Source organism: Sesamum indicum, linkage group LG10 (genome assembly GCF_026168435.1).
Source record: "Sesamum indicum cultivar Baizhima isolate 11 linkage group LG10, ASM2616843v1, whole genome shotgun sequence".
In the NCBI taxonomy this organism is placed as follows: domain Eukaryota; kingdom Viridiplantae; phylum Streptophyta; class Magnoliopsida; order Lamiales; family Pedaliaceae; genus Sesamum; species Sesamum indicum.
The window spans coordinates 10,455,358-10,527,446 of NC_142666.1; the positions used below are offsets into that span (position 1 = coordinate 10,455,358).

The 72,089-nt window shown below is 37.9% G+C and overlaps 1 protein-coding gene across 1 annotated transcript; it reads right to left on the reverse strand.

Annotated features, from left to right (window-relative positions):
* Positions 1-10,642: 10,642 nt before the first annotated feature.
* Positions 10,643-25,565, reverse strand: LOC105178994 (dnaJ homolog subfamily C GRV2). Its single transcript, XM_088886204.1, is given in 25 exon segments — positions 10,643-10,714; positions 12,578-12,701; positions 13,041-13,161; positions 13,287-13,728; positions 13,839-14,002; positions 14,005-14,181; positions 14,252-14,389; positions 14,392-14,446; positions 14,527-14,624; positions 14,627-14,939; positions 16,003-16,044; positions 16,046-16,298; positions 17,322-17,666; positions 17,769-17,992; positions 18,699-19,030; positions 19,033-19,103; positions 19,105-19,190; positions 19,317-19,356; positions 19,358-19,707; positions 20,752-20,824; positions 20,826-20,890; positions 20,938-21,033; positions 22,227-22,298; positions 22,395-22,495; positions 25,376-25,565. Coding segments are annotated over 25 exon segments (3,981 nt in total). The 3' UTR covers positions 10,643-10,705.
* Between the last annotated feature and the right edge of the window lie 46,524 nt (positions 25,566-72,089).

Sequence of the window (72,089 nt, forward strand, 5' to 3'; positions counted from 1 at the left end):
AAATAATTTTTTACATTTAAAAATTATAATGTGGTTAACATATGTAAAAATATTTAATAAAAATTGACTTTGATTTTTTATTCATTTGAAGATAAAAGTTCTCTAATTTTATTTTTAAAAAATTGATTTTATTAGTAGAATGTGGTAAATATTTATTAAAATAATTTCAAGCCAATTAATAATTCAATTTCAAATAGTTATTGATATATTAATATTTATAAAAATTCTCTCATTTTTTATTTTGAAAATTATAATTCATCTATTTTAATATGTAACATAAGAGTCATATCAGATCCAATTATTTTAGGTATAGAATGACTTAAAACACAATGAATATTATACGGGTAGAATTTGAGTAAAACATATAAATAATATCAATGAATATTTAAGGAGTCTAAATTTGAATAAGATAATACCCACATATTGGTAGATTTAGAAATTAGACTTGATAAATATACCCCCTCTGTTGGTCATTAATTGAGTCCAAATAATAATAGTGCCACGCTTGGGCCACAAGCCCAGGCCCCAATACTCAAAGTAAACAAGAAACAAGCTTTTATCGAATTAGGCTATTTATCCTAATCCCAAGTGAACGGCCCTAAATCGAATGACAAAGTGAGAAATTCCAAAATTTTAGAAAGCAAATTGTGATAATTTAAATAATTTGACCATCTAAAATAAAATATTTGTTCCGGAAGAAAACATGTGTTTTTTAATTAATTGGAAGAGTAAGCACAATAGAGCAGCAACCACATTTATTTCTGAGACGACATAGTTTTGAGCAATAGGATGTAGACAACCAAAGAGTCATGTGCTATGTATTTGTCCTTGATGAGAGCTTTTTTCCCATAATATTCATGTAGGAGCCTGCTCAGATTTCGATCTGATGAATGATTTGGCATTGTTCTCGAGTAATACCTAAAATGAAGAATTGATCGATGGAGATCATTAACAAGGAACAGAATTTGACATGTCTAATACTTGATGGAATAGGTTAAACTATTAGAACCAATACACTTATGTAGCCAGTGCTCGTTGAGATCTTTAAGTGAATCTTTTGGATGTTACAAGATAAATAAAATTTAATTATTTCATTTGTGAAATTATAAGATAAATGAAATAGTTGTAACTTTCTCATTACAAATAATAATTTCTGAAATATAATAAATTATAACTAATGAGAATATAATATAAGTATAGACTGTTAGAATCCTATTATCATAATACATCTAAGTTGAAATCTAACTAATAATTTGAACATAAATTAATTAAATTACTACACATAATTTAATAATTTAGTATAATATGAAAAAAGGTATAATTGTTAAAAATAAAAGTAACATGAAATATGATAAATTATTCTATTATGATTTTATCTCAATTAACCTATGTAAATAAATTAATTATAAAATTACTTATCCATAAACATTTATAAGGAAGAAATATATCCGTGAGATGCGTTTGTATAATTAAACCTAACCCTAGACGTCGTCAATATAATTTGTCCATAGAATGAATAATATTTCATTTTTTAGGTCGCTACTCAGTATGATATAAAAAATCGTAATTAATAACCAAACAAATGTAGGCACATAAAAGTACAATTCTATGTTTATTTTTATTTCATTAACAATTAAGGGTAGTTACATTTACACCACCTTACCTATAGTGTAATTGTACTAATTACTCTTATCTTTGCATAATTATGCATACATACACCCATAAAAATATGTCAACTTCATTACACTGATATCCTATCACCCATTTTTCGATCCGGAAAAACTCATGTCAGCCAAAAAAATTTTAAAAATTGCAAAATAACTATATTAACTTGGTCAAATATTTATTTAATTTTTCATGGATCATAATCGGATCATAATCCCTCAGCATTTATTTATGTAATTACCAAACTTTAGCAGGGTGTCAGAGTAATATCTTGGGTAAGAGCAATATAACACCATATACTTTTCATACAAATTTTTAATTTAAAACTAAATTCATAACATTGCATTTTTTAATGTTTAAAGTCTTCAAACTAAAAGTAACATATTACTTATTAATTAATAAATTTTAAAATATAAAGAATTTTTAAATTAAAATTTTCGTGTAAGTATATTATCCTCTACTTTTTATGTATAACTAAAGCTTATTAAAGTTAATAAATTATAATTTAAAATAATTTTGTATTTTATACAATTTTTGTTAAAACTAGTAAATTATTATTTTAACATAATTTAGTAATTTTTTTATTTATTAAATTATTCTTTTTCACCATTTCTCCATCATCGATCGCCCTGCCCTTGTTTTGATTTGTTTTGATTTGTCTAATGTACTTAAATATTTATTAAATAAGTATCCTATTATAATTTTGATTTATTAAACTATTCCATTATAATTTTATCTCAATTAACCTATGTAAATAAATTAATTATAAAATTACTTATCCGTGAACATTTTTATATTACTACCAAGTATCTTGAGGTGAATATAAAATTTATAAGATTTGAAGTAATACAATTTTTTCAAATACAAATAATATAAAATATTATTAAATTTCTATTTAAAACAACAATATTAACTTCAATTAATTTTATTTTGAATATTATTATTGTTGGTACATAAAATTAAAATATGCTAATTGTAATCTAAAATATAATTAAGAGTTAAGTACAAATATATAAAGAAATTCATTACTGGAATATAAGATAGACAAAATTAGTTTGTACATCTCATCTTTATTTTTATATTAATTATAAATTTATTTTACTTTTATACTTTATTTTTAGAAGAATTTCAGTCGTGATTTTTTCTCTTTATAAACGTTTATAATAAATTTATAAACGATATAATTATAATAAAATATATTTATTTTTTAAATAAAATTAGTGATTTTAATTTATATAAATATAAATTAATACTAAATTTTACATATAATTTAGCTGAGGTAGTTTTTTTTTAAAAAGACCAAAATACTTTTAATGCTGAGGTAGTTTTTTTAAATGGGAGAGTGGGGGTTGAGAGAAAATAAATGCAGAATTGGTGAATACTTTTAATGTTGTTGATTTTTTTTTAGTTTTTCCATCTTCCATGATAGAGGCTATTTTTAGTAAATAATACAGTGTCAATGTAAAAAATAATTAGTAGAAAAAAAATAACAATGACATTATCTTTTTATCATTCCAATTTGTTTATAAAAAAAAAAATAATATTTATCTGACTCCACATACGTAGATTGCATTTTATTTTATAAGTACAAAAATATATATAAAAATATTAAATCAGTGACAAAGCTAAAAATTTAGATTTATTTGCTAAGGTCAGCATTTTGCATTTAAACCATGAACAAAATCAAATATAAATGAAAAATTTATAAGACCACCGACTAACCAAGAAAGATGATCTTTTCACCCATAAAAAAAAAAATATAGCGCCAAAATATTCTTTAAATTATTTATTTTAGAAACTTTTAAATTTAAAATAAAACTACAAGAATTCAAGATAAATTTTTACTTGAAATTGAGTTATTATTTTCTTTGAAAATATTTCAATGAATTTTTTACCATATATAATAGTTAAAAAATTATGATTTTTCAAAATAAAAAAATTAGATAACTTTTATAAATTTAGTTATAATTAATTATTAATATATCAGTAACTATTTGAAATTGAATTATTAATTGGCTTGAAATTATTTTAATAAATATTTACCACAAATTCTACTAAATAAAATCAATTTTCTAGAATAAAAATCAGATAACTTTTATCTTCAAATGAGTGAAAAATCAAAATCAATTTTCATTTAATATTTTAACATATTTGACCACATTATAATTTTTAAATGTAAATATTTTATCGTAATATAAATAATAAATTAATTTATAAACTTCTAATATAATACAAATAACATTAAATATAATAAAAATTAAAATTAATAAAATTACAAAATTAATCGATCCCTCATCTTTACTTCTTTTCAAAATAAACTATAAATTAATTTATTTTTATGGTCATATTTTTTCACACAACACTTTGACATTACTAAATTCTATCAAGTAAAACTATGTTTATATAATCAAAATAATTATTACGTTTTTGTATTTATGATTATAATATTTAATTATTAGAACCACTGTCTAGATATTCAAACAAAATATTATTTTAATTCAATTTTATAATGTTTATATGTACACGATGACTAGTTCTTAAAAATTAAATAGTAATTAACCACTTAATAATAAGCAATATTAACTTAAAAAAAAATTACATTTTCTTCCATAAAATTTTAAAATTACACACACCATTCAAAACTTTCACACTTGATCTATTAGGAATTGTCCAATAATATTGATAAAATTTTAATTTTACACTTATAAATATAAAAATATATAATACATATAAGACTAAAAATGTTAACTTAGTGATGTAATTCTAAATTTTAAGATCAGTTCTAAGGTCAGCATTTTATGTCCAAACTCCTAATTTTACATGATAATTATATATCTAAAACATGGACTATTTATTTTTTTATACAATAAATTCAATTTTTTTCTTTTTTATATTGCCTAATAAAACGAATAAATATATATCTAATAATATGAATGATTATAATGATAATTCATAAATACTACAACAAATGTCTTTATAAAATGCATGCAGATTCTTTTTAAAAATTCTATTATTATTTAGTTTTAAGTTTAATTTTGTACACAAATTATTCTTAATTCTAAATAATTAATTTTAATTTTTAGAGTACATACAATAAAGAAAAAAAGAAGAAATTAAGTTAAATATACAATCCCATCAATGGGTTTTGTTATACTTATTTTTTCCTAAATATTTGAAATATCTTGTCAATTTGGCTATACTATCAATTTTGAAATAAATCCATATAATATTCCTCAATAGCTCGATGAAAGTCCTGAATAATTATTTGTTGGTATATTTTGTTTTCAAAAGAATTTCATAAGCTATATTTTGTTTAGTAGTTAACTAAGCATTATTTTAAATTTCATATTTGTGGACATAATTATATATTTTATAATCAACAGTGTGAAAAAGATAATATACATATAAGATGTTTATTATATTTTTTAATTTATGAAGATAATGTTTAATTTTAGTAGTTATTCAAACAAAACATTATTTTAGAGATCAAGATATACAAGAAATAAAAAAAAAGGACAAAAAAAAAGCTAGAACAAACTTAACAGCAAGACTTACCTGAGTGGCAAAACACCCAATATAAAATTATCCCATTTTCAAATTATTCATATTAATATAAATAATAAAGTAACAATAAACTACAAAGACATAAAAATAATTTTTAATTACTTCTTATTATTATTTTTAATTTAATTATTATTTATTTTGAAAATATCTTAATAAATTATTATTATACATAAATAATAAAATTGTTTAATAAATATGTACCACAAATAATAATACATAACTTTTTAAAATAAAATTATATAATTTAATTAACATTATTTTTTTTAATAAACTTGACCAAATTATAATAAATAAATTTAGTTTTTAAAAGTAATTTTGTCTTAAGAGCATTATTTTAATATAAATAATAAGTTAATTTTTTAAAATTATTATTTTTTGTTCGACATAATACAAAATAAAATAAATTATAATCAAAATTTGAAACCAAAATAATAATATTAACTTACATAAATGCCCATTCAGAATACTATTAATATTGGGGTTGTAAAAAATTCAGAAGTATTAATCCATGATTTTATCATAGTAGGAGTGATGAGAAATAATAAATATAAAATTTTAATTTCTCTGATTTTTCATATTTGATAGAGGCATTTTTACTAAATATTAAAGAGATCTGCTCATAAAAATAATTAGACCGGAATCAAAAGAAATCTACTCATAAAAATATATAAGTGACCACTAAATCTAGTATAATGACAAAATAAGGAAATTTTAAATAATATAATATAATACGATTAATGTAAGACAACTGAGAAATGATTAATATAGGTTACTTCGCTAGGTAATTACACTTTTTTTTTTAAAAAAAAAATTCTAAAATTACACGTACAAAAAATTCACTATTTTCATCTGACCCTCTTTGTTAAGAATTTGACAAAAAATTTTGACAATAGCACAAAAATTACACCAAATTTTTAATTATTACCCCCTCAATCAACATTTGTTATGTAATATTTTTGTACTTATAAGAAGAAATATATAATAATAATATTAACTCCACCCCATATACATAGCCTATATTCATCTATGTAAATACAAAAATATACATGAAAACGATAAATGAGTAACAATATTCAAATTTTATGTAATTCTAAATCATATCGAAAAAAGGTAAATTATAAATGAAAATTTTGTCAGAACATATAAGTGTAATTTCAAAACTTAATAATATACAAGTAAAATTATATTTTTATAAAATTTAATTTTTAAGACCACTGTCTAGCCAGATAAATATTCCTTTTACTCATAATTTAATAAAAAATTGAAAAACATGGAATATTCTCTCCTATTTTCAAATTATTCATTTTAATAGGAAATAAATAAACTTTTAAATAGAATTTGAGCTAAAACTTTTACTTGAATTAAATTATTATTGAAAATATTTTAATGAACTTTGACAATTAAGAAATAAAAAACTTAGAGAAATAAAAAATTAGAGAACTTTGTAATTTTAATACGTATTTACCACAAATTTTAATAAATAAAATAAGATTTTATCTTCAAATAAATTAAAAATTAATTTCTATTTACTAATTGTATTGCTAAACATTCAACGCAAGGATATGTTCGTAATGTTTGGTTATATACATTAATAATAAACTCTGCATATATTATAATTTTTAAATAAATTAAAGTTTTATCTTAATATAAATAATAAATTAGTTTTTTTTTTAATTTTTGATGTTATTCAAAATAAAAATTTAAAGTAATAATATTAGCTTACATATAAATTAGAAAACTGAATAACTTTTTCTCTATTAAAAATTAACACAAAGATATCATTTAATTATTAAGACCACTACCTAACAAATTATTACGTTTTAAATTATAAAATTTATTTATTATATGTACGTAGAAATATTAAAACAACTAGTGCAAAAAAATAACTACCCACATAATAAATTAACAAAATCAATTAAAAGAAAAATGACAAAACAAGGAACAAGAAGTACAAGTAAAAATAAATGCTACGGTCACGTGGTTCAAATATTTATATATAAATTATTTTTGACTTTTTCTTTTTATATACCACAAGCTACTGTATTTTATATAATATGATTTTTGATATCTAATGTTTACAAATTCTTACAGAATTAGTCAAATTTCAAACTAAATCTATAAAAATTTATAAACATTATGCTAATTATGTACATGACGACTAGTCCATAAAAATTAACTAATTATTATTATGAACTAACAAAATTAATTAAAGAAATAGCTAAATTGCCATTAAAGCTTTATTAACAAAATAAGCAACTAACTTGACATAATTAACGAATAAAACATAGAATTAACTTAAAAATAAAAAATTACATTTTCCTCCAAAAAGTTCTAAATTACACACACTGAAACTTTCATTGTTTTAGGCTTAATCCTTTTTCGTTAGGAATTGATCCAAAAATATTGATAAAAAATTTTACACTTATAACAATAAAAGTATAATAATATAAAATCATCCTATATATATATGACATATTCCCAAAAATATTTATTAAATGACGCAATTCTAATTTTCTACTATCAGTTATAAAACCATCATTTTATATCCTAACTCCTAACCCTACATGAGAACTATAAATTAATAAATTCAATTATCATTACTAATATAATAACCGTATGGACTATTTATTTATTTTGTACAATAAATTCAATTTTTTTCTTTTTTTATTGTCTAATAAAGCGAATAAATATCTATATAATAATATGAGATAAAGGTAATTCATAAATGATATAACAATAATTATATAAGGCATATAGATTCTTTAAAAATCCTATTATACGCCAACATTAAGAACAAAAAATATTTAATTTGCCCTATAACATTGGTACACAAAGAATAAAACAAAGGGACCATAAATATAATTTACCTTATATATAACAATATAGTAATATGATCATTAAGAACAAAAAATATTTAATTTGCCCTATAACATTGGTACACAAAGAATAAAACAAAGGGACCATAAATATAATTTACCTTATATATAACAATATAGTAATATGAAAATATTATTAGTAAAATATAATAAATCACAAAATACTAATATAATTATAAACAATTTATGTACAATTAATTCAATTTTTTATTCTATGTATGCAAATAAATATTTTTTGTTTCTATAGTAAATTATATATAATATAAAAAGAATAATTGTATAATATAATATGCATGTAGACAATTTCTTTAAAAACAATTATTATAAAATTCAAAAAGTACAAATAAATGCCTTGGTAACGTAGTTCCAAATATTTACATATAAGATTAATTTTGATCCATTTAGCCATTGACGTGATTTTTTATCTTTAACGTTTACAAATTCTTACGAATTTGGTCAAATTTCAAACCAAATTTGTAAAAATTTATAAACATTAAAATTCAAAATCATCAAAATCATAAATAATAACAACAAATATAATTATATATATTTGTGTGTATGTGTGTGTAACAAGCCTATAGATAATTGATATCTTACTACTTAACATATATACTGCATTAAAATATTTGGTCTACTTAATAGTTTTACTAGCAATATGTAATTTCTAAATCATTAAATTCTTAATTGATCTTTAAATTAAATAATCAACTAAAATTTTAATTTGTAGCACTCCAATTCGTTTCATTAATTTTAAAATATTTTTTTTCCACAACATGACAAATAAAATAAGAAATTTAATTAACAAGTGAAACAAATATAAAATAAATGAAATAATGGTGACTTTCTCATTACAAATAATTTTTAATATATAATAAATCATAAATAATTATTATTATGCAATATAATTTGCATATAAACCATTTCCATTGAAATCCAATTATCATATAACATCCAAGTTAGAATTCAACTACTAACTTGATTTTACATAAATTAACTAATTACAAAGTTACTATACATAATTTAACAATCTATTATTATAAGAAAGAGATATAATTGTCATCACAAAAAAAAGAAAAAATATAAAAAACGACAAATACTATCTCCATTATCCTATGCAAATAAATTAAAAACTAAAAAATAATTATAAAATTATTTACGACAATCATAAATGAAGAAATATAATATCAAATCATTCACAAAAATTTATAATATATACAATAACTTAGTATGCTTTTCATTTACAGTTATATATATTATTTTATTATACTATAATAAAAGTGTGAACATTACTTATAGTTTATTGATACCCTTTTAAATAATAAATGAGAGTGTATGAGGACGGGTTTATTCTTACCTTTTGGCTGGAAGGTTTTGTTGAACAACTGTATTAATCACCCGCCAATTCTTATGCTGTCAAAGAGTTGTATAAGCGAGGAGGAAGTCACTTCAACATGGACTCAAGCAAGAACACAATCTCTACCACAAGAGTAAATTAGCTTTACAAGAGTTCTACAATATCTTAGTTGTCTATATATGCTGTGAACAAGAAAGTTGAAAATGGAGAACAATAAAAGAGTTTCAGCAGCAAAGAAGCCAATATGCAAGGTGGTAGAACACAAAAGCTATTATTACTAGATAAATTAATCAGAGCAGCAAAAACAATGAAGAAATACGCTCCAATTAGTCAAAAATCCAAGAAAATGAGAACCCAACAACACAACATTAGGGGACAAATGATAAAAATGATATGATAGCATATGAATAGTCACCTGCACCACGGAACACCAATACTAAAGCACTTCCATCACCATGGTCTTCTCAACAAGTGTAGCAAATGCAACTGAAAAAAAATTATGTGATGAACTTCATTGGAAGAGTTTAAAAGAAAGATGGAAGACAAAAATGAAAGAAAAAGAAAGACCTATAAATTAGAAGGCGACAGGACAAATTTGATGAAGTTGCACATGCGACGGGTACCATAACATATGTTGGATGAAAAACCACAAATGCAAGTACTTTTACAATGTTACAAACACTATGTATAGTTCGCAAATAGTGAATCTCATTTCAATTTCATGCTAAACCAAATTTACAATGGCCTGTTGATGAAAAGATGGTTTATTATATGTTTGTCATTTTCAAATTACATTTACCACAAACGTTAAAATTCCTTAATTGGTGTACCTCCTAGATTCACAAGACGAGCTCACTGTATCGGACTCTTATATCTGCATCGCCTGCTGAGTAGCTGCAGGAGATAGTAGTTTCAAAATCTAAGCCACATCCTAACAATATAGTTTAACATAGAAAGTGGTATGAGATTACGTAAATGGTTCACCAGTTAATGCAAATTTCACAAACTATAAAATATTGTCCATAGTTTTGTCATTACAGAAACCACAAACAAAAAAAAATTCCAGAGTCGAACTCATTTGGATAGCATCCTATCCCATAGAATATATTACCTAGAAGGAAGATGGCTTGGGGAACAAAAGGAGTACTCGCCGTCTCCCTTTAAGCAGACTTTCAAATATGCCTGAAAGTCTTTCGCAAGTTTGGCGGTGTAATTTTCTTCGTTGCCTGTATGGAAATCAAACCATCTAGACCATCTAGCACGCATCAGAGATTGGTGCAAAAAAAAGTTCAAACATCATTTTATTGCCCCATAAATTTTAAACAAAAAAACTACAAACAAAGTCTATTTGTATTGTTTGAGTTTCAAGAGATTGCAAGATTTCTAGGACACCACAATTTGCAGGCAATCATGACACAAATGGTTAAAATAGACAGAATAGATGAAATATGACAAACCACAACTACCGGATCATCTGTTAAGCAAAGAGACAAAATGACACTAACTTCAACTTGATATTATGTTTCACTAGCTTGCTTAAGTTTAGCTGATGAGTTTTAAGCCTAGATTGAGTAAAACCAGCGAAAACCTCCAATAATTTTTATTACAAGATGATGAACAACTGCCTATAGAAATTGAATAATGTATTAATTCAGATCCCCAAGATCCGCAAAGAGCTAGAGTAGTTCAATACAAGTCAGTACAATGTACAGATGACATGATGGAGACAGGAAGCACAGAGTTCATGGTGATCCTGATTGGCATCACGGTACCATTCTGGATGATACACAGGTATAGACAAAAGGATGGTATTCAAGGCCTAAACCCAATGAACTCCAATTCTCAAATTGAACAGCCTGCTTAATTTATTTCAAAGTTTCAGATCTAATATATTAACATGTTGCATATTTCAGAGACCAAATACAATAGAAGGGTTTTGGGGGTAGCTGATCATAAACCAATCTTGAGTAGCATAATCATTCATGATACATGTACTCACAAAGCTTCACAGTAAATTACCAAATAAAACGATACTTGAGCAGGAGCTCATCACTTTCAATCTTACCCAAACTAACTAAAACAAAAGAATATCACCAATAACGTCTATTGGAAGATTCGTTACAACAAAATATGACATCTTTTTCTGAATATTAAATTACTAAAAGATCCATTGAATTCTAAAAACCATCATATCTGTCAATTGTGTTTCACATATACTTGGTGTGCAAATTAGTTTTAAAAAAAATATGCTTTTCAATATTTAATTCATGTATCACATACATTTAGCATGTAAATTATTTCAGAACAATTCATGCTTTTCAAAAATTCATTTACACTCCATGTTTCCTGATAATCTGCAGTGTCACAACATTACCCACTAAAATGTATTAAAACTCATGCACTATGCATGATCAATCCACAAATTCAGAGCATATGATCTATTATCCTGGCGGTTCTATTACCTAGACCAAAACTAGACCCCACTATTAGCTGACCTTATCCTGCCCATCCTATGCGAGAGTATGGAAGAACTCCTTAATAAGCCTGCATCTACAGTGCAAAGCAGATCAAAGATACATGTGAAACGAAGATACAGAAATCTTCTCAGCAGCTTTAATTTTCTTAAGCCTAAATAAATCATTATTCACTTAGTATTCTCGCATGCTAATCAAAAAACTCACGAAACAATCACAATACCTCAAGAAAAGCTTTTAACAAGGACTTGTAAACTACTAATCCTTTTAGAGCTTTTCATTTTGGTGTGCATATTGTTTTTCCTTGTCCTTTGAAGGAAACATGGAAGATCCCACAGCAAAGGGATTATGAACACGAAGAGATTATAAACACAAATATATTTCTGGAGAAATTAAAAAAATATAGAACTCAGACCACCTTGAGCAACTTATCATATGAATTCAGAACATAATTTCTTTTGCTAATTATGCACCACTTCTGTCCCACAAGGTTGGTCTGGCATTTTATGTTAGTTAAATTGCAAATGTTCTATACTTGGATATAAAGCCATTTATCATTTAATCTAAAGGCACCATCTGAATTTTCCAAACCACCATGCAGAAAAGGCAGTATGTGTTCACACAAATCATGATATGGTACAGACCTCAATTTGAAGAACCCGGCCAATTGCTGCTTCTGACTCATTCCAGTTCATCTGTGAACAAAGCCCATTTCTTCCCCCAGCTCGCCAGTCAAGAAGGCCAAGAAGAACTTCCACAAGACCAACCCTACAACGATTATATGCCATGTTACTATTGCATGACACATAGAACATGCAACAATAGTTTTATCAGCATGCATATCCCAACAATATTCTAAAAACAGACTCAATCACCCACCCATATCTTAGCCCAGGTGACAGATAATTGCACGTTGTGGGCCGAAAATTACTTTGTATCTAATAAATACTAATTGCATGATTTGCATTACTTATGCACCCATCTTAGAAAATTTATCATGAAAACACAGATGAATTTATGCGCATTGTTGTTTCATTAACCGCGTCTGCACATTTCACATGCATAACAATTCTACAACTTAGGGTCTAAAGAGATATTGATGCTCACTTGAGACCCTGTGCAACAAGTGCATCTCTTGCTCGATTCCCTGCAACTACAACACGCTGTAAGGTTTCAAGAGCTAGGATGCTTCCACCTTGCCAACCAATCGCGTTCAACAGAAGTGGAACTACCTGAAGAAAAAGCTCATCAGAACAATACCAAACTTAGCAACAGATTTTTAATCAGATAAACACATCTTTTGTATGATATTTTCTTGGAGGGGAAAAAAGGGGGGCTGCTTAAAACCACAGCATATCTGGGGTGTCCCAATACTAGTGGCTGCCATAGCTTCTGCACAGGTGGTGCTACCTGCAAGCTAATGTAGAACACGTAAACAATTAAGGCGAACTCGCTCCGGAGGAGTTTGTGAATTTTGTTGCGACGAACCATCCTCAGATACATAGGTTTCTGAAGCTATTGTTTCTCTGCTTGCTCCATGGGCTACTGCAGACACAAGTTTGGGCACATAACCAAGATATCCAACATGATCTGCAAGAGCGGGGTACATCCTGAGTAAAGAGACCGGGGCAGCAGAAAGAAGTAGAGGAAGTTCAGTGTCAACAGCTTGGCCATCATATTGTGAGGCGGCAACGGATGTAAGGTACTGATCCAGCAGCCCTTCAAGAAATCTCTTGGGATTTCTAAGTGGAAATTTGGGATCTTTCAGGAATAACCTAACATAGATCCCTCCAACCTAGACAGCAATACATGATGTAAGTCATTAAACAGAATTAGCGTTCTTTAGAACATCCATGTAATCAATCAAAAACAAAAGAGTACATCTGCAGCACACAACAGTTATACCTGAGGTTCATTTCTCATCTCCTGTTGGCCAGAGGCCTGCTCAGGTACATCCCAATCAACAACACGTCCTTTCACCTGTTCACGGTACAGATCCGAAGCCATAGTTGCTATTTGTGCAGACAACGATGCAGCCATTGCTGGAGTCCAGACTAGTTCAGGAGTTTTGTTGTTTGTTCAAGAGCAATCACAACTGCTTCACCAGGACCATCCCTGATTACCGAGACAAGGAAATCAGGTAGAAATCTTGCCAGACTTATCGCCACTCTAGGCCCATGCATAGTCTGGCCAACAAGCTTCCCTAATAGCGAAGCTGCTGCGGCTCTTTGCTGCAACGGAATCTCTTCTACACAGATTTCCATTTTAGAGCGCAAGATAGAATTCTTAAGAAACCGCTATCTATGAGATCAGCATACCTTGTATTGGCAAGAGAACTTCAAGAATGAAAACCACACAAGGTGCATATGTTGTCAACCGTGACAAAACAAGTAGACATAGCTGAGGAATGTTGCTTGATGAAGAAACAGGAAGAGAAAAGCATTCAAAGAGGGGAATAGCTTCTCCTTTGTGGAGACCACTGAAGCTAAATTCGGATTCTTTGTCAACAAGTGCTGAAATTACATAAATTACAGAAAAAAAGGTGTCAAGGGTGACTAAAAAAGTGTCAGACGAAAAGCCACCAGACTTCTACCTGAAGGGATAGCAGACCGTATTGAAGATTTTTAACTAGTTCCAAATCCTCCCTCTCCAAGCTTTTCCCATCAAGTGATGCTGAAGAATCATCAGATGCTGCTCGGCAGATCCATCAGTGGTTACATCACTATTAACATGAGTATCCATGCTTGCAGCGGGTGCATTATGGACTAGATGTGATATAAAATCAACAAGGGCAAGACAGAAGTCCTCAGGCTTAGTAATTTCAAAATCTGGTTGATCATTATAGACTCTCAAGTATACGTTGCCAATATAGAGCTCCTTAGATAATGCTTCATAAACAAAGGAATGCGAATCTTTAAGGTCATAGGAACCATGATGACTAAGGCTTGCACGCTGCTCTTCCACAAATTTCAAAAGTTCTACTCAGGTGGAGGAATTCCAGATTATCTGTAAATGAAAGATCAAGTGAAACTATGTCATGATATCTGAGAGTCCCACAAATTCATCAACTATGGCATAGAGCATCTACAAATGGCCATCACTTGGAACTACAGTATATGTGTTTAAAACATTTTCAATCTAGATAGTTATGGAAAGTAACACCCACACCCCAATTATTATCAGAAAGACAACCTATATATAGATTAGAATTATAGCTTGCACATAATAGATAACCTTTTCTTAATCATTATGCAAAAAATAAAACCTTCAGGCTCGTGAAAAGAACTTCTGGTGCAAAAGCTTCTTTTTTTGTTTTTTTTGTTTTTTTTTTATGGGGTGGGGAGGAGGAAAATGTGCAAATAGGTTCGCATATCAAACATAAGAAATGCATGGAAACTTCACAACTAGTCATAGATAGGAAGGGCATAGGTTTTAAGGCCCAACACCAAATTTCTTTGATCAGACAAGATAGATATACAGAAGAAGATACTCTATTAGATGCAAACAAATAACCTCTTCCCTTAAAGAACCAATAGTTGAGCTGCAAGAGATTCTTTGAATTAAATACTATGTCCAGTGCAAAAGACAGTTCAAAGAAAATTAAGTTCTCTAAATTTAAATGCAGAACGTCCAGAATACATCCATGCCACCAAACCACCCGGATTTGCTAGTAAACAAGTAAATCGGGAAAAGAAAAAAAAATGAAACTTGAATCAGTTATAGAATCTTCATGACAACTACATACCAAGTAGTTAAAGCCAAGAAGATCTAAGGACGTAAATTTGAAACCTTTTAATAACACAAACATGTAGAACATATTGCTTTCCTCTCTTTTTTCCCCCAATTATCTACTTCTAATAGAACCAACAAAGTACTTACAAAAGAAGAAGAAGCAAATACTGCCTACATATCAGAAAAGGTATGTTAAGAAGCCTGCCCCATTATAGTGCTCTGAGTTTCACAACATTCAAAGAAAATATGCAGATACTGATGCAGGAAGATGAGGCAATGCTCAAGTAGCACCCAATACGTTTTTTCTTTGTCAAAATGCAAAATCTGCACCATTTACCTCAGGGGACTCCAAGTTTGAGTTTAATGTGAATAGGAGGTCATTTTGCAAATTTATTTTTCAGCATGCTTGCAAGTTTAGGGGTTAGTAAAGCTCTAAGGGCATCAGCTGCAGCCTGATTGTAGGGCGTCGGGATCTCCTCGTCAACCAAACCACTAAGCCTTGACAAGGCATGAGATGCTTTTACAGCATGTATGTTTTTTGCTATTTGAACGCTAGTTCCAACACCATGTGCATCTGTCTTATCTGATTCCTCCGCCATCGAATCATATTGGAGCAACAATGGTATAAGGTACCTGAATAAACAAAAAGTGACCCTATAAAACCACAAGTTTCTGAAATGTACCTGGATTCAAAAAAAAAAATCCACCTGAGAAAGACCATAACATCACGATAAAGCAGTTTGCAACAGTGGAGTGGTTTTTAAGATATAACAGGCACATAGCAGCTGATGCAGAGGCCTTCAAGTTCACAATGTTCATAAACCATAAACTTCCACAATGCCACAGAATAAAGAAATTTTGTCTTTCAAAGAATAGTCACCATAAAGTACCTTCAACACAATAGTTCCAAGATTTTGTTCAATTTTAAAATAAATGTTGGACTCTCTTTGCAAGCAAATTGACTCGACAAAAGGTACCGTACAAATAAACATTAACTCTATGAACCCTCAAGTTTGTAAATGGACCTCGATTCAAGTAACAGACCACAAGAGAAAACTATAACATCAAGGTACGGCAGTTTTTTGAGAAACATCTGAGTGGTTTTTGTAAGATGTAACAGTCATGTGCCAGCTGATGCAGTGGCTTCAAAATTCAAATTGTTCATAAAGCTCAAGTTTTCACACTTCACGTAGAAAAAGTATATTCTGGCATTCAAAGAATAGTCGCCACAAAGCATCTTCAACACTAGAGCTCCAACATTTTCTTCAATTTAAAAAAATAAAAATATGACCACCTTCACAAGCAAATAAGTTTTCTATACAAGCTCAGACAGACACAGAGAAAATGCCAGCAACAAAGTCATCCACATGAGCACAAAGAGCATTATAAATAGACCAATATGGGTAATTTCATTATTCAATATCCATATATGAGCTACAAAGAATTATATGGGCAAAAGAGTGAAAAGTAATGAACGAATAGAAACTAAGTCACTAAGCAATATGTCACTTGAAACCAGGTTAAGCGATAAATATAAAAGGACGGTCAAGAAATCCATAACAGAAACAGTAGTGTTCTGCGAACTTCCAGAAACTAGAATCTCATGCTAGAAAACTGATGAAAGCATAATCATAACAATATAATGATCTATCTTACCACAGTACACCAGCCTTCAGAAGGGCATTTTGAATTTCAGAGGACATAGAAAGGTGAGCAATGGTCTGCAGGGCAGCATCAATAGCAGCAGGAACAAGCTCAAGTGCAGTGCAATGAACAATGTCATCAACTAATCCTGAAAATTCGAGCATCTCAGTTCTCGCACTTTCAAACTGACCCAAAACTGGAAAGGTTCACATTATGTTAGCGACAATAGTGGCGGACGGTTTAGTGGCAGGAGTTGTTGGTTGGACCACACACATGCAACGGGAAAGGAGGGTTGCAAGAAGAGGTATTCCACCATCTCTCACAAGCTCTTCACCATTCAATGATGAAGACTCGCACCTGAAAGTTAAATATGTGGAAATTGCATAAGCAAAAGTACATTTACAAAGTACTTATCTAAAGAAGAATGATATGGAAATTAAAGGCAGATGATGAATTTACGTCAACCAAACAAGCTCCGAGGATGCAACTAGAAGATGTGCTTGATCAGAGGAAAGAAAATTGTTATCATCCTTGTCCACTGTAATGGCACTTAAGAGCATAGGATATCCAGCATATTTGAATGGCATCAATACACTCCCATATCGCCTATATAGAATACACTGGCCCTTTAAGAGAAGCAACCACCTCCAACTCTGGGGACCTTGCAATCCTTGCACGGTCACCTAAGGGAGAGGAATAAGAAAGCAGTAGATCACTAAAAAGAAAATATGAAACATGGAACTCAAATATGAAGAAATACAACAAATTAAAGAGGATTGCATTCCGGCCAAAGACATGCCTCATAAAAATCCTCATATGTAGGGTTCAACTCAGGAATTTTGTCCAACTTTGCTGATCATATTCCAAGAAGTGTACTGATTGCAGAATGAAATATTAGATGCAGGCAACAAAACCAAAGGGAAACATATGTAAGTAGTCCAAACCTCAAAGGAAAGCCCTATGATTTACATTTTCACTCTTCCGCAAAAGCCACTTAAATTTATATATTTAAATTTATTTCTTGGTCCACACCTTAAAGGTAGTATCATATCTAAGAATTAAATATATATATATATATAAAGTCCCGTGTCCTTCCTAGTTCCAAGATATATTTAAAATCAATACCGATATCCATTTATATGTGTAAAAAAGCATTTGGCTCATCTTGACAGCATAAACACCTTTAGAGCAGTTTCTACCAATCAAATAAACAGCTTAATTGTGAAAACGGTGTCTAAACAAGTTGACTAATTCATTTGAAATAAGATCTGGCAGCTTATAAGATCCCTTGTCTATATGTTCTTTTTTTTTTCTCAAGCTTAATCATATAGTCTCCGTTTTTTATCAGTAACGACAGATCCTCACACAGGATCAAGGAATTTGGCATACCTGCAAGCACTCATAAGCATTCTGCACTGCCAGAAACTTCTCCCTCCCTTTAGGATTTTTGTCTGAATGATACTTCATTGCAAGTTTCCTATACTGTCTCTTGAGCTTTTCCTCATCAATATACTCAATCTGCTTTGATATATCAGGTATCTCCTCAACCGACTCAAAACTTGGTTTCTTAGGGGCGTCTTCTCTGGATACTTCATCAATAGAAATCTCTAGTATCTTGCAAGCTTCTTCTTCAGAAAGGTCCATTGCCCTTCGAGTTAACTCTTCTCTCCACATTACTAGCAATGATTGCAAAAACTCAACATGTTCAACAATAGGCCATTAGGAAATCTAATTTCATCACATAAGTTTCGAAGATAATAACGATGACACCACATTTCATCTTTCAGCTCCGGATGTCACTGGTGGCACTGGAGCATAGTCATATAAGGAATGACAATGCTGTGACAATTTCTGAGGGAAATCACCAAGATGCTGAAGAACCTAATCAAATAAAACTGAGAGTTAAATGCAGCACCACCATGTTTTAGAATGTAAATACTAAATGTTAACAAAAGATGCTTGGGGTGAAAGACAAGTAGCAAACTCCAGTTGCAGATTCAGGGCTACCTGACGGATCAGATTTTCTGCTCGCATCTTGTGTGTCCAAAATATCAGGAGTGTCAGAATCAGAAACCATTGCTGCGGCAAAAGCAACTGGGCCGCTACGTTCCAGTACATAAAGCAATGACTCAGGTAAGAGGCCGCCCAAAACACTTCGTTTCGCCAAAGGTAGAGAAGAGGAAACTGCAGCTTCCTCACCACCATGAAAAGCTTGATAAACATGAGTCACTGAGAAGAGTTGGGCAATTGAAAGAAGATTAGATCCAGGGTAAGCCAGAGCAAAAGAAAATGCGCCTGTACTGTATAGTCGGATCATTGCTTTTGGGTTCCTAGTAACTATAGCTTTCAGTAGAGCAGCAACAGCATCAACAATAGTTGGTTCACCAGAAAGCATTGCCTGCACATAAGAAATAGAGGAAAGAGTTTGGTTCATTAACTGAAGCTCTGAAATTGAGAAACAATGTGCATATTGAGGGAGCCACCATCGAGCCACTGCCTAGTTCAGCTTAAAAACAAAAGAAAAAATAACGAAAACATCTCAAACCTGTGTGGAAGGCAAAGAAAGGAACAAAAGTTACCCCACTTCCAAAGTGAAAGTGTTATAATATAATTACCATGAAAAGGCACAAGAGAATATGAAAAGTTGCATCTTTAAAACACCAGGAGTTTAAGGATACTAGTAAACATGGATATCCTAAGTGCATATTACAGGAAAACTATATCTTAGTTTAAGGAGGTGCAATAGTTCCAGTGACCCTTCTACAGTTGTTTGCTCAATCAGTCTCCAATGTGCATCTCATGTGACGATAAGCATAAATACCGGACAACTGACTCCCATTTTAAATGGCTTGCAAGGCAACCGGTTTATTGTAGGATAAAGCTCTGATCCTATTTTACTCTACGTGCCACACATCAATCTTTTATGTAACCAAGCTCATAACCAAAGGAATGCTTTAAGGGGCCCAGTGCTTTATGTACGTGAAAGAATGGCCTGATCATTGAAGCGAGTAAAGATTGAGGGAAGGGAAAAACAAAATGAACAGCCCTTCATAATTCTTTTGAACCAACTTGTACCAGATCTACGTACAAGCAAAATTTAGAACTCTTTTAACAGAAGTCGGAAATGCTCTACACCACCCTCGCATATCCATCAACATAATCCTCGACTTACTATCCCTAAGCGAATACAAATCATAGAACTGCCAGATTGAAAATCTCAAATATTTGAGGACAAAGGTTGATGGGACTTATTTGAACCACATATCAACCTTTACATTTTTCATGCTCTCCAGGTAGATAAACAAAAGATACAATAATAAGCATAACTTTCTGCGTTTTTAGCAATTTTTTATTCTAATAAGTCTGAGTAGATTTTTCAGTTGGCCAAATTGGGACAAGAGCACACACAACCAATAGAAGGACAGGCACTTAAAAATATTACTTGTGCAATATGTGGAAGACAACGTGAGCTTGACAAGATCCTCTTTACTCTGGGGGTTGGTGTAACAATCTCTAGCATCATCTATATTTGAATGAGGGGCTACTATACTGTAAAATATGGACAATGCCACATCTCCTACCTGAAAAAGAACACGCCCGTGTTAGGAACATTGCAAAACAAGCATACCCAACTATAGGTAGGTGTATCAAGTAAAGACTCCTTCCATGTCATTATTTGTCCCTTTGGCGCAGGAAAAACAGAAATTTCTCTACCATAGATATCCTATTTAAATAACAAAGTAAATAAGAAAGAACCTCGTTCAGTAACTAATTAATAATATATATATTTAGTCTAAGAAATGTAGATGATCATAAGAGCGAAAAATTCTTCGTTATCACAGTAGAAATTACTTTATTTCATATTCCGTGGCGAAAAACTGCAACAGAATGATCATGATCATAGTCTGTAGTCCAGTAATTAGTCTCTATAGAAACTAGATACTAATTCAACTCCATCAGTTCAGCAGTAGTTTGATATATAAACAACACTTCAGTGCTATTGAAGATCCCCAAGATCCGCAAAGAGCTAGAGTAGTTCAATACAAGTCAGCAGACATGATGGAAACAGGAAGCACAGAGTTCATGGTGATCCTGATTGGCATCATGGTACCATTCTGGATGATACAGGTATAGACAAAAGGATACCAATTCAAGGCCTAAACCCAATGAACTCCAATTCTCAAATTGAACAGCCTGCTTAATTATTTCAAAGTTTCAGATCTAGATCTATTAACAAGTTGCATATTTCAGAGACCAAATGCAATAGAAGGGTTTTGGGGGTAGCTGATCATAAACCAATCTTGACTAGCATAATCATTCATGATACATGTACTCACAGAGCTTCACAACTCAGTAAATTAGTAAATGAAACAATACTTGAGCACGAGCTTATCACTTTCAATCTTACCCAAACTGACTAAAAAAAAGTAATATCACCAATAACGTCTACATAAGACCAAACTGTATAGAATATCCTAAATGTAGCATCAAACATCCCATCCCACAACAACGGACCAGAGCATTGTCCAAATAGTTAGATGCCAAAATCCCCAGAGATTGCAATTGCATGCTCATGTACATAAGTTCAACAATTTACATAGCAACAGGCATATCATAATTCGAGAAAGGAATAGTAAAAGAATATGGGGACAGTATGTCTACTGTTGTGGACGATTTTAGTATATTGCCATTATTGCACTCAAAAAATCAAAACCATCAAGCATCCTCTAAAATGCTCTGATACTTTATGACTTAGAGATATCCACCAAATTACCTTCATTTAGCTCCAACTAACATGCATCATTCTACAGCGCGACACAGTAATTAGCATTCCAATTGTGATCAAAAGTCATATATTACATAAATGAAGCAATTATTTGCATATATTTCAATTTTAAATAATAATTATTATCTTACCATAAGTTTCTGCACAGGGGCATAACAAGAAAAGGAATGCCGGTAAAATACTAAATTTCCAAGAGACCATTTCTGCGTGATACCAGAAGAGGATCACACATAAGAAAAGAAAACAAACCTAGAACATAACGAGACTGCAAGATCATATGATAACTGGAAGCGAGACACCATTGGAGGACACCTAATAGCTGCACTATGTATTGCAGCTTCTCTTGCAACGGTCAACGATTCAGTATTAGCCATATCAGCAGCATCTCCACAATAATATCCTAAAATAATAAGATCGAATAAACAGAATAAGCACTTTAATTTCAGATATTGATATTAAATAACTTCTCTAGATAGATCAACATAAATATCGATAGGAATTAAGCCAGTACAAGAGACTTACCACAAGCGACTTACCAGGACTGAACCCTGAGTGATAAGCTCTTGGGAACTGACAACAAATTCTCGAGCTTTTTGCACCAGTAGTCAAGAAAAACATTGATTTAAGAGAGTGACTTACAATGCAACCAAAGATTAAATCACTAAAGATGCAGGGCAACAAAAAGTAACATAGACCTAATTACAAATGATGGTATCTAATTGTATCTGTTGATTTTCAATGGATAAGAAAATCCCTAGCAAAATGCTAAGTCCTCAAAGGTACCTAAGATTTTTACAGTACTTATGTTCCATATATTCTTCTCATGATGTAATCTTTTTTTCATTTAAAACGCCTTGCTGTGAGCTCATAACTCAATACCGCCCAATATCTATTGTCGAGTATGGACTTGAATTTTACTCCTTCAACACTTCAAGAGCATAAAAAGATAAATGCAGGAGAGCACTAACACACCTAGCCCCTCGAAAGAATAGCTCGCACTACCAATGAACTAATGAATGGGTTCTGCATAAGAGTGTAGGGGACAAATGATAAAGATGATATGATAGCATATAAATAGTCACCTGCACCACGGAACACCAGCACTAAGAAGCACATCCAGGGACATCATCTGGTGTTCTCACCAAGTGTAGCAAATGTAACTGAAAGATATCTGATGAACTTCATTAAAGAGTTTAACAGAAGATGGAACACAAAAAAGGAATCTGATTTTATTATCAATTATTAGTTAACAATGATTCCCAACCTCACATACCTGGATAAACCACATTCATGGGCCAGTATAGATTAGAAGTGAAAAATTTATAATACTTGTCTATATGCACCATGGTAGACTTCTTTAACTCATACATGCAAGCACATACATTTTCCTTTTAAGGGGCGGTCATGTAAGATGCACTACTGCTATATACTGAACTTGCACCCTCACCCTGCTGGGATGGCAATCTAAAGGGAATAATTCATTAAGATTAAAGAAAACTATAATAATATAGAATTTAAATATTGTTACAATAAATACAAGGCCAGAATCTATCTCCTCCTCCTCCCAACCAAAAATAGTAGTCACATAAGAAAAGGCATGCCAAAGTAGAGGATTTTACACAAAAATTTTCAGCACTAAGAAATGTGACAATTTTTTAATAAATCAATAAAGAAAAGAAAGGACTGCCGCAATGTCATTAAAGTTATTGCCTCCAACAGAATGAAATACTATGGGCACATAATCTCAAAACACAAACGCCGCAACACATTATGCAAATGCTAACTTATCATAACAAGGGTAAGAGGCCAATCACATCACAGCACTTCGTTTTGCCAAGTATAGAGGAGGACAATCAAGCTTCCACAAAATCTATGGATTTCAAAGTGTTATCATCCTCGATGCTATCACAATACCCTTTTATCTCCTCACACCTACCTAGTCGGGACAGATTCCGCTTTTCTTTCTTTTCTTTGGCCACTAATGAATTTTTTTTCTTTTTTCTTCCCCTTTTGTTTTAGTCACGGCTTTTTTTTTCTTTTTTTTTCCTTTGTTTTTGCCCACGACTTGTGTTCTTTAGGCCGTTTTCCGGTCTTTTGACGCGAATGACAACACTTGTGGTGAAGGCACCCGGTTACTCAACCAAAAAACGTCGCATTCTGGCCTTTTGACGCGAATGACAACACTTGTGGTGAAGGCACCCGGTTACTCAACCAAAAGACGTTTTACCTAAAGTGCTTTGCATACTCATAGCTCCGGCCACCGTTTTACGTGAATAACAACATTTGTGATGAAGTTACCCAGTTACTAAGTGACCTAAACCAGCGGAGTAGATGTAATTTCCTTTTTCTTACTTTTCTTTCTTTCTTTCTTTTTTTTCTGGAAGGGGAAGGGCCTTTGAATTTTTCAAAATGGATGCATGTCCCATGTTAGGGATATAAGGATCAATCGGGTAGAGTTTTAGCAAACAAATATGATCTCACAAGAATCCTAAGATTTAGTAGAAGCAAAGAAATTCCAACTCTCTTTCAAAGCAATTCAAAATGCATGAAATTATGCCTCAACGACTCCACAGTTAATCAAAGCAACAATCACATAACGCTAGTGCACATTCATGTCTCAATCTTATGACTTCCTAAATCACATTTATTTGTCAAATTACTAACAAATAATATAAACGGAAGTAGTTTGATAGTAACTGGCAAAAGAAAACAAAACAAAAGTAGTGTGATAGGATAACAAAAGATGAACAAAAATTTTAAAAAAAGTTACCCTCTGGTTCCTATGTGTTAATTAACACTACATATATGTCATGGAATTCTTTACTTTTGAAATGGTTTTATCTCATTTGGAAGGTGAATTGGGCTGTTCAAATCAAAATTAGAATATGAGAAGTTTCATGTAATTTCAATTGAACCAAGAGTCTAATCCTAAAATGCTAAACAATTACAGACATCCCAACAACAAAATGTCTCACAGAGCTTGATATACCACAAAGAACACAATACACATCGTTTACTTGAATGAGATAACATAAAAGCACAACCAAATTAAACAAGATGAGAAACACCCACACCACAGTAGTAAAGTAACTGAAAATCACTAAAAAAGCATCCAACACTATTTATCAAAGGAACAAACTTGCCATAGATAAAAAGAAAATCACAACCCCATAATGTAGATGATAAATATCGAGAACTCAAGATAACAATGCAAACATATAAAGGAATGCTTGATGAATGAAATGAAGAGTGAAAGCCAAGAAAATGATCAACTTTTTACCACCATTATCACTTTGCAAAGACTTTCTAGTTTCTGTTTCATTGTTTTCAAAGACCGTCTTTGCCAGCTCATACACCTTCCATTCGCGTCCAGCATGCATGAAGACATAAGACAAACAGATAATTTTGAAATTCCACAACCAAACTGCATGTTCACAAGAGGAATTAGTGTACTGTGCATCATTCGCCATTGTTGGATAAATAAATTACAAATAGAACTTACGTCTAAAGTCTTCATGAATCCTCAAGCTCTACCGCCTTCTTGGACCATTCCTCCGAACCTTCCTTAAACGAGTGTACAAGCTTGGTTACCTATGTGGTCCAGAAACATTTTAACACAAAGACGTTGATAAATGCATTAGATGTGGCAAATGTCTACACACACATATATATATATGAACAACCAGTGCATTGCTTAAAAAAGATAAGTAGTTGTTAAGACGAAGCCTTAACCAACCATCAATCATGAACTTATAAGGGCAACATACAACTAAGAACAACATGAATATACACACAAACACAGCCAAAAGTGACACTCTTATAAACAAGACCGTCGTGCTTTGTTATGTTGATCGCCAGCATGGTAAGTCCTCAAAGGTACCTAAAAGATTTTGACAATAATTATGTTCCATTTATTTTCCTCCCGATGTCATTGTGCTACTAGTGCTTAACTTAATACCACCCAATCTCCATGCCCAAATATTATACTCCTTCAACCCTTGAACAACATTAAAAAGATAAACGTAGGACGAGGACCAGCCCACCCATCCACTCGAAAGAATAGCTAGCACTACCAATGAACTAATGAATCGGTTCGCATAAGTTTCAGATCTATTAACAAGTTGAATATTTTCGAGAACAAATACAATAAAAGTGTTTTGGGGGTAGCTGATCATAATTCAATCTTGAGTAGCATAATCATTCATGATACACGTACTCACAAAGCTCCACAACTCAGTAAATTACCAAATGAAACAATATTTGAGCAGAAGCTCATCAGCTTCAATATTACCCAAACTGACTAAATACAGGAATATCTCGAATAAAGTCTACATAAGACCAAACTGTACAGGAAATCCTAATTTGAGGATTGTTCAAACAGCAGAAACACCCTCTCACTCACAATATGGTATTAGAAGATGAATGTCTTCAACTTGGAAAGGAGACTGAACTGTTCGTGGTAATAACCAACAATGATAAACTGTGAAGGCCCTTAAAACCATCAGAAATTGAAGCTGGTTCTTGAATTATAGAAGATAAAGAGGGATGAAAATTGGATTTGGACAGGTCAAGGGGACCAAACATTACAAAAGAAAAAGTGGCTTCCATTAAAACTTCATGTAATAGAATTCATCATTCACAAAAAGAACTAGCATGGTTCTGAAAATTAATTGTTACAAGTCATAAGAAAAGCGGAAATCTCTGCTCACCAGATGCATACGAGATTATTTGCCTTTTCAATGGTGAAATATAATGAGCCCCTTGGAATGCAGCAGCACGCGGTACATTGAGTGGCCTGAAATCATCGGAATATGCCTTCTGAAGCCATCCAGAATTGCCATCATTGTCAAGTTTGCAGGTCTCCTGTCTGATTTATATCCTCTTAACAATGACACCTAAGCGACCATGGAACACTCATGATTTAGATAAATGTTCATGTCTTACAAATTGTCACATCTTAAGAGCTGGAATAACAAAGGAAGATTACGGGAAAATTATACAGACACATACCCTCAGGTTTGGGTATTACGGATTAAACGAAAAAAAGAAAAAAAAAATTAGGGAAAGGCCTATGAAGCATGATAATAAAGATCTATGAAGCACTTTATTCTCCACAACACACCTAAATGAAAACCACAAACAAGATTATCTGTGAACATTACAGGTTTCATCACGGAAGGAGACAGCTGCAGAATTGTGCTTACCCTAGTATTTCTTTGTTAATGTCTCTGGCATTGTACCTTGTATATCCAAAACCAGTGTAATCCCAAACCTAGAAGAAGACATTCATCAAATTCAGATGTAAACTGTTCCAACAATCCTTAGTAACATTTTTCTAATTTTAAGTAGAAGAAAATTACTGACCATATGATATTATAATAGAGCAAGTTAAACACATTAGGATTGTCAAAGCAAAAATTAAATGAAAGAAGCACTAGAAAGCAAGATAAAGATGACATGTAAGATGGAGGGAGAAAGTATTTGCAAGCAAGGAAGTGAGAGCAAACTTAGGACATCAACAGAGAGTATTCCAGTATTCCTTCTTTATCTATCAATATATGAACAATAAGAAAATATTGGGCCAAGAAGGATTGTTCAAACAGCAGTAACATTTCGCAATACCATAATTTGAGGCCTCCTTCTCGCTCTGTCTCTCCCCCCTGCTTTCTTGGTTTTCTTTACTCTGTTTTTTGGGTGAGAAATGAACACAAGAAAAAAGAAATGAAGGTGAGAGGGTTTCACCATGTGAGTGTGGGTGGGGTTTGATGATGGGGAGAAAACGGTGGTTTAAGGGTTTTTTCCAGCGGGGTTTTCCTTTCTTGGATTTGTACCCACATCCTCAGCTGCTTCTCCCGCGGGTGCTGCCGTACCATCACATTCGAACCCTTGAGTCGGCCATACCACCATGAACTTCACCTGCTTTCACATTCAGCAACATGTCAATTTTCCTCCACATTCAGCAACATGTCAATTTTCGCTTCCAAATCTCCGCCTCCATATTCCTACAAAATTAAACCAAAACATTCGATAAATCACAGCACGAGATAGAAAATGGGTAAGCCAACAATAGCGTATAAGCTAATTGGAAATCAGGAACGCGCATTTGCTTACCGTTTCGATCGAATAGATACGACCAATTGGGGAATTTTTCGTGCAATCCATGAAAAACAAAAGCCTAGAGAGAGAGAGAGAAAGAGGAGAGAGTTGAAATATGTTTTACCATGCGACCATCTTACCGCTAATAAACCTTTTACAAAATTATAAAATTTTTATTATACATTTTGACCCTAAATTATGTTTATTATAACAAAAGTTCCCGTAAAAAGTTAATTTAGTATTGACAGAACAAAAACACCCTTTTAACTTATTTTTATATTTTTTGTTTCACTTCCTAAGTATATTTAATTAAAAAAATCTCTCTCAAACTACTTTTAGTAATTTTAAAATTTTCCCTCAAATTTTTGTTTATAATAAAGTCCCGGTAAAAAAGTAATTTAGTGTTGACAGAACAAAAACACCCTTTTAACTTATTTTTATATTTTTTTTTCACTTCCTAAGTATATTTAATTAAAAAATCTCTCTCAAAACTACTTTTAATAATTTTAAAATTTTCACTCAAATTTTTATTTAAACAATAATGTTCAAAATGTATAACTTTATATAAACTATATAATACATAAAAAAAAATTACAAGTTCAATATGAAAATATGTTTTACAAAGAAAACTATTTACAAGCTCAATTTAATTTTATAAAAAAGTATATTATATAACTTATAATTTTTATATTAAATTACATGCATAAATATTTAAAATATAGTAGTCTGAATTATATAGCTCCATATTATAAGAACCTTGTCCAAGATACAATAATATTGTATGATAGGCTTAAGAACTATTCCGACTAGATTATTTGTTGGGAACATACCACTACATGCTAGCCCTAATGCGATTGATGAAGATAAAATTGCCCACGCGTTTAATAATTCGTCCCGTAAAATGTTATCTTTTATCGCCCCAACAGTTCAAAATGGGGAAACTATAGTCCGGCCGTCCTTGTACACAGTACGTGATGGATCCAAATGTTGGAAAACTACGGCTGTCGGATATTTTCTGGGGAAAAAGCCGTATTATCATCATCTGAAGGAATACGTTCATTCGATGTGGCAAGCACTGAAGGAGGTCACAGCGACAGCTAATGGATTCTTTTTCTTTCAATTTAAAACACTTATTGATATGGAAGACGTGATCGAAGGGGGACCTTGGTTGTTCCAAGGACAACTAATAGTTTTGCAAAAGTGGGAACCAGGTATGGCCATGAGAAAGCTCCAACATAAGCATGTACCTATTTGGATTAAACTTAGACACCTTCCTATGGAATATTGGACCACTGATGGATTGAGTACGGTTGCTAGTGCAGTGGGTAAACCTCTTTACCCGGATGCAATAACGAGAGCATGCACGAGATTGAATTTCGCTCGTGTATGTGTGATGATTGATGTAGCACAAAAGTTGACAAAACATATCATAGTCATGACATCAGATGAAAATAGAGGGAAAATACCTTGTAAAGTCGATGTTGAATACGAATGGCTACCTCCAAAATGCACAAACTGTATGACTTTGCACATGGCAAAGGACTGTCCACTAACAAACCACACAAACCGAGTAAACCACCAGTAGCTGTGTATGTGGCAAAAACAAACATTCCTCTACCACAACCAAATAATGAAAAGAGCAGAAAATCGATGAGACCGACAATGATTGACATACCGAGAGTGAGGAGGGAGAAATGCTTAGGGAATGCAAAAATGCCAAACACGGTGATAGGGGTAAGGCATTGGTTATTTATAATGCCTTTGATGCTTTGAATTAATTGATGACGCAGGTGAATCCTCGAGGGGTCCTAACACAAGCAGCCCCATTAATCATAACCCATGTTGAACCTTGCCGTGTGGAATGTCCGTAGGCTGAATAAACGAGACCATCGGCTTGCATTAAAGGACCTTGTCTCAAAATTCAGGTTACATTTCTTGGGCATACTTGAAACGCGTGTTCAACTGAATAATGTTATGCATATACAGTCCTATTTGCTACCTCAATGGAAGTGGTTTGCTGATTATAATTCCATTGGAAACCGTATATGGCTAGCGTGGGATGAGAATTTTATTGATGTCCATGTTCTTGACCTGGGTGAACAATTCGTGCAATGTCGTATCACTAGTAGAGCTGTCAATGAATCTGTTATTGTAATTGTTGTTTATGGTGCAACTGAGGTGACTGACCGTCAGATTTTGTGGACTGCACTGGAGACACTCACTCAGCAGTGTTCAGACGTCCCATGGTTGGTGGGAGGGGACTTTAATGCAATATGAGACCTTAATGAGGTATGTGGCATTTCAGGAGATATAAGGATGGCCACAGCAGAATTTAATACCGGTATTCTGGAGGCGGGCCTAATTCCACTTCCAATGCAAGGTGAATGGTTTACATAGCATAATTACAGTACAACTGCGTGGAGTTTATGGAAGCGGTTGGATTGGATCCTAATTAATGATTGTTGGCTGGCAAGGTTCCCTACCTCATCCTATCACAGTCTTACAACACAGACATCTGACCACTCGCCACTGGTTCTACATGGGGATTCACAACAACTTAATGGAGGTATGTTTCGATTTGATAACTATCTGGCCCTTTCACCTGAGTTCATTCCCAATGTACAGAGCATTTGGCATCATGAGGTTGTTGGTATACCTATGTATGCCGTGACACGTAAACTGAAGGCACTTAAACCGGACTTCCGACTACAGAGGAGGAATAAGGGGATTTGACGCTGAATGTCCAATTAGCCTAAGGTTTTCTCGATGAAGCACAACAATTGTTGAGCTCTGACAGACAGAATGAGCTCTACTTACTCCTGGAATATTGTTGTCGAATCGTTTATGCTAAAGCGACAAAACTCAAACAAATTATGCTGCAGCAAAGAGCTAAAATGCAGTGGATGAAAGACGGAGACCAATGTTCCAGGGTTTTCTTTCGTAAGATTGCTCAGAGACAAGTAATGAGGAGAATCTTGCAGATCATTGATGAGAATGGTACCACACACACGGATCAAGGGGAGGTCGCCCATGAGTTTGTCTCATACTATCAAAACCTTTTAGGAGGTACCAGACGACGATTGACAGTGGATATTCGATACCTTAGACTAGGGGCGAGGCATTGTATTACTGATGAGGAAGCTATCCACTTACTCCTACACTTATCGCCGAATGATGTGAAGTAAGCAGTGTTTGATATCGCTGAAGACAAGGCGCCGGGACCTGATGGTTACTCGTTAGGGTTTTTTAAGGCGGCTTGGCCTGTGGTGGGGGAAGAAGTAACGAGGGCGGTTCTGGATTTCTTTTCTACTGGAAAACTATTGAAACATATCAACTCCACAATTTTGGCTCTAATACCAAAGGTACACACTCCTATGTCGGTTAATGATTTTAGACCGATTTCATGCTGCAATGTTTTATACAAGATCATTGCGACTACTTGTTCAGAGACTTAGTGTTTTGCTAGACAAGATTATTAGCCCCTGTCAGACAGCTTTTACTCTGGAAAGAAGCATTGGGGACAACATTATGTTAGCCCAGGAGCTATTCTCGGGCTATAACCAGATGCGCGCTTAAAGTGGATATCAGGAAGGCCTATGATACGATGGAGTGGGACTTCTTGTTAGCAGTTTTGCAGTTGTTCGGATTCCCACCTAAGTTCACAAGGTGGATCGAGGAGTGTGTTTCCACGACATCATTCTTGATTGGTCTCAATGGAAAACCTCATGGGTTCTTTTTTTTGGGTAAAGGTAAGTAACCTCATGGGTTCTTTACTGGAGCGAGAGGCTTACGACAGGGAGACCCACTATCGCCTTATCTGCTTGTCCTCGTTATGGAAGCTTTACATTTGGGATTCCTGCAATGAATTGAGCAGGACATGTAATTCACCTATCATTTGAAGTGTGAGAGTTCCAAGGTTTTCCAGATGGGATTTGCAGACGACCTACTTCTTTTCTGCCGAGCTGACTTTGACTCCATCAGAGTCTTCAAGGAGGGATTGGACTGGTTTGCGGAGGTGTCGGGCCTTAGGCTGAATGTTCAGAAAAGCCACTTAATCATCTCCCATTCGGCTCAAGAACTGAAAGATTAGATGTTGGAGATTTTGGGCTTCCAAGAGGGGCATCTACCGATGAGGTATATAGGTCTCCCCTTAATCTCTTCTAGACTGTCTATCTCTGACTGTCAGCCTCTTATTTCAAAAATCGATGCACGCATTACTGGATGGGAAGGGATTCCGTTATCATATGCTGGGCAGGTACAAATCATCAAATCTGTACTTTCGGCATTGAGTTTATACTGGGCATCTGCATTCATACTACCTAAGAAAGTTATCAATGAAATTGAGAAGAGGTTGAGGAATTTCCTATGGAAGGGTACGACGTCTAGTGGCTACGCCAAGGTAGCTGGAAAGATGTGTGTCGACCGGCAGATGAGGGGGGACTTGGGTTCAAGGACATCTCTACCTTGAATCGCGCATTAATGAGCAAGAAATTATGTGATGTTATCCGGTGTGACAGGACATCCATCTGGATTCAATGGCTTTACCAAGGCCGGTTACGGGACACATCAATTTGGACTGTCCGTTAACATAAATTTTGGATAATATTTATTTTAAATAAAAAATTATAATAATTGAGATTATGTTTTTTTGTGATGACTATAATAAACATATTTTAGAGGGTGCAAACAATAAGGGTATTTTTGTTATAAAGCTTTTGGTCCATATTATGAGGGAGTTTGTTATATTTTATAGTTTAAAGGGGTATATATGACGATTTGATGTATACTTTAGGGATGGAAAGTGAATTTGACCCAAAATGTTATTTTATTTTATTTGACATTTTCAATTGACGATTTTTACAATCAAAACTAGTATAGTAAGTTCCTTTTACTAAATTTTTTTTATATTTATACATTTGGTTGTTTTTGTAATAAATGTTATTAACTCAAGTTTTTATATATATATTTTATTTTGTTGTGGAAATATGGCATAGCAAAATAATATTGCTATTGTTATTTATTTTAGAGGTCAACGGATTGATTCATATGATTGTGTGAGTTAAAATCACTCTTTAGTCATATTTATGAAAAAATATTATAGTACTACGTTTGTTGAACTAGAGTCGATTTTGTATGAAAAACTTGGTCTTAATGTTTGATACAAAGTTATATGAGATAACATATATTGTATGGGATAGTTACACCTCCCATTCTTAAGGTTTGGTGTAACTACACGTAAATTTTATGTAATTTGAAAAAATTAAATATAGTATTCCTAAAGTTTGTTTATATTACTCAAAGTTCACAGAATTTGCTAATATGAATAAAAAATTGAATGAAAATCATTATTACCCCCAATTCACTTATTATTGACTTATTGCAGGTCAAACAAATCTTTTTATAGCCAAACTATCCTGCATCTTCTGTTAATGCATGTAAGGAAGTATATTTTCTAGTTTAGTTAGAAAGTATTATTTTACTTGAAATAAGTCAATAATAAGTCAATTGGGCGTAAATATGAATTGTCATCCTTTTTAAAAAAAATATTAGCAATTTTTATGAGTTTTAAGTGACAGATGGGTAAATTTATTAGACGAAAACAAACCTCATGAGTACTAAATGTAAAATTTCCAAACCACAGGAGATCTACGTGTAATTATATTAGATCTCATGGAAAGACAGTGTAATTATTTGGGCCAAATTGCATAAAACCCCCATGTAATTTAAAAACTCAGCAAAAGCCCCCCTTCTGATTTGAAAATAGGCAAAACACCCCTATGTCTATTTTTTTTGGTTAAATGTAAGTTTCATTAATAAAATAATAATACAATACACATGGTGGTTATCAGTTGGTGTTTTCCCCGACAGGCCAAGGGATATGCCAAAGTCTAAATAAAGCTCGTGTACTGACTAAACTAGGTAAAGTAATGCTATGTATCCGCTGCTTGATGTCCTCAATAATTACTACTGCCATGGTGCTGGGTGTCCTTTCGGTTTGCTCGAATCGTCTCAAATTCCTCTCCTTCCAAATGTGGTAAACACATGATGCTAATAGCACTCGGTAAGACATGTTAATAATGTGCTTACCCCTCCATTTCCGGGACGCCCATGTAATATCCGTCATCCAGTCTCTATTGGGCCACGAGAATCGTACCATTTTCTGAATTTTTGTGAGACACTGTCGACTAAATCTACACTGTAAAAATAAGTGGCCATGTGTCTCCGTCGCTCCCTCGCTGCATAGAATACACGGGCCAAGGTGGGCTAGTCATGGTTTATCTGTCGTAGCCAACTTGCCAAGAATAGCAAGCCATAGGATGAATAAGTGACGTGAAATCTTGAGGGATCCCGAAAGAAGCGAGGACCAGTCTACTTTCGGTCAAGGTGGATCAAAAAGCCTGTAAAGAGCGTGGGTTGTAGGAAGCCCATGATTGAACCTCCAAATAATACGGTCCTCCCCTCCATGGATAGTGGGTAGTACATGTGTGATTTCCAAAACTCAAAATCTGTGATAGAGGGCCAATGCCACTCTCCTCCACTAATCACCGTACTGAGTTTAGCTGACTCCTCCAATCCAAGTAACCTCGGTCCACGTCGGAATCTGTCACTAAGGGGTCCCAGATGATGCCATGGGTCCTGCCATAAGTAGAATCTCCTCACATCTCCTATCTAATAATCCACCATAGATTGGAGGAAGATCCGTAAACGGAGGATTTTGCGCTATACCCATGATCCTCCATGCTCTCTAATCGTCCAGATGGAAGTACCTCGTAAACGACCTTGGTAGAGCCATTCAACCCATATCGAGGTCCTATCGCACCTGATGATATCACATAGTTTCTTAGCCATTAATGCACGATTCAAGATAATAATATCCTTGAATCCTAGGCCTCCCTCCTCCTTCGGCCGACACAGGTCTTTCCACGCAACCTTAGCATAACCATTGGTTGATGTCCCTTTCCACAAGAAAGTTCGCAGCCTCTTCTCAATTTCGTTTGTAACTTTCTTTGGCAGTATGAACGCCGATGCCCAATATAAACTTAGCGACATGAGTACAGATTTAATAATTTGTGCCTTACCAGCATAAGACAGTGCAATACCCTTCCAACCAGCAATACATTTATCAATTTTCACCAATAATGGACGACAATCAGCAATTGTTAAGCGAGATGATAAGAGAGGTAGCCCCAAATACCTTATCGGTAAGACACCCTCCTGAAACCCGAGTGTTGTTAGCATCTCCTCGCGCAATCCTTGGGCTGAACGTGAGATAGTAAGATGGCTTTTCTACACGTTCAGTCTGAGCCCCGACCATATAGAAAATCAATCCAATCCTGTTTTAATGACTCTAATAGAGTCCATATAAGCATGACAGAATAACAACAAGTCATCAGCAAAGCCCAACTGAAAAACCCTGGATGTATCTCATTTCCAGTGGAAGGAAAATAATTCATCCTGATCAATCAACTGTAGGAAACCCAAGTGTAGTACTTCCATTACAAGCACGAACAAGTATGGCGAAAGAGGATCTCCTTGTCGAAGCCCTCTGGCCTTGCCCATTCAGCCCAACAGAAAACAAATTGTAGTAACACACACCTCAATCCACTTCACAAAATTAGAGGGGAACCCAAATAACTCCATCACCGCGATCATAAAGTCCCACTCCACCATGTCGTATGCCTTCCGAATGTCCACTTTTAAGGCACACCGGGGTGGTAGACGGGCCTGGTTGTAGCTTATAAATAGCTCCTGCGCCAACATAATATTGTCTCCAATGCTTCGACCGGGCACAAATGCCATTTGGCACGGACTAATTAGTTTGTCCAATATCACACTCAATCATTGGACAATGAGTTCGGCGATAATCTTATATAACACATTACAGCAAGATATAGGACAAAAATCACCAACGATCATAAGAGAGTGTACCTTGGGTATAAGCGCCAGAAGTGTAGTATTTATCTGCTTCAGAATTCGTCCCGTAGTAAAGAAATCCAGCACTGCCGACGTCAGTTCCTGCCCCACTATAGGCCATGCAGCTTTGAAAAAGCCCGATGAATACCCGTCCGGCCCTGGTGCCTTATCCTCCGCAATGTAAAAAACTGCCTGCTTGACATCCGCTGGTGTGAATTGCAAGAGGAAAGAGCTAATGTCCTCTTCATTCAATAGATGTCTAACCTATGGTCGAAGGAACCGTAGATCTATCACGTCTATCCTTCTTTCCCCACCAAGCAGGTTTTGGTAGTACATGACAAACTCATCGACTACCGCTTGTGGTTCTGTGTAAGTGGCTCCATGATCATCATTGATTTGTAAGATTCTCCTCGCGAACTCCGTTGAGCAATCTTACGAAAGAATACCCGGGAGCACTGGTCACCCCCTTCATCCACTGCATTTTTGCTCGCTGTTGGAGCATACTTTGTTCAAGTTTGGCTGCTTTGCCTAGTATGAATCCGCAACAATGTTCCAGCTGCAAGAATAATTCATCCTGTCTGTTAGAACTGACAAGCAGTTGTGCCATCTCAAGAAACCCTTTAGCCAGCTGGACATTTTGTGATAAGTCTTTCTTATTCCTCCTCTGCTCTCTAAAACCAGTTTAAGTGCTTTGTGTTTTCTTGTTACCGCATACATAGGCACCCCAATAATGTTATGTTGCCAAACCTGCTGCATACTGGGAATAAACGGTGGTGATAAGGTGAGGTAATTATCGAATCGAAACACACCTCCATATTGTTGTTGACTATCCCCGTATAGAACCAGCGGTAAGTGATCTGAAGTACGTGGGTTGAGGCTAGTGTAAAAAGATGTTGGGAATCGAGCCATCCATCTATCATTAATCATCATTCGCTCCAACCTTTTCCAAAGATTCCATGGACTTGCACTGCAGTTATGCCACGTATACCATTCTCCCTGCATGGGTAATGGTAGTAAACCTGCATTCTGAATGCAGTCATTAAACTCTTTCATTGCCATTCGAATGTCTCCCGATGCTCCACATATTTCACTAAGATCTCGTACCGCATTGAAATCCCCTCCAATAAGCCACGGGATATCAACAGTCTGCATGGCAATAGTCACTAGGGAACCCCATAACTCCCTCTTGTCTGCCACCTCCGTAGCTCCATAAATTATAGTAATGGCAATTGACTCACGTAGTGACCGTATATAAACAAGGGAATGGATGAATTGCGTACCACATTCAACAACATCAACATCAATAAAGTTATCATCCCACGCAATCCAATGCTGATTACCAACCAGTCCATATCCACAAACCATTTCCAATGGGTAATAAGAAAGATTGAATAACAGCTACATTATTAATACGAACACGAGTTTCAAGAAGACCAAGGAATTGTAACCTGAACTCAGCAACAATATCCTTCACTGCTAGTTGATGGTCTCTTTTGTTTAGGCCATGAACATTCCATATTGCTGCATTCAACATGGGTCACCAGAATTGGGGCTGCTTTGATTAGGACCCTGTGACATCTCATCTACATCATCAAGTAAGTGTAGAGCATCAAATGTATTGTATACGACAATTTTCATACCCTTCCCCTTTCGACTCGGCCTTTCGCCACCACCACGAGGAGGTTCACGGCCATCTCTCTGCTTATCCATCTCTCATTCTGGTGGTATTGTCTCCTGGTCAGGCACTGGTGGCGGCCTCACAACTCCTGGTATAGGAACGTAAACAGTCACCGGTGGTATAATTGGTTTGGATGGTTTATTGAGTGCATAGTCCTTAACCGAGTGCCGTAATGTCATACAGTTTGTACATTTGCGAGGTATCCACTCATATTCCACGTCAATTTTGCACGGTGTCTCTCCCCCTTCCTCGTCCAGCGTCATAATGATAATATGTTTAGTTAATTTTGAGCTCACATCTGACATCACGCGTACACGAGCGAAGTCCAATCTCGTGCATGCCGTTGTAATCGCATCTGGATATAGGGGTTTGCCAATACCGCTGGCCACTATACTGAGGCCCTCCTCAGTCCATAATTCTACCAGTAAGTGTCTCAATTTTATCCAAATAGGGACTTGTGTATGTTTTAATTTCCTCATCACCATCCCTGGCTCCCATTTCTGCATCGCAATTGATTGTCCTTGAAACAACCACGGTCCTCCTGCAATTGCTTCTTCCATATATGCAACAGTTTTGAACTGGAAGAAGAAAAAACCATTCATTATAGCCTTTATCTCCTGCAATCCCGGCCAAACGGAGTAGGCAAAGTCTTTAACATGATAAAAATACGGGCGTTTCCCAAAAAATAACCAACCGCTGTGGTTTTCCATTTTGTAGATCCATTGCGAATAGTTTCCATCATAGGTCTCACCACCACTTCACCATTTTGTATTATTGGAGGTATGTATGAAAGTGTCTTCCGAGATGAATTATTGAACGCATCAGCAATTTTGTCATCAATGCTCATATTGGAGTGTGTATTCAACGGAATATTACCCATAAACAAACCCGTGGGAAAAGAGCGTTCTTGTGTAGGAAGAGTACTAATTTTGTCCATAGCATTGCTTATGTCATGCATTACATCAGCAGTTGCATAAGCGCTTGTGTCATTACTTACATCATCACATAGGTCAGCAGTGATGTCAGCGTCCGCATCAGATGTTGTGTCATGCTCGTCAGCAAATTCCGGCGTCTTCCCAATTCTCTTCGGCAGCACATTGTTCACTGTATTCGTCGGTCGGAAAACCGTCAGATTGGTCGGAAACGTGCCAGCAGCAGACCCACTATATTTACCCACGTTTCCGTCAAAATCAGTTCACCTATCTTGCCGGAAATGCTGCTGCGCGACGACTGATTATCAACCTTCGTTCCTATTCTGTTTTCCATCGAATCTGCAACCGACAACGACGACGGCAGTAAGTTTCGCCATACTTGACGTCTAGGCTTAGGAAGGACTGGTGCCGTTATCGAAAAACATCGCATAACTGCCTCCTTCCCAAATCTTGATTCCCATTTGGATTTCAACTCACTAATCGACGAAGGAGATGCTGAATCAATGGCAGCACTTTTTTTTTCGGTAAATGTAAATTAATGAAATTTACATTTACCGAAAAAAAAAGTGCTGCCATTGATTCAGCATCTCCTTCGTCGATTACAGAATGGGTAAGGCGAATGAACTCTATCATGTTGAACATGCCCCTTTGATGTCGCCAAACCCTAATCTTGCACGGTTTTATTAAAGCAAGTTTGTTTCCCTTTTATACTAATTTATAGTTATTATTTCGCTTAGAAAATTTAACACACAAATTCTTGGGTCTAGACCTTCGTTTGGGTCAAGTTTCGTCGAATTCAAACAACGCTTAAAATTTAGCTGTTTTGCACGGTTTATTGAAACAAGCTTGTTTCCCTTTTATACTAACTTGTAGTTATTATTTCGCTTAGAAAATTTAACACACAAATTCTTGGGTCTAGACCTACGTTTGGGTCAAGTTTCGTCGAATTCTGAGAATGCTCAAAATTTAACTATTTTGCACGTTTTTATTAAAACTAGTTTGTTTCCCTTTTGTACTAACTTGTAGTTATTATTAAGCTTAACAAATTTACAACACATACTTGGGTCTAGACCAACGTTTGGGTCAAGTTTTATCGAATTATGAGAATGTTCAAAATTTAGCAGTTTTGCTTGGTTTTATTAAACCAAGTTTGTTTTCCTTTTATACTAACATGTAGTTATTATTATGCTCATAAAATTTACAATACAAATGCTTGGGTCTAGACCTGCGATTGGGTCAAGTTTCGTCGAATTCTGAGAACGTTCAAAATTTAACTGTTTTGCACAGTTTTATTAAAGCAAGTTTGTTTCCCTTTTATACTAACTTGTAGTTATTATTACGCTTAGCAAATTTACGACACAAATGCTTGGGTTTACACCAACCTTTGGGTCAAGTTTCGTCGAATTCTAAGAACGTTCAAAATATCGCTGTTTTGTACTATTTTATTAAAACAAGTTTGTTTTTCTTTTATATTAACTTGTAGTTATTATTACGCTTAGCAAATGCATAACACAAATGCTTGGGTCTAGATCTACGTTTGGGTCAAGTTTCATCGAATTCTGAGAACGTTCAAAATTTAGTTGTTCTGCACGGTTTTATTTAAGCAAGTTTGCTTCCCTTTTATACTAACTTGTAGTTACTATTACCCTTAGCAAATTTACAACACAAATGCTTTGGTCTAGACCAACGTTTGGGTCAAGTTTTGTCGAATTCTGAGAATGTTAAAAATTTAGCAGTTTTGCACGGTTTTATTAAATCAAATTTGTTTTCCTTTTATACTAACTTGTAGTTATTATTACGCTTAGAAAATTTACAATACAAATGCTTGAGTCTAGACCTGCGATTGGGTCAAGTTTCGTCGAATTCTGAGAACGTTCAAAAGCTAGCTGTTTTGCACGGTTTATTAAAGCAAGTTTGTTTCCCTTTTATACTAACTTGTAGTTATTATTACGCTTAGCAAATTTACGACACAAATGCTTGGGTTTACACCAACCTTAGGGTCAAGTTTCGTCAAATTCTAAGAACGTTCAAAATATCGCTGTTTTGTACTATTTTATTAAAACAAGTTTGTTTCCCTTTTATATTTACTTGTAGTTATTATTACGCTTAGCAAATGCATAACACAAATGCTCTGGTCTAGATCTACGTTTGAGTCAAGTTTCATCGAATTCTGAGAACGTTCAAAATTTAGTTGTTTTGCACGGTTTTATTTAAGCAAGTTTGCTTCGCTTTTATACTAACTTGTAGTTACTATTACCCTTAGCAAATTTACAACACAAATTCTTTGGTCTAGACCAACATTTGGGTCAAGTTTCTTTGAATTCTGAAAATATTCAAAATTTAACTGTTTTCCACGGTTTTATTAAATCAAGTTTGTTTCCCTTTTATACTAACTTGTAGTTATTATTTTGCTTAGGAAATTTAACACACAAATTCTTTGGTCTAGACCTAAGTTTGGGTCAAGTTTCGTCGAATTCTGAGAACGCTCAAAATTTAGCTGTTTTCCACGGTTTTATTAAAACAAGTTTGTTTTCCTTTTATACTAACTTGTAGTTATTACTACGCTTAACAAATTTACAACACAAATGCTTGGGTCTAGACCAACATTTGGGTCAAGTTTCGTCGAATTCTGAGAACATTCAAAATTTAACTGTTTTGCACAGTTTTATTAAAGCAAGTTTGTTTCCCTTTTATGCTAACTTGTAGTTATTATTTTGCTTAGAAAATTTAACACACAAATTCTTGGGTCTAGACCTACGTCTGGGTCAAGTTTCGTCGAATTCTGAGAACGCTCAAAATTTAGCTGTTTTCCATGGTTTTATTAAAACAAATTTGTTTCCCTTTTATACTAACTTGTAGTTATCATTACGCTTAAGAAATTTACAGCACAAATGCTTGGGTCTAGACCAACGTTTGGGTCAATTTTCATCGAAGTCTGAGAACGTTCAAAATTTAGCTGTTTTGCACGGTTTTATTGAAACAAGTTTGTTTCCCTTTTATACTAATTTGAAGTTATTATTACGCTTAGCAAATTTGCAACACAAATACTTGGGTCTAGACCAACGTTTGGGTCACCTTTCGTTAAATTGTGAAAACGTTCAAAATATAGCTGTTCTGCACGGTTTTATTAAAACAAGCTTGTTTTTTTCCTTTATATTTACTGGTAGTTATTATTACGCTTAGAAAATTTGTCACACAAATTTTTGGGTCTAGACCTTCGTTTGGGTCAAGTTTCGTCGAATTCTTGCATCTCATGACATCATTCTCGATTGGGCTCAATGGAAAATCTCATGGGTTCTTTCTGGAGCGAGAGGACTACGACAGGGAGACCCACTTTCTCCTCATCTGTTTGTTCTTGTTATGGAAGCTTTACATCTGGGATTCTTGCAATGAATTGATCAGGACATCCAATTCACTTATCATTGGAAGTGTGATAGTTCTAAGGTTTTTCAGATGGGATTTGCAGACAACCTCCTCTTATTCTGCAGAGCTGACTTAGACTCCATCAGAGTCTTCAAGGAGGGATTGGACTGGTTTGCGGAGTTGTCGGGCCTTCGGCTGAATGTTCAAAAAAGTCACTTAATCATTTCACGTTCGGCTCAAAATTTGAAAAACTAGATGTTGGAGATTTTGGGCTTTCAGGAGGGCCACTTTCCAATGAGGTATCTGGGTCTTCCCTTAATCTCGTCTAGGTTGTCCATCTCTGATTGCCAACCGCTTATCTCAAAAATTGATGCACGTATTAATGGATGGGAAGGGATTTCATTATCATATGTTGGGCGGGTACAAATCATCAAATTTATGCTTTCAGCATTGAGTTTATATTGGACTTCTGCATTCATATTACCTAAGAAAGTCATCAATGAAATCGAGAAGAGGTTGAGGACTTTCCTATGGAAGGGTACGACATCTAGTGGTTACGCCAAGGTAGCCTGGAAAGATGTGTGTCGACCGATGGATGGGGGGGACTTGGGTTTAAGGATATCTCCACCTTGAATCGCGCATTAATGAGAAAGAAATTATGTGATGTTATCCAGTGTGACAGAACATCCATATGGGTTCAGTGGCTCTACCAAGACCGATTACGTGATAGATCGATTTGGACTATCCGTGAACATGGAGGTTCTTGGGGATGGCGGAAAATACTCAGGCTTCGTTCTTTCCTTGGCTCTATCGTGGATTACCAGATTGGAAATGGAGATAGATTCTTTGTTTGGCAGGACCTGTGGCATCACTTGGGTCCACTTATCGAGCGGTTCCCTCAAGGTCCTTGCCATCTTAGACTTGAAGAATCAGCAAAACACAGTTCGGTGATTTCAGCAGGAGAATGGCAATGGATTACCATCACGAACTTTGAATGTTTGGAGATCACACATAACCTACCGCTTATTTTTGGAGGTGAGGGTCGGGTGGTGTGGAGATGTGACGAAGGGCAACCTACTACTCAGGCCCTCTACCGATTATTTGATCACTCTGAGCCAAAAGTAGGATGGTCTTCACTACTTTCGGGCTCCTTGAAGATTCCTCGTCATTCGTTCATCTTATGGCTCGCAATCCTTGGCAAACTACCTACCACGGACAAATCATGGCTATCTCACCTGGGGGTGTGCATATTGTGCGATGAGGGAGCTACGGAATCTCAACCACATTTATTCTTCCGATGCAGATTTAGTCGTCAGTGCCTTTATGAGATTCGCAGAAGGATTCGCTTTCACTGGCCGAATAGAGATTGGGCAACAGATATTGAATGGGCGACACAGAAATGGAGAGGTAAGCACATTATTAATAGCGCTTACCGTACACTACTTGCATCGTCTGTCTACCACATATGGAGGAGAGGAACTTGAGGAGATTTGAACATACTGAGCGGACACCGGCCACTTTGAGTATCCTAATCATCGATGACGTCAGGCAGAGGATTCTTAGCGTTGATTTAGCGTCGTCAGTCAGTACACGAGCATTGTATAGATTATGGTGTATTCCTTGGGTAGAGGGAGAAACCATTTGATGATCACATGTTGTACTGTACCATTACTCTTTATTAATGAAATTTACATTTACCCAAAAAAAAAGTTTCGTCAAATTCTAAAAACGCTCAAAATTTAGCTGTTTTGCACGAATTATTGAAACAAGCTTGTTTCTCTTTTGTACTAACTTGTAGTTATTATTACGCTTAGCAAATTTACTACACAAATGCTTGGGTCTTGACCAACGTTTGGGTCAAGTTTCGACGAATTCTGAGAACGTTCAAAATTTAGCTGATTTGCACGGTTTTATTAAAGTAAGTTTGTTTCCCTTTTATACTAACTTATAGTTATTATTTCGCTTAGAAAATTTAACATACAAATTCGTGGGTCTAGAACTTCGTTTGGGTCAAGTTTCGTCGAATTCTAAGAACGCTTAAAATTTAGTTGTTTTGCACGGTTTATTGAAACAAGCTTGTTTCCCTTTTATACTAACTTGTAGTTATTATTTCGCTTAGGAAATTTAACACACAAATTCTTGGGTCTAGACCTACGTTTGGGTCAAGTTTCGTCGAATTCTGATAACGCTCAAAATTTAGCTGTTTTGCACGTTTTTATTAAAACTAGTTTGTTTTCGTTTTATACTAACTTGTAGTTATTATTATGCTTAACAAATTTACGACACATACTTGGGTCTAGACCAACGTCTGGGTCAAGTTTCATCGAATTCTGAGAATGTTCAAAATTTAGCAGTTTTGCACGGTTTTATTAAACCAAGTTTGTTTTCCTTTTATACTAACTTGTAGTTAATATTACGCTTAGAAAATTTACAATAGAAATGCTTAGGTCTAGACTACGATTGGGTCAAGTTTCGTCGAATTCTAAGAACGTTCAAAAGTTAGCTTGTTTGCACGGTTTTATTAAAGCAAGTTTGTTTCCCTTTTATACTAACTTGTAGTTATTATTACGCTTAGCAAATTTACGACACAAATGCTTGGGTTTAGACCAATATTTGGGCCAAGTTTCGTCGAATTCTGAGAACGTTCAAAATTTAGTTGATCTGCACGATTTTATTTAAGCAAGTTTGTTTCCCTTTTATACTAACTTGTAGTTACTATTACCCTTAGCAAATTTACAACACAAATGCTTTGGTCTAGACTAACGTTTGGGTCAAGTTTCGTCGAATTCTGAAAACATTCAAAATTTAATTGTTTTGTACGGTTTTATTAAATCAAGTTTGTTTCCCATTTATACTAACTTGTAGTTATTATTTCGCTTAGGAAATTTAACACACAAATTATTGGGTCTAGACCTAAGTTTGGGTCAAGTTTCGTCGAATTCTGAGAACGCTCAAAATTTAGCTATTTTCCACGATTTTATTAAAACAACTTTGTTTTCCTTTTATAATAACTTGTAGTTATTATTACGCTTAACAAATTTAAAACACAAATGCTTGGGTCTAGACCAACGTTTGGTTCAAGTTTCGTCAAATTTTGAGAACGTTCAAATTTTGGCTGTTTTGCACGTTTTTATTAAAACTAGTTTGTTTCCCTTTTATACTAACTTGTAGTTATTATTACGTTTAACAAATTTACAACACATACTTAGGTCTAGACCAACGTTTGGGTCAAGTTTCGTCGTATTCTGAGAACGTTCAAAATATGGCTATTTTGCACGGTTTTATTAAAGCAAGTTTGTTTCCGTTTTATACTAACTTGTAGTTATTATTACGCTTAGGAAATTTATCACACAAATTCTTGGGTCTAGACCTTCTTTTGGGTCAAGTTTCGTCGAATTCGCAAAAGAGAGACACACAAATGTGATGCAAAAATTCTCTCACTAAAAATTCTCTCCCTACTACACACACTACTACACCACCTATTACACACACTATTGTCTTCCCCATGAAAACTCCGACCGGCGATGGAGGAGAAGCGCCGGCCGGCGACGACTATGGTGGAGAGGACGCCGACAGCCGTCCGGTGGCCGGGGATGGAGGGGAGGAAGATGAACAGTTGCTGCGCGAAGAAGAACTCGCCATGGAAGAAGAAGAGTCGGCCTCCTCTGATCCGGCGACTGAAGGTGTCTCCCATGGTAGCCCAACGTCTGTGGAGGTGGAAGGAACGTCGGTGACGAGAAATGGTGAAGAAATGGGCGGTGAACAGCCGGATCTGGAACTGAGGTCTCGCGCCGTCAACAATGGCGGAAATGGGTCTTCGTCGCCACGCGACTTCAACTTGGACGAGTTCCTCACTCTCGCACACAAGGTAATCGACCATGGCGACTCACAGGCAATGGATGCTCTGAACGAACTAAAACGACGATGGGAGGCTCGATTTGGGATTGAGAAGTCGCGGTTGCCGGCGGAAAGCTTGAATGTTGACGAACACCCGTTTGCTCGCGAGCTGAAACAGGTATGCCGGAGACGTACAACACAGGCGACGACGATACTAGGAACCGGAATGGCAGCGACACTTCAGCGTCGACCGGCTGTGCGTGGGAGAATAATCACACCTTCTCCGCCGGCGGCTTTGCACAGCAACAACGCAAACCAAAACTCGGCGGCGGCTTTGAGTAACGCGAACCAGACCTCACCGGCGGTTTTGCACAGCAGCAACGCGAACCAGACTTCGCCGGCGGCTTTGCACAGCAGCAACGAGAACCAGATCTCGCCGGCGACTGTTGGAATTCCGACGAAGGATGACGTGCGCAATGTTGCTGACATGGACGCCTCGGTGGACAACGTTGGAGCTGATGTGGCGGGGAATGTGAGTGACATGGAGGCTTGCTTGGAACATACTGCTGACATCAGCCCTAGTAGGGCTGACATCATCGCTGCTGCTAGGGCTGACATCATCGCTGCTCCTAGGGCTGATGACACAGGTGCATCTAGGGCTGATGTCAGCAATTACACTATCAAATCTAGGGCTGACATCATCGATGATACAAGGAAAGCTAGGGCTGACATCAGCGCGGACACATGCAAAAATAGGGCTGATGTCAGCAATTCTGTGGAAAGAAAACAAGCTATGCATGATGCTCCTGTTCCAACGGGATTGTACGTTGGAAATATCCCGTTGCACGCATACCCGGAAACAATCATTGACGACAAAATAGCGCATGCATTTAATCATTCGACCCGGAAAACCTTATCATTCATTGCCCCAACAATGCAGAACGGAGAGGTTGTCGTTCGACCTTCTTTAGATGCGGTACGTAATGGGTCTAAACGTTGAAAATCTACTGCAGTTGGCTATTTCTTGGGCAAACGGCCATATTATCATCACCTTAAGGAGTTTGCACATTCGGTCTGCCCAGCACTAAGGGAGGTGACAGCGACCACAAACGGATTCTTCTTTTTTCAGTTTAAAACAGTTTTTGATATGGAGGAGATAATTGAGGGAGACCCGTGGTTGTTCCAAGGGCAGCCGATAGTACTTCAAAAGTGGGAACCGGGGATGGCCATGAGAAAGTTGAAGCATACACAAGTGCCCGTCTGGATTAAATTACGACACCTTCCGATGGAATTTTGGACGACAGAAGGATTGAGCACTGTAGGGAGTGGTGTGGGGAAGCCCCTTTACCCCGACGCAATTACAAGAGCATGCACGAGACTGGACTTTGCTCGTGTATGTGTGATGATTGATGCCACACAAAAGTTGCATAAACATATTATTGTCATGGCACCTGATGAAGAAGGAGGGGAGACACCTTGCAAAGTTGACGTTGAGTACGAATGGCTCCCGCCAAAGTGCACAACGTGCATGTCATTGGGACATTCGGATAAGGATTGTGCACTAAACAAAACCCGCAAACCGACGAAGCCAACAGTAAATGTGTATGTGCCGAAAGTCAATGTATCACAGCCACAACTTCCGACTAAGGGACGCAAAACGATGAAACCAGTGGTTGAAGATATACCCAAAGCAGATGCGGGAGATAGACATGTGGACCAGAACCACTCCAAGCAAGACGAGAGAGGTAAGGCAATTGTTATTTATAATGCTTTTGACGCTTTGCATTTAATTGATGATGCAGGTGAGCATTCAGGGGGTTCTAACACAAGCAGCCCCATGGACGATGATCCATGTTGAACATCGCTGTGTGGAATGTCCGTGGGCTGAACAAACGAGACCATCAGCTCGCTTTGAAGGACTTGGTCTCTGAATACAGGTTACACTTCCTAGGCATTCTTGAAACTCGTGTTCGTTTGAATAATGTTATGCATATTCAATCGTTTCTACTTCCACATTGGAAATGGTTTGTCGATTATTCTTCTGTCGGTAATCGCATCTGGCTAGCTTGGGATGAGAATGTTGTTGATGTCCATATCTTAGACTCGGCAGATCAATTTATTCACTGTCGGGTTACTAATATGGCTGGCAATGAATCTGTTATTATCACTATTGTTTATGGGGCATCTGAGGTGATTGATCGTCGGAATTTATGGACTGCACTGGAGACGCTAGCTCAGCAATGCTCTGACATCCCGTGGATGGTGGGAGGGGATTTTAATGCAGTACGTGACCTTAACGAAGTATGTGGCATCTCAGGAGATATAAGGATGGCCACCGAAGAATTTAATGCCGGTATTCTGGAGGCGGGGCTGATCCCACTTCCTATGCAAGGTGAATGGTTCACGTGGCATAATTGCAGTACGTCTATGAGGAGTTTATGGAAGCGGCTGGATCGGATTCTTATTAATGACCGCTGGCTGGCAAGGTTCCCGAGCGCATATTATCACAGCCTTACACCACAAACATCTGACCACTCACCACTGGTTTTACATGGGGATATACAACAACATAATGGAGGCATGTTTCGATTTGATAACTATCTTGCCCATTCACCTGAGTTTATCCACAATGTGCAGAATATTTGGCATCATGAGATTGTTGGTATTCCTATGTATGCTGTGACACGTAAACTGAAGGCACTTAAACCAGTCTTTAGACTACAAAGGAGAAATAAGGGAGATTTGACGATGAATGTCCAACTAGCCAAAGGTCTTCTTGATGAGGCACAACAGTTGGTGAGCTCTGACTGACAAAATGAGCTATATTTACTTCTGGAGCATTGTTGTCGAATCGTTTATGCTAAAGTGGCAAAACTCGAACAAATTATGCTGCAACAGAGCCAAGATGCAGTGGATGAAAGACGGAGACCAATGTTCCCGGGTTTTCTTTTGTAAAATTGCACAGAGACGAGTAATGAGAAGAATCTTACAGATCAATGATGAGAATGGTTTCACACACACGGATCTAGGGGAGGTCGCCCATGAGTTTGTCTCATACTATCAGAACCTCTTAGGAGGCACCAGAAGACGGCTGTCAGTGGATATTCGTTATCTTAGACCGTGGGCAAGGCACTGTATCACTGATGAGGAAGCTAATCAATTACTCCTTCCACTCTCGGCGGATGATGTGAAGCAAGCAGTGTTCGATATTGTTGATGACAAGGCACCGTGACCTAATGGTTACTCGTCAAGGTTTTTCAAGGCGGCTTGGCCTGTGGTTGGGGAAGAAGTTACGAGGGCGGTACTAGATTTCTTTTCTACCGGAAAACTTCTGCAGCAGATCAACTCCACGATCTTGGCCCTGATCCCAAAGGTACATACTCCTATGTCGGTTAATGATTTTAGACCAATTTCTTGCTGCAATGTTTTATACAAGATCATTGCGAAACTACTCGTCCAAAAAATTAGTGTGCTACTACTGGACAAGATAGTTAGCCCATGTCAGACAGCTTTTATTCCGGGAAGAAGCATTGGGGACAACATTATGTTAGCCCAGGAATTATTCTCGAGATATAACCAGATGCGCCTACCCCCGAGATGCGCACTTAAAGTGGATATCAGGAAGGCCTATGATACGGTGGAGTGGGACTTCCTGTTAGCAGTTTTGCAGTTGTTCGGGTTTCCACCTACGTTTACAAGGTGGATTGAGGAGTGTGTTTCCACGACATCATTCTCGATTGGGCTCAATGGAAAACCTCATGGGTTCTTTGCTGGAGCGAGAGGACTACGAGAGGGAGACCCACTTTCTCCTTATCTGTTTGTTCTTGTTATGGAAGCTTTACATCTGGGATTCTGTCAACGAATTGAGCAGGACATCCAATTCACTTATCATTGGAAGTGTGAGAGTTCTAAGGTTTTTCAGATGGGATTTGCAGACGACCTCCTCTTACTGTGCAGAGCTGACTTAGACTCCATCAGAGTCTTCAAAGAGGGATTGGACTGGTTTGCGGAGTTGTCGGGCCTTCGGTTGAATGTCCAAAAAAGTCACTTAATCATTTCACGTTCGGCTCAAAATTTGAAGGACCAGATGTTGGATATTTTGGGCTTTCAGGAGGGCCACCTTCCAATGAGATACCTGGGTCTTCCCTTAATCTCGTTTAGGCTGACCATCTCTGATTGCCAACCGCTTATCTCAAAAATTGATGCACGTATTAATGGATGGGAAGGGATTTCATTATCATATGCTGGGCGGGTACAAATCATCAAATCTGTGCTTTCAGCATTGAGCTTATATTGGGCTTCTGCATTCATATTACCTAAGAAAGTCATCAATGAAATTGAGAAGAGGTTGAGGACTTTCCTATGGAAGGGTACGACGTCTAGTGGGTACGCTAAGGTAGCCTGGAAAGATGTGTGTCGACCGATGGATGAGGGGGGACTTGGGTTCAAGGACATCTCCACCTTGAATTGCGCATTAATGAGCAAGAAATTATGTGATGTTATCCAGTGTGACAGGACATCCATATGGGTTCAGTGGCTCTACCAAGACCGATTACGTGAGAGATCGATTTGGACTATCCGTGAACATGGAGGTTCTTGGGGATGGCGAAAAATACTCAGGCTTCGTCCTTTCCTTCGCGCTATCGTGGATTACCAGATTAGAAATGGAGACATATTCTTTGTTTGGCAGGACGCTAGGCATCACTTGGGTCCACTTATCGAGCGATTCCCTCAAGGTCCCCGCCATCTTAGACTTGAAGAATCAACAAAACTCAGCTTGGTGATTTCAGCAGGAGAATGGCAATGGCCTACCATCACTGACTTTGAATGTTTGGAAATCACTCATAACCTACCGCTTATTTTTGGAGGAGAGGATCGGGTGGTGTGGAGATGTGACGAAGGGCAACCTACTACTCAGGCCCTCTACCGATTATTCGCTCACCCTGAGCTGAAAGTAGGATGGTCTTCACTACTTTTGGGCTCCTTGAAGATTCCTCGTCATTCGTTCATCTTATGGCTAGCAATCCTTGGCAAACTACCTACCACAGACAAATCATGGCTATCTCACCTGGGGGTGTGCATATTGTGCGATGAGGGAGCTACGGAATCTCATCCACATTTATTCTTCCGATGCAGATTTAGTCGACAGTGCCTTTATGAGATTCGCAGAAGGATTCGCTTTCACTGGCCCAATAGAGATTGGGCAACAGATATTGAATGGGCGACACGGAAATGGAGAGGTAAGCACATTATTAATAGAGCTTACCGTACACTACTGGCAGCGTGTGTCTACCACATATGGAAGGAGAGGAACTTGAGGAGATTTGAACATACTGAGCGGACACCGGCCACATTGAGCATCCTAATCATCAATGACGTCAGACAGAGGATTTTTAGCGTTGATTTAGCATCGTCAGTCAGTACACGAGCATTGTATAGATTATGGTGTATCCCTTGGGTAGAGGGAGAAACCAGTTGATAATCCCATGTTGTACTGTACCATTACTCTTTATTAATGAAATTTACAATTACCCAAAAAAAAAAAAGTTTCGTCGAATTCTAAAAACGCTCAAAATTTAGCTGTTTTACATGAATTATTGAAACAAGCTTGTTTCTCTTTTATACTAACTTGTAGTTATTATTACGCTTATCAAATTTACCACACAATTGCTTGGGTCTTGACCAACGTTTGGGTCAAGTTTTTTTTTTTCGGTAAAGATAAGTTTCATTAAGTAAATAATAGTACAGTACAACAATCAATTGGCTATCCCTCGACAGACCAAGGGATGCACTATAGTCTATAAAGAGCACATGTACTAATGGACCTAGGTAGATTGACATTCAAAATCCTCTGTCTAATATCGTCAACAATAAAAGAAGCCAATATCTTTTCTGAATGCTCAATCTGTTGGAACCGTCTCGAGTTTCTTTCCCGCCATATATGGTAAACGAATGACCCAAGTAGCGCTCTATATGCAATATTGATGATATGTTTCCCTCTCCATTTCCTAGTTGCCCATTCCACATCCCTTACCCATTCTCTATTGGGCCACGTTAATCGAATAATTTGTCGTAGTGCTGAGAGGCATCGTCTACTGAATCGACGTCGAAAGAACAAGTGGGAATGTGTCTCTTCTACGTCCCCATCACAAAGAATACACCCTCCAAGGTGTGTGAGCCAAGGTTTATCCGTCGTCGGTAATTTTTCCTGAATAGCCATCCATAAGATAAAGGATATCGTGGAATCTTCAACGAACCCGAAAGTAGTGAAGTCCATCCTACTTTTGGTCCTGGTGGGCAAAGAAGCCGGTACAGAGCTTGTGCAGTGGGACGCCCATCGGGAAACCGCCAAATGATTCTATCCTCACCACCATGAATCAGGGTAATGTGTAGATAATCTGAAGGCATTCCAATTCCATAATGAGAGGCTAGTGCCATTGGCCGTCAACTATAACCATATGAAGCTTGGTAGATTCATCAAGCCCAAGTAGTCTCGGTCCAAGTGGAAATCTAGTAATCAGGGGTCCAAGATGATGTCATGGATCCTTCCAAAGATAGAAGCTTCTCCCATCTCCAATTTGCAGCTCCACCATTGGTTGGATGAGGTTGCGTAGTCGAAGCATCTTTCTCCAAGTCCACGATCCTCCCTTCTCATCAACTGTCCAAATGGAATTATTTCGAAGTCGTCCACGTTGTAGCCACTCAACCCAGATAGACGTTCGGTCACATCTAATGACGTCACACAATTTCTTTATCATTAGAGCTTGGTTGAGTATACCAATATCTTTTATACCCTGTCCCCCTTCCACTATCGGTTTTCAAACATCTTTCCACGCAACTTTGGCATATCCTGTGCTTGAAGTGCCTTTCCAGAGGAATAGTCGTAGGCGTTTCTCCACTTCCTTAATAACCGCCTTTGGTAATATGAATGCAGAAGCCCAATACAAGCTCAATGCTGAAAGAACTATTTTTATGATTTGTACCCGACCAGCATATGATAATGACATTCCCTCCCCACCAGCAATACGAGCATCAATTTTAGATAAAAGTGGCTGACAATCAGAGATAGAAAGCCTAGATGCGATTAGAGGTAGGCCCAAGTACCTCATTGGGAGTTGCCCCTCCTGGAAGCCCAAGATCGATAGTAGCTATTTTTTCCTTTCTTGTGCAGACCGGGAGATAATTAGGTGACTCTTTTAAATATTCAATCGGAGCCCGACCATTCTGCAAACCTGTCCAATCCCACCTTTAGGGTTCTAACCGAGTCCTTGTCAGCTTTACAAAAGAGGAGGAGATCATCTGCGAATTCTAAGAACGTTCAAAATTTAGTTGATTTGCACGATTTTATTAAAGCAAGTTTGTTTTCCTTTTATACTAACTTATAGTTATTATTTCGCTTAGGAAATTTAACACACAAATTTTTTTTTTTGGTAAATGTAATTTTTATTAAGTAAAAAATGGTACAGTACAACAAAGTGATCATCAGGTGATTTCTTCCTCGATAGGCCAAGGGATACGCATAGTCTATACAAAGCTCGTGTACTGACAAAACTAGCTAATGAAATACTAATGATCCGTTGCCTGACATCATCAACTATCAATAACGCCATGGTGCTCGGAGTCCTCTCAATGTGCTCAAAACGTCTCAGGTTTCTCTCCCTCCAAATGTGGTAAACAGAAGATGCTAGTAGTGCTCGATAAGCTATGTTAACGATGTGCTTACCCCTCCATCTGCGAGAAGCCCACTCAATGTCGTTCGCGCAGTCTCTATTGGGCCAATGCAATTGTACCTTTCTCCGAATTGCTGAGAGACACTGTCGGCTAAATCTGCACTAGAAGAAAAGGTGTGAATGTGTCTCTATTGCCCCCTCATTACAAAGTATGCAATCGCCAAAGTGAGATAACCATGGTTTGTCTGTCGTAGGCAGCTTGCCAAGAATAGCAAGCCATAGGATGAATAAGTGATGTGGAATCTTTAGCGAGCCCGAAAGTAGTGAAGCCCTTAACACAATTTCTTGGGTCTAGACATTCGTTTGGGTCAAGTTTCATCGAATTCTAAGAACGCTTATAATTTAGCAGTTTTGCACGGTTTATTGAAACAAGCTTGTTTCCCTTTTATACTAACTTGTAGTTATTATTTCGCTTAGGAAATTTAACACACAAATTCTTGGGTCTAGACCTACGTTTGGGTCAAGTTTCGTCGAATTCTGAGAATGCTCAAAATTTAGCTGTTTTGCACGTTTTTATTAAAACTAGTTTGTTTTCCTTTTATACTAACTTGTAATTATTATTACGCTTAACAAATTTACAACACATACTTGGGTCTAGACCAACGTCTGGGTCAAGTTTCGTCGAATTCTGAGAACGTTCAAAATTTAGCAGTTTTGCACGATTTTACTAAACCAAATTTGTTTTCCTTTTATACTAACTTGTATACGCTTAGAAAAATTAAAATACAAATGCTTGGGTCTAGAACTGCGATTGGGTCAAGTTTCGTCGAATTCTGAGAACGTTATAAAGTTAGCTGTTTTGCATGGTTTTGTTAAAGCAAGTTTGTTTCCCTTCTATTACTAACTTGTAGTTATTATTACGCTTAGCAAATTTACCACACAAATTTTTGGGTTTAGACCAACGTTTGGGTCAAGTTTCGTCGAATTCTAAGAACGTTCAAAAGTTAGCTGTTTTGCACGGTTTTATTAAAACAAGTTTGTTTTCCTTTTATATTTACTTGTAGTTATTATTTTTTTTGGGTAAATATAAGTTTCATTAAGTATAATAAAATAATAGTACAGTACAACAATGTGGTTATCAGCTGGTTTCTCCCTCAACAGGCCAAGGGATACGCTACAGTCTATATAAAGCTCGTGTACTGACTGATCTAGGTGGTGAGATACTAAGGATCCGCTGCCTGATATCCTCAACAATCAATAAAGCCATGGTGCTAGGTGTCCTCTCGGTGTGCTTGAATCGTCTCAAGTTTCTCTCCCTCCAAATGTGGTAAACACATGATGCTAATATTGCTCGATAAGATATGTTAACAATATGCTTACCTCTCCATCTTTGGGAAGCCCATTCAATATCCGTTATCCAGTCTCTATTGGGCCAAGAATACGTACCATTCTCCGAATTGCTGTAAGACACTGTTGACTAAATCTACACTGAAAGAATAAGTGGCCATGTGTCTCCGTCGCTCCCTCATTACATAGAATACATGGGCCAAGGTGTGCTAACCATAGTTTGTCCATCGTAGCCAATTTGCCTAGAATAGCAAGCCATAGGATGAACGAATGACGTGGAATCTTCAGTGATCCCGAAAGTAGTGAAGACCAGCCTACTTTCGATCCTGTGGGATCAAAAAGCCTGTATAGAGCCTGAGTTGTGGGTTTTCCCTGATCAAATCTCCAAATAATGTGGTCCTCCCCTCCATGGATGGTGGGTAAACCATGTGTGATCTCCAGACACTCAAAATCTGTGATAGGAGGCCACTGCCACTCTCCTTCACTAATCACCGTGCTCAGTCTGGCTGATTCCTCCAATCCGAGTAGCCTCGGTCCCCGTGGAAATGTGACACTAAGCGGTCCGAGATAATGCCATGGGTCCTACCAAAGGTAAAATGTTCTCCCGTCGCCGATTTGATAGTCCACCATAGGGCGGAGGAAAACCCGTAGATGTAGAATTTTCTGCCAACCCCATGAGTCTCCATGCTCTTTAATCGTCCAAATGGAGGTGTCTCATAACCGATCCTGGTAAAGCCATTCAACCCAAATTGAGGTCCTATCGCACCTGATGATATCACAGAGTTTCTTTGTCATTAATGCACGATTCAAGATAGCAATATCCTTGAATCCTAGTCCTCCCTCATCCTTCGGTCGGAATAGATCTTTCCATGCTACCTTCGCATAACGACTGTTTGTTGTCCCCTTCCACAAGAAAAAACGCAGTCTCTTCTCAATTTCGTTAGTAATTTTCTTTGGCAGGATGAACGCCGATGACCAATATAAACTCAGCGACAAGAGTACAGATTTAATAATCTGCACCCTACCAGCATAAGAAAGAACCATACCTTCCCATCCCGGAATGCGTTTATCAATTTTCAATAATAATGGATTACAATCAGCAATTGTTAATCGAGAAGATAAAAGAGGTAGCCCCAAATACCTCATCGGTAAAACTCCCTCTTGAAACCCGAGTACTCCCAGCATCTCCTCTCGTAATTCTTGTGCTGAACGTGAGATAATGAGGTGGCTTTTCTGCACATTCAGCCTGAGCCCGACCATTCAACAAAGCGATCCAATCCTGTCTTAAAGACTCCAATAGAGTTCATATCGGCACGGCAAAATAACAACAAATCATCGGCAAATCCCAAATGAAAAATCCTGGCTGCATCACACTTCCAATGAAAGGAAAATAATTCATCCTGGTCAATCAACTGTAGGAAACCCAATTGTAGGACTTCCATCACAAGCACGAACAAGTACGGTGATAGAGGATCACCCTGCCGAAGCCCTTTGGCCCCCGTAAAGAAGCCATGAGGTTTCCCATTAAGCCCAACAGAAAACGAGGGTGTTGTGACACACTCCTCAATCCATTTCACAAATGTATGAGGGAACCCAAATAACTCCATCACAGCAATCAGGAAGTCCCACTCCACCGTATCATATGCCTTCCGAATGTCCACTTTTAAAGCACACCGGGGTGGTAAATGGGTCTGGTTATATCCCGTAAACAGTTCCTGCGCCAAAATAATATTGTCCCCTATGCTTCTTCTGGGTACAAACGCCGCTTGGCACGGACTAATAAGTTTGTCCAGTATCACACTCAACCATTGGACAAGGAGCTTGGCAATAATTTTGTACAGTACATTGCAACAAGATATAGGACGAAAATCACCAACATTCATAGGGGAATGTACCTTTGGTATGAGCGCCAAAAGTGTAGTATTTATTTGCTTCAAAATTCGGCCCGTATTAAAGAAATCCAATACTGCTGAAGACACCTCCTGTCCTACTATCGGCCATGCAGCTTTGAAAAGCCTGATGAATACCCGTCCGGCCCAAGTGCCTTATCTTCAGCAATGTGAAAAATCGTCTGCTTGACATCCGTATGTGTGAATGGCAAGACTAAGGAGTTGACATCATCTTCACTCAATATATGTATAGCCCATGGTCGCAGGAATCGAAGATCTATCATGTCTCTTCGTCGTTCCCCACCAAGTAAATTTTGGTAGTACATGACAAACTCATTAATTACTACTCCTGGATCTGTGTGAGTGGCTCCATGATCATCATTGATTTGTAAGATTCTCCTCGTTGATCTCCTTTGAGCAATCTTACGAAAGAACACCCGGGAGCATTGGTCACCCCCCTTCATCCACTGCATTTTTTATCTCTGTTGAAGCATACCCTGTTCAAGTTTAGCTGCTTTAGCTAATACTACCCGGCAATAGTGTTCCAACTGTAAGAATAGTTCATCCTGCATGTTTGAAGTAACAAGTACTTGCGCCATCTTAAGAAACCCTTTTGCCAGTTGGACATTGTGTGATAAGTCCCCCTTTTTCCTCCTCTGCTCTGTAAACACCGGTTTAAGTGCTTTGAATTTCTTTGTTACGGCATACATAGGTGTCCCCATTATGTTATGTTGCCAGACCTGCTGTACACTGGGGGTAAATTCTGGTGAACATAGACAGAATGAGGCCTTTTTACAATTAGAACACTGCTGCCGCCTGGTATATACAAAAGCGGCAAAACTGGAACAAATCATGCTGCAACAGCGAGCCAAGATGCAGTGGATGAAGGGGGGGTGACCAATGCTCTCGGATTTTCTTTCGTAAAATTGCTCAGAGAAGGGTGGCAAGGAGGATACTGCAGATAAATGATGAATTTGACACTGAACCAGAAGATATTATCAATGAATTTGTCCGTTACTGTCAAAACCTCTTGGGCGGTAACAAACGACAGATAACGTTGGATATTGGCTTTCTCAGACCGTGGGCAAGACATGTTCTCTCTAATGAGGAGGCTGGCCATCTTATATCGACGTTCACACCGGATGATGTGAAGCAAGCAGTATTTGACATTGCAGAGGACAAGGCCCCGGGACCTGATGGATATTCATCAGGATTCTTTAAAGCAGCCTGGCCAGTGGTGGGACAGGAAGTTACAAAGGGGGTATTGGAATTCTTTAGTACTGGTAAACTTCTCAAACAAGTCAACTCCACACTTTTGGCACTAATACCAAAGGTACACACTCCTATGACTGTTGGTGATTTTAGGCCAATTTCGTGCTGTAATGTGTTACACAAAATTATTGCGAAATTACTTGTCCAACGACTGAGTCCTGGACAAGATAATTAGTCCCTGTCAGGGAGCGTTTATTCCAGGGCGTAGCATTGGGGACAATATTCTGTTGGCACAGGAACTGCTCATGGGATATAACCAGGTGAGGCTCCCACCTCGCTGTACCCTAAAAGTCAATATAAGGAAGGCATATGATACTGTGGAGTGGGATTTCCTACTTGCGGTCTTGCAATTATTTGGTTTCCCCCAAACGTTCACCAAATGGATTGAGGAGTGTGTAACGACGGCGGCATTCTCGATTGGTCTTAATGGAAACCCTCACGGTTTCTTCACAGGAGCACGTGGATTAAGACAGGGAGACCCTCTATCTCCCTATCTTTTTGTTCTCATTATGGAAGTCTTGCATTTGGGATTATTACAACTTATTGAACAGGATTTGCAATTCTCTTACCACATGAAATGTGAGCCGGCCAAAGTCTTCTAGTTGGTTTTCGCCGACGACCTCCTACTTTTCTGTAGAGCTGACTTGGATTCTCTCAGGATCCTCAAGAGGGGGTTGGACCGATTTGCAGAATGGTCGGGACTTCGACTGAATGTACAAAAAAGCCATGTCATTATCTCTCGATCAGCACAAGGCTGGAAGGATCAGATCTTAGCAATTATGGGCTTCCAGGAGGGCCAACTACCAATGAGGTACTTGGGCCTCCCTCTACTGTCTTCTAGATTGTCTATATCCGATTGTCAACCACTTTTATTGAATATTGATGCTCGTATTAATGGTTGGGAAGGAATCTCATTATCTTATGCTGGACGTATACAAATCATTAAATCCGTACTATCAGCAATGAGCATCTATTGGGCGTCTGCATTCATCCTACCGAAGGCTATTATTATACAAATTGAGAAACGCTTTAGAACTTTTCTATGGAAAGGCACTTCTACGTCGGGATACACCAAGGTAGCGTGGAAGGATGTGTGTAAACCAATTAATGAAGGAGGCCAAGGAATTAAGGACATCGGTATCCTTAACCGTTCCTTAATAGCAAAGAAGTTATGTGACGTTATCAAATGTGACCGAACATCTATATGGGTTGAGTGGTTAAAGCAGGGACGATTGCACAACACCTCAATTTGGACCATTAACGAAAAGGGAGGATCATGGGGATGGCGAAAAATGCTCCGACTTCGCAGCTCTATCCTACCTATGACGGAATTCCTTATTGGAGAGGGGAGGTCATTCTACTTGTGGAAGGACCCATGGCACCACTTGGGCCCACTTATTGCTAGATTCCCACGAGGACCGAGCCTCCTAGGACTTGATGAATCCGCCAAACTACAAGTAATCATTGATGAGGGACAATGGCAGTGGCCTTTCATTACTGATTTGGAATGCTTGGAAATCATTTACACTTTACCTCAGATTCATGGAGGGGATGACAGGATCAAATGGCGGTTTTCAGAGGGACGACCCACTACACAATCCCTATACAGACTTTTCTGTCCACCTGGACCGAAAGTAGGATGGTCTTCACTACTTTCGGGTACTTTGAAGATTCCCCGACATAACTTCATTCTTTGGTTAGCAATTCAGGAGAAGCTACCGACAACTGATAAACCATGGATGACCCATCTAGGGGGATGTATTCTGTGTGACGAGGGTATAGCGGAGACACACACTTGCAGCTATACGACAACATATTCGATTTGCTTGGCCAAATCGTGAGTGGACAAGAGACGTGGAATGGGCATCGAGGAAGTGGAGGGGGAAGCCTATCGAGCATTACTTGGTGCATGCATATACCATTTATGGCGAGAGAGGAACTTGAGACGATTTGAGCAAACCCGTCGGTCGGAAGGTGTATTAGCTACTTGCATCGTAGAAGACGTTAAACAGAGGATAATTAGTATTAATCTTTCCAGTTCTATTAGTACATGTGCACTTTATAGACTTTGGCGTATCCCTTGGTCTGTCGGGGGAGCCACCACATGATTGTTGTACTTTACCTCCTTTTTTATTAATGAAACTTACATTTACCCAAAAAAACAATTCTGGTCGAAAAAGAGCGAAACTTGGCCATGGAAAAGGACTCTATGGAACAGCCGCCAAAACTAGGGTTTCTTGGTGCCTCTTCAAGCTCCAACAATGGCGGACGAGTGACAGCGCCTGCTTTTCACATCGACGAATTCCTACGCCTCGCAAACAAGGAAGTGGACGAAGGAGATACTGATTCTATGGCTGCGTTGGAAGCGCTAAACAATCGATGGGAGGCGAGGTTTGGCCATGGCGAAAGCTATCGGTTTCAAGCACCATCTTTGAGGGAGGATTGCAGGGCATTCCTCGTGTAACTATCAAGGCTCGCCGGGGTATTCTGAAGCCGGCGATAGACAAAACGGGCTAAAATAATGCAGATATGGCAGGCGTGACGTTTGGCCTTCCACCGGCGATGCCTGAGATTCAGGCCGGTGACAGCGGGAGGAAGGGCTGTGAAGACGCGATTCCGACCAGAGGGGTAGAAGTTTCGGGTAGCCGATAGTACTTCAAAAGTGGGAACCGGGGATGGCCATGAGAAAGTTGAAGCATACACAAGTGCCCGTCTGGATTAAATTACGACACCTTTCCGATGGAATTTTGGACGACAGAAGGATTGAGTACTTAGCGAGTGGTGTGGGGAAGCCCCTTTACCCCGATGCGATTACAAGAGCATGCACGAGACTGGACTTTGTTCGTGTATGGGTGATGATTGATGCCACACAAAAATTGCAAAAACATATTATTGTCATGGCACCTGATGAAGAAGGAGGGGAGACACCTTGCAAAGTTGACGTTGAGTATGAATGGCTCCCGCCAAAGTGCACAACGTGCATGTCATTGGGACATTCGGATAAGGATTGTGCACTAAACAAAACCCGCAAACCGACGAAGCCAACAGTAAATGTGTATGTGCCGAAAAGTCAATGTACCACAGCCACAACCCCCGACTAAGGGACGTAAGACGATGAAACTAGTGGTTGAAGATATACCCAAAGCAGATGCGGGTGATAGACATGTGGACCAGAACCACTCCAAGCAAGACGAGAGGGGTAAGGCAATTGTTATTTCTAATGCCTTTGACGCTTTGCACTTAATTGATGACGCAGATGAGCATTCAGGGGGTCCTAACACAAGCAGCCCCATGGACAATGATCCATGTTGAACATCGCTGTGTGGAATGTCCGTGGGCTGAACAAACGAGACCATCAGCTCGCTTTGAAGGACCTAGTCTCGGAATACAGGTTACACTTTCTAGGCATTCTTGAAACTCGTGTTCGTTTGAATAATGTCATGCATATTCAATCATTTCTACTTCCACATTGGAAATGGTTTGTCGATTATTCTTCTGTTGGTAACCGCATCTGGCTAGCTTGGGATGAGAATGTTGTTGATGTCCATATCTTAGACTTGGCAGATCAGTTTATTCACTGTCAGGTTACTACTATGGCTGTCAATGAATCTGTTATTATCACTGTTGTTTATGGGGCATCTGAGGTGATTGATCGTCGGAATTTATGGACTGCACTGGAGACGCTCGCTCAGCAGTGCTCTGACATCCCGTGGATGGTGGGAGGGGATTTTAATGCAGTACGTGACCTTAACGAAGTATGTGGCATCTCAAGAGATATAAGGATGGCCACCGAAGAATTTAATGCCGGTATTCTGGAGGCGGGGCTGATCCCACTTCCTATGCAAGGTGAATGGTTCACGTGGCATAATGCAGTACGTCTATAAGGAGTTTATGGAAGCGGCTGGATCGGATTCTTATTAATGACCGCTGGCTGGCAAGGTTCCCGAGCGCATATTATCACAGCCTTACACCACAAACATCTGACCACTCACCACTGGTTTTACATGGGGATATACAACAACATAATGGAGGCATGTTTCGATTTGATAACTATCTTGCCCATTCACCTGAGTTTATCCACAATGTGCAGAATATTAGGCATCATGAGATTGTTGGTATTCCTATGTATGCTGTGACACGTAAACTGAAGGCACTTAAACCAGTCTTTAGACTACAAAGGAGAAATAAGGGAGATTTGACGATGAATGTCCAACTAGCCAAAGGTTTTCTTGATGAGGCACAACAGTTGGTGAGCTCTGACAGACAAAATGAGCTATATTTACTTCTGGAGCATTGTTGTCGAATCGTTTATGCTAAAGTGGCAAAACTCGAACAAATTATGCTGCAACAGAGCCAAGATGCAGTGGATGAAAGACGGAGACCAATGTTCCCGGGTTTTCTTTTGTAAAATTGCACAGAGACGAGTAATGAGAAGAATCTTACAGATCAATGATGAGAATGGTTTCACACACACGGATCTAGGGGAGGTCGCCCATGAGTTTGTCTCATACTATCAGAACCTCTTAGGAGGCACCAGAAGACGGCTGTCAGTGGATATTCGTTATCTTAGACCGTGGGCAAGGCACTGTATCACTGATGAGGAAGCTAATCAATTACTCCTTCCACTCTCGGCGGATGATGTGAAGCAAGCAGTGTTTGATATTGCTGATGACAAGGCACCGGGACCTGATGGCTACTCGTCAAGGTTTTTCAAGGCGGCTTGGCCTGTGGTGGGGGAAGAAGTTACGAGGGCGGTACTAGATTTCTTTTCTACCGGAAAACTTCTGAAGCAGATCAACTCCATGATCTTCGCTCTGATCCCAAAGGTACATACTCCTATGTCGGTTAATGATTTTAGACCAATTTCATGCTGCAATGTTTTATACAAGATCATTGCGAAACTACTTGTCCAAAAAATTAGTGTGCTGCTGGACAAGATAGTTAGCCCCTGTCAGACAGCTTTTATTCCGGGAAGAAGCATTGGGGACAACATTATGTTAGCCCAGGAATTATTCTCGAGATATAACCAGATGCGCCTACCCCCGAGATGCGCACTTAAAGTGGATATCAGGAAGGCCTATGATACGGTGGAGTGGGACTTTCTGTTAGCAGTTTTGCAGTTGTTCGGGTTTCCAGCTACGTTTACAAGGTGGATTGAGGACTGTGTTTCCACGACATCATTCTCGATTGGGCTCAATGGAAAACCTCATGGGTTCTTTTCTGGAGCGAGAGGACTACGACAGGGAGACCCACTTTCTCCTTATCTATTTGTTCTTGTTATGGAAGCTTTACATCTGGGATTCTTGCAACGAATTGAACAGGACAGCCAATTCACTTATCATTGGAAGTGTGAGAGTTCTAAGGTTTTTCAGATGGGATTTGCAGACGACCTCCTCTTATTTTGCAGAGCTGACTTAGACTCCATCAGAGTCTTCAAAGAGGGATTGGACTGGTTTGTGGAGTTATCGGGCCTTCGGCTGAACGTTCAAAAAAGTCACTTAATCATTTCACGTTCGGCTCAAAATTTGAAGGACCAGATGTTGGATATTTTGGGCTTTCAGGAGGGCCACCTTCCAATGAGGTATCTGGGTCTTCCCTTAATCTCGTCTAGGTTGTCCATCTCTGATTGCCAAGTGCTTATCTCAAAAATTGATGCACGTATTAATGGATGGGAAGGGATTTCATTAACATATGCTGGGCGGGTACAAATCATCAAATCTGTGCTTTCAGCATTGAGTTTATATTGGGCTTCTGCATTCATATTACCTAAGAAAGTCATCAATGAAATCGAGAAGAGGTTGAGGACTTTCCTATGGAAGGATACTGTACCATATTTTTCATTTATGAAATTTACCATTACCGAAAAAAAAGAAGGGTACAACGTCTAGTGGTTACGCCAAGGTAGCCTGGAAAGATGTGTGTCGACCGATGGATGGGGGGGACCTTGGGTTCAAGGACATCTCCACCTTGAATCGCGCATTAATGAGCAAGAAATTATGTGATGTTATCCAGTGTGACAGGACATCCATATGGGTTCAGTGGCTCTACCAAGGCCGATTACATGAAGATCGATTTGGACTATCCGTGAACATGGAGGTTCTTGGGGATGGCGGAAAATACTCAGGCTTCATCCTTTCCTTCGCTCTATTGTGGATTACCAGATTGGAAATGGAGACAGATTCTTTGTTTGGCAGGACCCGTGGCATCACTTGGGTCCACTTATCGAGCGATTCCCTCAAGGTCCGCGCCATCTTAGACTTGAAGAATCAGCAAAACTCAGTTCGGTGATTTCAGCAGGAGAATGGCAATGGCCTACCATCACGGACTTTGAATGTTTGGAGATCACACATAACTTACCGCTTATTTTTGGAGGTGAGGATCGGGTGGTGTGGAGATGTAACGAAGGGCAACCTACTACTCAGGCCCTCTACCGATTATTTGATCACTCTAGGCCGAAAGTAGGATGGTCTTCACTACTTTCGCGCTCCTTGAAGATTCCTCGTCATTCGTTCATCCTATGGCTCGCAATCCTTGGCAAACTACCTACCACGGACAAATCATGGCTATCTCACCTGGGGGTGTGCATATTGTGTGATGAGGGAGCTACGGAATCTCATCCACATTTATTCTACCGATGCAGATTTAGTCGTCAGTGCCTTTATGAGATTCGCAGAAGGATTCGCTTTCATTGGCCGAATAGAGATTGGGCAACAGATATTGAATGGGCGACACGGAAATGGAGAGGTAAGCACATTATTAATAGAGCTTACCGTACACTACTTGCATCGTGTGTCTACCACATATGGAGGGAGAGGAACTTGAGGAGATTTGAACATACTGAGCGGACACCGGCCACTTTGAGTATCCTAATCATCGATGACGTCAGGCAGAGGATTCTTAGCGTTGATTTAGCATCGTCAGTCAGTAGACGAGCATTTTATAGATTATGGCGTATCCCTTGGGTAGAGGGAGAAACCATTTGATGATCCCATGTTTTACTGTACCATTACTCTTTATTAATGAAATTTACATTTACCCAAAAACTTGACCCAAGCATTTGTGTTATGCATTTTCTAAGCGTAATAATAACTACAAGTTAGTATAAAAGGGAAACAAACTTGTTTTAATAAAACCGTGCTCTTATGTGCAAAAAACTATGCGAGGTCATCCGATGTGACAGGACGTCGATATGGGTGGATTGGTTGATTAGTGGACGCTTACGGGATAGTTCAATTTGGACTATACCGGATCATAAGGGGCCATGGGGATGGAGGAAACTCTTGCGTTTGCGTACTTGGATACGATCTATCATTGAATACCGCATTGGTGATGGGAGTGAATTTTATATATGGAATGATCCATTGCACACCGTTGGACCACTCATAGACAGATCCCCACGAGGGCCTTCCAGATTGGGTTTGCATGAGAATGCTACATTGAATTCAATTATCCACAAGAATCAATGGCATTGGCTATTGATTACGGACATGGAGTGCTTAGAGATTACTCACACACTGCCTCGTATCTATGGAGGATCAAATCAGATTATTTGGAGTTTTATGAATGGGAGCCCCACCACTCAGGAGCTCTATCGGCTTATGATGGCACCGGGACCGAAAGTAGACTGGACTTCACTACTTTCAGGCCCTCTGAAGATTCCTCATCATATGTTCATCCTGTGGCTTGCGATTCTGGAGAAGCTGGCCACAACGGATAAACCATGGTTATCCAACCTTGGGCATTGAGTACTTTGTAATGATGACATGGTCGAATCACACGACCACTTGTTCTTCCACTGCAGATTTAGTAGACGATGCATCAGCACTATACGTCGCATGGTACGATTTCAGTGGCCAAATCGGGAATGGACACAAGATATTGTATGGGGGCACGGAAATGGCGTGGGAAACATATCAATAACATTGCGTACCGTGCACTATTAGGATCGTGTGTTTATCATATTTGGAAGGAGAGGAACACTAGAAGATTTGAGCAAGTTGAGGACCCTCCTAGAGTGGTAGCAAACCTGATTATGGAAGATATACGCCAGCGCATGATTAGTCTAGAACTCCCTAGCTGTGTTAGCACACGACTATGGCAGATCTCTTGGCCTGTCGAGGGAGACACCTGACGAGGGGCATATATACCATTTTTTCCTTTTATTAATAAAAATTACATTTTACCAAAAAAACCGTGCAAAACAACTAACTTTTGAACGTTCTCAGAATTCGACGAAACATGACCCAAACATTGTTCTAGACCCAAGCATTTGTATTGTAAATTTGTTAAGCAATAGTAATAACTACAAGTTAGCATAAAAGGGAAACAAACTGGTTTTAATAAAACTGTGCAAAACAACTAAATTTTGAGCGTTCTCAGAATTCGACGAAACTAGACCCAAACGTAGGTCTAGACCCAAGAATTTGTGTGTTAAATTTCCTAAGCGAAATAATAACTACAAGTTAGTATAAAAGGGAAACAAACTTGCTTTAATAAAACCGTGCAAAACAGCTAAATTTTGAACATTCTTAGAATTCGACGAAACTTGACCCAAACGTTGGTCTAGATCAAAGCATTTGTGTTGTAAATTTGCTAAGCGTAATAATAACTACAAGTTAGTATAAAAGGGAAACAAACATGCTTTAATAAAACCGTGCAAAACACCATCCTTCTCAGTGGGATTGAATGGAAGCCACATGGATTCTTTTCGGGTGCAAGAGGACTTCGACAGGGTGATCCTCTATCGCCGTACCTCTTTGTCCTCGTCATGGAGGTGTTACACTTGGGATACCTACAGATGATTGACCAGGATGGACTCTTTTCTTATCATTGGAAGTGTGATTCAGCTCGGATTTTTCGGCTGGGATTTGCTGATGACTTGTTGTTATTCTGCCGTGCTGATATGGACTCTATTGGGGTCCTTAAGAGAGGGCTGGATGATTTGCCGTCTGGTCGGGCCTCCGACGTACAGAAAAGTCATCTTATTATTTCACGATCAGCACAAGGTTTACGTGAGGAGATGCTGGAAACACTTGGATTCCAGGAGGGACTCTTGCCACTGAGGTATTTAGGTCTACCTCTACTATCCTCCAGATTAACTAATGCTGATTGTCAACCATTATTGGTGAAAATCGATAAACGTATTGCTGGTTGGGAGGGTATGGCGCTATCATATGCCGGTAGGGTACAAATTATTAAATCTGTACTCATGTCGTTGAGCTTATATTGGGCTTCATCGTTCATTTTACCAAAGAGAGTTACGAACGAAATTGAGAAGAGGCGGCAAAACTTCTTATGGAAGGGCTCAACAAATAGTCTAAGGTAGCATGGAAAGAATTGTGTCGGCTAATGGACGAGGGAGGTCTTGGGTTCAAGGACATTACTACCTTGAATCGAGCCTTAATGACTAAGAAACTCTGTGATATCATTCAGTGTGATATAACCTCTATTTGGGTTGAATGGCTATACAATGGCCGGTTACGAGACACTTCCATATGGACAATCCGAGAGCATGGAGGTTCATGGAGTTGGAGGAAACTCCTACGTCTACGGATTTTTCTCCGTCCTATGGTGGACTACCAAATCGGAGATGGGCGAAAGTTTCACCTTTGGCAGGACCCATGGCATTACCACTTATTGAGACATTTCCACGTGGACCGAGGCTCCTTGGAATTGAGACGACATCAAAACTCAGCATGGTGATTAGTGGAGGAGAATGGCAGTGGCCGCTTATCACGGATTTCGAGTGCTTGGAGATCGCACATGAATTACCCACAATCCGTGGAGGAGATGACCGGGTCGTATGGAGATTTGATCAGGGTCGACCCACAGCACAGTCTCTCTACAGCTTATTTGATCCCCCAGGACCGAAAGTAGGTTGGGCTTCACTACTTTCGGGCTCGCTAAAGATTCCACGTCACTTATTCATCCTATGGCTTGCTATTCTTGGCAAGCTACCTACGACAGACAAATCATGGTTATCTCACTTTCGCGATTGCATACTTTGTAACGAGGGGGCAATAGAGACACATTCACACATTTTCTTCTAGTGCAGATTTAGCCGACAATGTCTCACAGCAATACGAAAAAAGGTACGATTTCATTGGCCCAATAGAGACTGGGCGAACGACATTGAGTGGGCTTCTCGCAGATGGAGGGGTAAGTACATCGTTAACATAGCTTATCGAGCACTACAAGCATCTTCTGTTTACCACATATGGAAGGAGAGAAACCTGAGATGTTTTGAGCACGTTGAGAGGACTCTGAGCACCATGGCGCTATTGATAGTTGATGATGTCAGGCAACGGATCATTAGTATTTCATTAGCTAGTTCTGTCAGTACACGAGCTTTGTATAGACTATGGCGTATCCCTTGGCCTGTCGAGGGAGAAACCACCTGATGATCAGTTTGTTGTACTGTACCATTTTTTACTTAATGAAACTTAATCAGCAAAACTCAGTATGGTGATTAGTGGAGGAGAGTGGCAATGGCCTCTTATCACAGATTTCGAATGTTTGGAGATCACACATACATTACCCCCAATCGATGGAGGGGAGGACCGCATTGTGTGGAGATTTGATCATGGACAACCTACAACTCAGGCACTTTACAGGCTATTAGATCCACCAGGACCGAAAGTAGGCTGGTCTTCGCTACTTTCGGGTTCACTTAAGATTCCACGTCATTTATTCATCTTATGGCTTGCTATTCTTGGCAAGTTGGCTACGACGGACAAATCATGGCTAGCCCACCTGGGCCCGTGTGTTCTATGTAACGAGGGAGTGACGGAGACACATGGCCACTTATTCTTTTAATGCAGATTTAGTCGACAGTGCCTCACAACAATTCGAAGAATGGTACGATTTTCTTGGCCCAATAGAGACTGGAGTACGGACATTTTTTTTTTTTTTGGTAAATGTAATTTGCATTATGAAATAATGGTACAGTACAACAGTCAATTGGTTTATCCCTCGACAGGCTAAGGGATACGCCAGAGTCTATAAAGAGCAACTGTACTAATAGAATTAGACATATTAATACTCAAAATCCTGTGTCTAACATCATCAACAATGAAGGAAGCCAAAATGTTTGCCAGATGCTCAATTTGTTGGAATCGTCTCAAGTTTCTTTCTCACCATATATGGTAGACGAGTGATCCAAGTAATGCTCGATAGGCTGCATTAATAATATGCTTCCCTCTACATTTTTGCGTTGCCCATTCGACGTCCCTTGCCCATTCCCGGTTGGGCCAAGGGACTCGAATAATCCGCCGAACAGCCGCAAGGCATAATCTACTGAAACGGCATCGGAAGAAAAGGTGGGTATGCGTCTCCATTGCCTCCTCGTCACAAAGAATACACCCACCAAGATGTATGAGCCATGGTCTATCGGTTGTCGGTAGCTTTTCCTGAATAGCCATCCATAAGATAAATGAATGGCGTGGAATCTTCAAAGATCCCGAAAGTAGTGAAGTCCAGCCTACTTTTCGGTCCAGGTGGGCAAAAGAGTCGGTAAAGTGCTTGGGTAGTGGGTTGCCCATCAGGAAATCGCCTAATGATCATATCATCGCCTCCATGAATTTGAGGTAGTGTTACGTGATTTGGAGGCATTCCAGATCCGTGATGAGGGGCCAGTGCCATTGGCCCCCGTCAATGACCGAAGAAAGCTTAGTGGAGTCTTCAAGCCCAAGTAAGTACGGTCCGCGTGGAAATCTAGGAAGCAGGGGTCCAAGTTGATGCCATGGATCCTTCCAAAGATAAAAGGTCCTCCCATCTCCAATATGAAGCTCCACCATTGGTTGGATATAGCTGCGCATTCGAAGCAGCTTTCTCCAACCCCACGATCCTCCCTGTTCGCCAACTGTCCATATGGAGTTATTCCGTAATCGTCCGTGCTGCAACCACTCAGCCCAGATAGATGTTCGGTCACATCTAATGACATCGCACAATTTCTTTGTCATTAAGGCACGATTAAGAATACCAATATCTTTAATTCCTAGACCCCCTTCTTCTGGTTTGCAAACATCTTTCCACGGTACTGTGGCATATCCCGTCATTGAGGTTCCTTTCCATAGGAATGTTCGAAGGCGTTTCTCCACTTCCTTAATGACAGCCTTCGGTAAGATAAATGCAGATGCCCAATACAAGCTCAGTGTTGAAAGTACAGATTTGATGATTTGTACTCACCCAGCATATGATAATGATATTCCTTCCCATCCAGTAATGCGTGCATCAAATTTAGATAAAAGTGGCTGACAGTCGGAAATAGACAATCTAGATGAGAGTAGAGGGAGACCCAAGTACCTCATCGGGAGATGCCCCTCTTGAAAACCTAGCATTGCTAGCATCTGTTCTTTCCTATCTTGTGCAGACCGGGAAATAATTAGGTGACTCTTTTGTACATTCAACCGGAGGCCTGACCCTGTCCAGTCCCATCTTGAACACTCTGACAGAGTCCATATCAGCTCTGCAGAAAAGTAGGAGATCGTCTGCAAAACCCAACTGGAATACTCTAGCTAGCTCACACTTCCAATGGTAGGTGAATTGCATGTCCTGTTCAATTAATTGTAAGAATCCCAAATGTAAAACTTCCATGACAAGCACAAAAAGGTAAGGAGATAAAGGGTCTCCTTGTCGTAGACCTCTCGCTCCATTAAAAAACCCGTGAGGTTTTCCATTGAGACCAATCGAAAATGTGGCCGTCGTAATGCACTCCTCAATCCATCTAATGAATGTAGTTGGAAAGTTGAAGAACTGTAAAACCGCAACAAGGAAGTCCCACTCGACTGTGTCATAGGCCTTTCTAATATCCACTTTAAGTTCACATCTTGGGGGAAGGCGTATCTGGTTATAGCCTGTGAACATTTCTTGTGCTAACATAATGTTGTCCCCAATGCTTCTTCCTGGGATGAAGGCTGCTTGGCAGGGACTGATTAACTTGTCCAGAACCATACTCAACCGTTGGACAAGCAGTTTAGTAATGACCTTATATAAAACATTGCAGCATGAGATTGGTCTAAAATCATTGACAGACATAGGAGGAGTATGTACCTTGGGGATCAATGCCAAAAGTGTGGAGTTAACTTGTTTAAGGAGTTTCCCCCTAGTAAAGAAATCCAGTACTGCCCTTGTAACTTCTGTACCCACAACTGGCCAAGCTGCCTTGAAGAATCCGGACGAGAAACCATCAGGGCCCGGAGCTTTATCCTCGGCAATGTCAAAAATGGCTTGCTTCACATCTTCCGGTGAGAAAGGTAGAAATAAGTGGCTAGCCTCCTCATTGGATAGTATAAGCATCGCCCAAGGTCTGAGGTAATTGATATCCATCAATAACCGACGTCTGTTACCTCCTAAGAGGTTCTGATTATATGACACGAATTCATGCACGACCTCACTCGATTCTGTGTGAGTGGTACCATTCTCATCATTTATTTGCAAGATCCTCCTCACTGCCCGTCGTTGAGCGATCTTGCGAAAGAAAATCCGGGAGCGTTGGTCCCCTCCCTTCATCCATTGCATCTTGGCTCTCTGTTGCAGCATAATTTGCTCAAGTTTTGCCGCTTTAGCGTACACTAGCCGGCAACAATGTTCCAAAAAAAGGAAGAGCTCATTCTGTCTGTCTGAACTCACCAAGTTTTGTGCCTCTTCAAGGGATCCCTTCGCTAATTGGACATTGAGAGTCAAGTCTCCCTTATTCCTCCTCTGCTGTCTGAAGACCGGTATATCTCCCAAAATGCCACATACCTCATTAAGACGCGGACTGCGTTGAAATCCCCCCCCCCCACCAGCCACGGATCATCCGTACACTGTTGGGCCATTGTCTCTAATGTGGTCCATAGGGCTCTCCGATCAATCACCTCAGATGCACCATAAAAAATAGTAATAATAACAACATCATTATCAGTCCTATTAGTAACACGACAGTGCAGAAATTGTTCCCCTGATTCGAGTACATGTACGTCAATAATATTTTCATCCCAGGCAAGCCATATACGGT